At 38.9% G+C, this 72,089-nt stretch overlaps 3 protein-coding genes across 6 annotated transcripts in view; 2 read left to right on the forward strand and 1 right to left on the reverse strand.

Moving 5' to 3' along the window:
- LOC110194436 (histone H3-like) overlaps positions 1 to 411 on the forward strand; it is a 742-nt gene extending 331 nt beyond the window's left edge. Inside the window, exon 1 of the mRNA XM_020966796.2 lies at positions 1 to 411. This exon is cut by the window's left edge and continues 331 nt beyond it. Within this exon, the coding sequence (XP_020822455.1) occupies positions 1 to 195 (195 nt within the window). The 3' untranslated portion in view covers positions 196 to 411.
- Positions 412 to 4,921: 4,510 nt separating this feature from the next.
- LOC110194427 (E3 ubiquitin-protein ligase TRIM11-like) lies at positions 4,922 to 26,327 on the forward strand. Its single transcript, XM_020966779.2, has 6 exons — positions 4,922 to 5,805; positions 9,128 to 9,223; positions 9,466 to 9,696; positions 13,791 to 13,813; positions 13,926 to 14,026; positions 20,329 to 26,327. Exons 1-6 carry the CDS (start codon positions 5,398 to 5,400, stop codon positions 20,871 to 20,873), a joined length of 1,404 nt encoding a protein of 467 aa, XP_020822438.1. The 5' UTR covers positions 4,922 to 5,397; the 3' UTR covers positions 20,874 to 26,327.
- Positions 26,328 to 30,856: 4,529 nt separating this feature from the next.
- LOC110194428 (uncharacterized) lies at positions 30,857 to 44,068 on the reverse strand. Of its 4 annotated transcripts, none has more exons than XM_020966782.2 (2): positions 43,703 to 44,068; positions 30,857 to 33,309 (listed from the first exon to the last, which is right to left on the reverse strand). In XM_020966782.2, the coding sequence occupies exons 1-2, from the start codon at positions 44,040 to 44,042 to the stop codon at positions 32,255 to 32,257; spliced, it is 1,395 nt and encodes a 464-aa protein (XP_020822441.1). In that variant the 5' UTR covers positions 44,043 to 44,068; the 3' UTR covers positions 30,857 to 32,254. The 4 variants fall into 4 exon arrangements, with proteins under 4 accessions (XP_020822441.1, XP_020822440.1, XP_020822442.1 ...); XM_020966781.2 differs by having other exon boundaries at positions 43,697 to 44,064; XM_020966783.2 differs by having other exon boundaries at positions 43,856 to 44,062.
- Between the last annotated feature and the right edge of the window lie 28,021 nt (positions 44,069 to 72,089).

The raw sequence follows: 72,089 nt of genomic DNA on the forward strand, positions 1-72,089 counted from the left end.
CGCGAAATCGCGCAGGATTTCAAGACTGATCTGCGCTTCCAGAGCTCGGCCGTGATGGCCTTGCAGGAGGCGAGTGAATCTTACCTTGTGGGACTGTTTGAGGACACTAATCTGTGCGCCATCCACGCCAAGCGTGTGACCATCATGCCCAAGGATATCCAGCTGGCTCGCCGCATCCGTGGGGAGAGGGCTTAAGCTACTATGAGGAGCAAAAAAAATCCAAAGGCTCTTTTAAGAGCCACATGTATTCTCAATGAGAGCTGTAATAACACTTGTTACTGAAAAGGGTAAGTAAGACCTGGATAACTGAGTTCGTGGCTTTTTGAATAACTGGTGCAAATAGTGCGTGTCTTGGCTTTTAATGCACGTTTTTTCAAGTGTGGCTTGTCTAGTTTTCGTCATATGTGTAGTTTACTGACCAGTTTTATTAAAGGTATTTATCAGAATAAAATTTACCTCTATTGCTTTGGCTGTATCCTAGAATTAAGTTTTTGCTATTTTGTCTTAATTGCCATTTTCTTGAAATCACTGTTTCTTGATCTGTCGAACAGATTAAGTTACTTAATCTCAATCTTTTTCAAAGGGTCTTTACTGAACATAACTTGAACATCTTGTCTGCAAAAGACGGCTTACTATTTTTTCCCTTACGCATTTTTGTGAGGTTTTTATGTTCTAATGCTCAGTTGTAAAGGTGCTATGTTTGCTCCTTATTCAACAAATGTCTGAGAGGTGAAGGAGATAGTGGCAGAAGGCATACTAATGGTAAATTGAATAGGAGAGAAAGAGCTATTGGAGAATGGCCTTTGTTTTTTCAGCAAAATAGGAAGCACATTTCTCAACTGAGTGTAAGGGAGGAGGAGTCATGGGCAGATTTAAGAAGGAATAAATGGGAGAACCCTTGTAGTAACTGGGATGGTGACTTGATTACGCAGGTATGGAAAGATTTCTGCTGCAGTGAAGAAGAGCCTGATGAGGTTATGTAATATAAATGCTAATACACCCAGTCTGTATGTCGGATTTTCAGAAACAAGGTGGCACAGAATGATCAAAGGTTGAGGCTTGACCTCAAAGAGGTATCTTTTGTCAAAGGACATGATGTAACTTTTTAGTAACTTTGGAAAACATACAGTATTTCCAAATTGCTTTCTAAAATGACTGGACCAACTCAACTCCATCATTGGTCTACTAATGTGCCTATTTTATTTTAGCTACTCCAATATTTGCCTCTTTTCTCCAGATTGCCTTCACAAATCATTGCCCTTTCTCTCTTCCTATCTGCCTGTTGCCTAAAAACACATCCAAGATCCCACTATCCTGAAAAACATCTCACCAGGTCTTATATTCCCTCAAACTATTGTCCTATATTTATCTCTACTCTATTTCTCCACCTAACTCCTAAAATAAAAGCTGTTTACACTCTTTGCCTCAGTTTCTTAACCTTTCATTTTTCAGAACTTTGCAGTCTGATTTCTGACTTCAAAACTCGTATGAAAACTACTCTGTACTAAATTATTAATGATCGATTAATTGCTGGATCTGATTCTATTCATACTTCTTGACCTTTCTATAGCATCTGACACTGGTAAATACCTTCTCCCCCTGGATAATCCTTTTTCTCTGGGATTACACTTTCTCACTTGGCAACTGCATCAATCTCCATGGATTTAGTTATTTCTATGTAAATAACTTCCAGATATAGGTATGCATGTATATGCATATCCATACATGCACACACACATCCCTACCCAGACTGTAAACTGTTATTTTCTATTGGCTCTCATACGAGTCTTGTTTTCCCTAACCAGTGAATAAACCTTTTCATGAAAAAGGAGGAGGAGGAGGAGGAAGATAATGATAAGAACTGAGGAGAAGGAGGTTGAGGAGGAGGAGGAGGAAAACTCTGGAAGTCAGGGACTGGTTTATTTTTGTTTCTTATCCTCAGCACTTACCATAGTGGTGCCTGGCACATAATAAGGCTGGCTGTTTGACTAACCCTAACAGCGCTCCCAGAAACCTGTTTCACTGCGGAGTCTAGGGGTTCAACATCTCCACAATCTTGGAAATCAATCCTAGAAATTTATTAAATGATGACTGTCATTTGGATAGTTTGGATACATCATCTGGAAGGCAGCTAGGGGCTCTACAAGGCAGAGACGAGGAGGGAGAGCATTCCAGGCATGGGGGACAACTTTTGCCTGGGCAGAGATGGGAGAATTCATGTCTTGTATGGGGGAAAGTAGGGCAGCTAGATCGACAGTGAACAGAGTGCTGGACCTAGAGTCAGGAAGACAGGAGTTCAAGTCTGACCTTTGACACAGGCTAGCTGTGTGACCCTGGGCAAGTCACTTAACCCTGCTTGCCTCCGTTTCCTCATCTGTAAAATGGGCTGGAGAAGGAAATGGCAAACCGCTCCAGGATCTTTACCCAAAAAAAATTTAAAAAAAAACCCTAAATGGAGTCAGGAAGAGTCAGACACAATTGAAATGACTGAACAACAAATGGGGGATAACAAGCAGGCCAATTTCACTGGACCACAGAGAACAAGAGATGGAGCAACGTTTGGTAAACCTGGAAAAGTACCCAGGGGCCAGATAGGATAGGATTTTAAATGCCAATCAGAGGACTTCTAGTCTAACTCAAAGGTAATGGAGAGCTATTTAAGTTTCTTGAATGGAGGAGAGGAGAGACAGGGGCAGGTTTGTGCTTTAATATTATTACTTTGGTAGCTGTGTAAAAGATGAATTGGAGAGTCTGGGATGAAGAATAATGAGTTGAGTACATATTAAATTTGAGAAATCTATAGGATATCCAGGTGGAGCTGTCCGGGAGACAGTTGGTGATATAGGACAAAAGCTGAAGAAAGGAGGGCTGAAGGATTTGGGAGTCATCTGCATAGAGATAATAGCTGAATCTGTGACCAAAATTTATCAGAGAATCTGTGACGAAATTACTGCTGCCAATCATCACATCGACTACTCAGAGATAAGAACACAGGCTGCATTGAACTCTTACCAATCATTCAACCAATCCTGAGCAACCTCTTATAGAATGTGATTACACAAGCAAGATGAGTCCAATAGAATTTTAATGAGAGCAGAAGGGGAAGGTAAGGGTTTACAAATCAGGAAACAGATAACAGAAGGGGAAGATATTCATGTCTGTATCAGGAAGGACAGGGAACCAGTTGGTCAAAATTGGAGCTGTATTTTACTTCTCAATCTTGATTTTTTAGCAAACTTCAGCATGACACATAGCCAAAATGGTATCAGGAAGTTCAAGATAGAGTCTGAGGCAACGTTTTTCTTAGCACAGTGGAGGCAAGAAGCCTGAGCCAGAAATTCTCTTGTCACACATCTAAGAGTGAAATCACCAAGAACAAGACTGAGTAGAGAGGAAAGAGGAAAGGAAGGGAATAAGTTTTTTTAAGTGCCTAATATGTGACAGGTATTATGACGCTGTTGTTTTCCTCCATTTTTTGAAGTAGACTAATGATATCACAGGGTGATATTCCTCTTGAATTGGATATAAGTGAGGCAGAGTTGTCAGCCTCACTCTCTTTTCCAGAGTTATCAAAAGTACAGTGGCAGGATAAAAGTCAAGACGACTGGTGATGGCCTGGAATGCAGTGGATGATTTTGGCATCTTCCATTGTCTAACCAAGCTCTAAGTTTCAGCCACCTCAAGGGCCTTTGGAACAAATTGTTCTCATCCACCCATTCTGCCAGAGGAAGTCTTCACATGCTTGGGGTAGATGTCTCCCTAACTCACCAAGGGGTTCAAGACCTGTTGTTTACCCTCAACCTGCTTTAGGCCATCTGCTGAAATGGTTTACTGGAATGTGGCTGCTATGCATGCTACAGCTTCTTGGAGCCACAGGTGAGATTTGAGTGACAGGAGGACACCAAAAGTGGATAAGTAGCCCTAAAAAGAGCTCACGTCTCCCTAGTTTCAGGCACAGCACTCTATTCAATGCACCACCTAGCTGCCTCTTAAGAGGAGACAGCTTGGGTCAGGATTGACATGCAAGAGGATTGACACATAATAATAACAATAATAATAATGATGATGATGACGATGCACATCTATATAGCACTTTCTAGGTGCCAGGCACTGTTCTAAGAACTTTACGGTAAATAAATTTATTTGAGCCTCACAGCAACCGTGAGAAAGATATTATTAGCACCTTCACTTTACAGATGAGGAAAGTGAGGCAAACAGGTTAAGTATGTTGCCCAGAGTTACACAGCTAAGTGTCCTAGCTATGCACTGCACTTTATCTTCCCCTTCTGTTGTCTGTTTCCTTATTTGCAAACCCTTACCTTCCCCTTCTGCTCTCACTAAAATTCCACTGGACTCACTCCACTTATGTAATCCCATTCTATATAAGGTTGCTGAATCTGATACTCAGGGTTGGATGAATGATTGGTAAGAGTTCAATGAAGCCTGTGCTTTTATTTCTTAGTAGTTCACTGATGATTGGCAGCAGTACCTCTGTCACAGATTCCCTGATAATTTCAGTCCTAGGCTGAATTTGAACTCATAACCTCCTGACTTCCGGGCCCTGTGTCCCATCCACTGAGCTACCTAGCTGCTACAAGGATACATTCACAATGGAGAAGTGTCGGGAAAACCCAGGCTGGTGAGATGTCCGGTAGGAGGCGGTGGCCCACGGTGATTACTTTCACGCCCCCTAAAGCCATCGGAGAAGAAGCCAATCGTCTCAAACTGCCTCACGCGAAGACCCGAACCTTTCGCCTGGGACGGTTCCCAAGACATCGTGACGACACTGACGTAGGCCGCAGAGCATTTTCCAATCCAAAAGGAGCCATCCGCGCACCGACATCACGTGACAGGAACCGGCCAATCCGGAAAGAAGCGGGTTGTTCCAAACAAGTCTCCCTCCTTCCTGCTTCCGCCTCCTGCTCAGTTTCCTGCCCCGCTTCTCTCCGCGGCCGCTTGGGCTCCCGTCCCGGCACCTTCGCGTGCCCGCCCCCTCGCTTGGGATGGTAGCGGACTCGGGGCTCCGGGAGCAGCTTCCCAGCAGCTGAAGCCTGCCCATCCGATCCGGTGGTCGAAGTGCTTGGCAGACCGCCTCCCCCCGCCCCCGGCTGTCACCACCCAATCCCGGGCCGAGATTACCCAAGCGCGGGGAGCTTGGACCGGTCGAGCCTTCCCAAGGCCGGCGGCTTGTCCTCCGCGCTTCTCCCGGGGCTCGCTCGGCGGCCTTTCCAGGGGCGGGCGCTGGGATGGGCCGCTTCCTGCGCTTACCCAGACGGTCGCTTTAGGGAGGCTGGGGACTCTCAACCTGCTTTTGCCGGGTTATCAAAGCGTCCGAGGGACGGACGGACGGACGGACGGAGCGACCGACCCTCCCTCTTCCTTCCCTGGGCAGTAGCCATGGCGGCCCCCGATCTGTCTGCGAACCTCCAGGAGGAAGCCACCTGCGCCATCTGCTTGGACTACTTCACGGACCCCGTGATGACCGACTGCGGCCACAACTTCTGCCGGGAGTGCATCAGCCGCTGCTGGGGACAGGCCGAGGGCCCGTTCCCGTGCCCGGAGTGCAGAGAGATGTCCCCACAGAGGAACCTGCGGCCGAACAGGCCGCTGGCCAAGATGGCCGAGATGGCCCGGCAGCTGCACCCGCCGTCGCCCGTGCCCCAGGGCTCGTGCGCGAAGCACCGGGAGCCGCTGAAGCTCTTCTGCGAGGAGGACCAGGCGCTGCTGTGCCTCGTGTGCGAGCGCTCCCGGGACCACTGGACCCACCGGGTGTGCCCCGTGGAGGACGCCGCTGAGGACTACAAGGTGAGGCGACGCCCGGGGCCGGGGCACCCGGGAAACTGCAGCCGGAAAGAGGAGGTGACCCTAACAAAGTAAATGGCCGAGCCAGGCCCCGCACCCGAAGCGAAGGGCCAGGGCTCCGGAGCAGCCCTTCAACCAGTCCGGCATTGAAAGGGGGAAGGAACCCTGGGGCGCCACTCCAGTTTTTTTTTCTTTTTTGGGGGTGAAGTAGTCGGGGTTAAGTGACCTGTCCAGGGTCACACAGCTAGTGTCAAGTGTCTGAGGTCGGATTTGAAGTGCTCTATCCACCTCACCACCTAGCTACCCCTCACGGCACAGATTTTAAAGAGTCCAGACCTCTGGGTCTGGGGCGCTGCATGAAAGAACAACGAATAAAACTTAGTTTTGCAGCTCCTTTCTAAGAGTACTTTGAGGAGAGTTCATCATACTCTAATTTCAAGGGCCAGGCGATGTACTATGCCAGTTTTCTGAAGAGCACCGCCTGGCTAAGTATAGAGAGATTCCTCCCACCTAGCCGCCCCATCTACTTCCTTCTTATCCACCTAAAAAATGTCAGGCCTTGGTAATTCTAAAAAACCTTGAACCTTAACCTGTTGTCCCATCTTTTTTATTTATTTATATGCAACTTTTGGAGAAAGTAGTCTATGCATTTCCTCACTGGTAATCTGGTTTTTGTTCCCTGCCACTGTTATTTAAGATGGGGGGTGGGGTGGGGAGGACACAAGTATTTATTTAGTTCCTTCTATCTGCCAGGCCTTGTGCTAATCGATTTACAAATGCCTCACAATTCTGAGGTAGGTGCTGTTATTATCCCCGTTTTACAGTTGAGGAAACTGAGTCAAATGGGTTAAGTGACTTGCCCAAGATCACACAGCTGTTAAGTTTCTTCAGGCCTGACCTCTATGCAGAATTTATACTTTCTTTCTGAATGTAAGCCCCTTGAGGGCAGAGAATATTTTGGTTTTTTGACTGTTTCCCATGGGCCTACCACAGTGATTTACTTTGTCTCAACCCATCATGTCACGGTTCTCTCTACTGTCTCTTGTATCTATTTTCCCGTACCAATCTCATTTACTTAAAGAATCATCGGTCACCTCCTATTGCTCCCAAATGCAACTTATAAAAATTTCTTACCTGGATTATAGTTACTATCCAGTTGACTCATTACCATCTCAAAGGAAGTATCTCCAAACCTAAGCATTTTCATAAAAACATTTTCTTCTGGTGTTACTTTCTGCCAGTACATGTTCAAAATAGGTATTTGTTTTGGTTGATGATAATGTATAAAGTCAAATATCAGTTCTGCTTGGTATTTAAAGTTGGTGGAAAATATTAATACTTTATTTTAGGCACAGTCTACTGGAAACAGCTTTTATTCATTTAACATTATTCAAAATCCTAACATATCTAGCTTAGAGAGAGAAATATTTTCCCAATTGACAGAGAAATACCTCAGTTGACTGTGACCCTCCTCCACGTCTTCAAACATCTCTCTCTTCCAAGACAACTTGAAGTAATTTAGTAATCTTGAACAACACAAGAAGATATCACAATATGATAAAAAGTTTTTCAGGGTCAGCATTCTAGAACAGTTAGTTAGTCACTTGATTTTTCAGAAACTCTTCCTGAGAAGCAGAACTACTCATTCTTCTTTGACTCCTTAAGGGCATTTCCATCCCTTCGCTTTCCTGACTCCTAGGCTGGTCATTGGTGATCACAGTAGTAAACAAAGGGACCTCTTTCCTCTAATCAGTATCCTCATACCTTCAGGAAAGAAAGAGGGGGATACTGCTTAGATTGGCCCTAGTACTCTTCATTTCAGGGGATGGGGAACAGTGATCTCAACTAGAAAAAAAGTACTTTTTTTTGTTTCTATCCTTATTTCAATTTTGTTCTTCCCCCTTTTTTTTTCTGAGTCTGGAAAGGATTTTTGGACTAGAGAAGTATTTTGATTTTTGAATGAAAAAAGGACATTTTTAGATGTTTTCTGCAAAACTTTTCAAACTTGGCCCCAGTCTACTTTTTCAACCTTACTATTCATGACTCCTCTTCACACACACTAAAATCCAGCCAAACTGATTCAAACATAAACGTCATTTCCTGTTTCTATAATTTTATACTCCTTCCTCTTAGAATCTATAGTTGTCTTCACGGGCCACTTCAAGTGCCATTGTCTGCATGACCCTCCCCTTTCCCTTCACATTTCCTAATTTTGCTAATACTATATGTACATGTTACCCTGCCATCCATAGTAGAATTATAAATTTCTTGAGGGCAGGAGGCTATTTCTCTTTTGTCTTTGCATCAGCACCTAGCACAGTCAATTAGCATTTCTTACATGCCTACTTTGTATGTGTTGGACACTGTGATTCAATGGTTGAATTGTGAGAGAGAAAGACTCCATTTAGCAAGTCTTATGTTCTCTTTTTGGAATACTCTTCCTGTCATTTATTCTGTTCAGTCATTTATTGGCTACCTATTGCCTTCCAAGGAAAATCAAAACTTTGCTTGATTAATCAAGCATTTTATCATGTGCCTTCTATATGCCAAGCACTGTTCTAATATCTAGGGTTACAGAGACAAAAAAAAATCAGACAATCTCCACTCTCAAGGAGTATTCATTGGAGAAATGGAGAAAAATTCAAATGGTGAGAAAAATGCAAAAGATGTGTGCCCATAAATAGCTTATATTGTAATAACACATAGAGGAGTGGAAACCAGGGAGGAACACTTTGGTTCTGGAAGTTACAGGGATGGCATGTGGGACCATTGAGGAAGAGATTGTTATACCCCTTCCGGGAACCATGGCAGAGATGATTATATTTGCATAACTATAAAACCAAACTCCAGAGAAGGTTAGAGGAAATAACTGGGAAGAGAATGTAAAATGAAGCATGACTGAGCCTATCTGAAATCGTGGGTTAGGTGAGGTAGTCATCAATCAGCAAGGGATGAGAGAGTTAAAGGAAGGAGATTAACACGTTGAGTACAAAAGAAATAAAAAGTAGTTAGGGAGAGTATTAACATTGGGATATTAGTGAAAAAGTACCATGTAGAAGGTACTGCTTGAGCTGTGTCTTGAAGAGAAGAATTTTGTGTGTAGAGGGAGAGCATCCTGGCATGAAACAGAGGGGTCATTGTGCATGGAACATAGAAGTCCAGTAAACAGATACCAGGTTAAGAAATTGGACCTTAAACTACAGGGTGGTGGGCATATAGAAATTATAAAAGAAATCAAAAACTGAATGAATTTTCCGTAAGGAATGGGGAAAGATTGGGTGCTCCTGTACTGCTGAGGGGTTAATCAGTCTCATCTCTCCTCTAGGGAAAGTTGGAGAAATCACTGGAGCACCTGAGGAAGCAAATGGGGGAAGCTCTACAGTTTCAGACTCAGGGAGAGGAGACCTGCATTATTTGGCAGGCAAGTGACTGGAGCTGCAATGGGATCTTTCCTGTTACCTTGTTGTGAGTGACTGGAGGGGAAGAGGGAATGAGAGATGTTGAGAGTAGCCAGACTGGCCAGGGAACGCCCAGGCACAAGTCCAGGAGTGTGGGTCTTTGAGGCACTAGCTTAAGTAGGAAGAACAAATGCAACTAAGTGGGAATAAACAGGGAAAGAGGCGACGTAGGTCAGAGCTTTCTTCTCCCCTTCTTGATCTACAGAAAATGGTAGAGAGCCAGAAACAGAATGTTATCGCCGAGTTTGATAAGCTTCGACAGTTCCTGGCTGAGGAGGAGCAGAGACTCCTGCAGAAGCTGGAGGAGGAAGAGAGGGAGACTCTGCCTAGGCTCAGGGAGAACAAGGCTAAGCTGATTCAGCAGAGCCATTCCTTGGAAGAGCTGATCACAGAGCTAGAGGAGAGATGCCAACGGTCTGCCTTGGGCTTGTTGCAGGTGAGTCTTAGTTCCTTTAATTTTAGAGGCACAGAGGTAAGAGATGGAAGAGGGCCTAAGTTAGATGGATTGTTGGTCTCCTGTAGTTAGAACAAGTAGCTTTATTTAGTTCCCTCTTTTGGACAACTGTTCTTTTTTCCCTTTCTCTTCTCCACCTATCAACAACCCTATTTGGCACTGCTTATTATTTTGATTGGGATTTGTACCAGAGACCTGTGAGAAGTCGGGGTGGGGAAGGAAGAGACATGGAAGAAAGGCTGAATGAAGAATATGAGATCTGGGGAATGGAGTTCAAGTAGTTTAGCCAGAAGAGGAGGCTGAGAAAAGGGAAAAGAAATTATAGTTACTGAGCCCTCTCCTGTATACACATCAAATTCTTTAGATATCTAGTTCCTCACACATGATAAGTACTTAATAAGTGTTTGTTGAATTGAGTTGAATTTGTTACTCAGCCCCAGTTCCTCAAAAAAGGGATTCCCCAATGCTAAGAAGGTAAAGGTGTATAGAAGAGGAAATCTCTATATTATTCCAGTTTTTGTGTATTCTCTTCTTCCTACCCTGATGTCTCATTACATAATATGGAGGTGACTGGCTAAATCTGGCCTGTATAGACTGTTTAGAAGTTGTCATTTGAGAATTAGCCCTAGAAGGTGAGGGCGTAAGAGAAATGAGAAAGTCCTTCCTACCTATCTTCCTCAGGAAGTATTCTGAACTGGATGTGTCAGGGGACTCCATTATATTAGAAAATGTAAAAAGATAGTTCGAGTCTCTTCCTTTCTTGCCCTGCCTGGGGATTATTAGTTCCTAGGAGGTCCACTAGATCAGTGATCTCATTGATGTGGGAACTCTTTCCAAAGGTACAGATCACACCCCAACCCTACCTTATCTTGTGTAACTCCTGTCCGTGTCCTTCATAAACTTTTTTCCACAAAGAATAACCTTAATGTGTTGGGGGGGGGGGAGCTCCTCTAGAAAGGCACTAATGAACACAAGAGCTGTCTATTGGTTTGGTGTCATTCATGCTACATGACCAGCCCAGCTCCTTTTCCAGGAATAAATTTCTGATGACTTTCTTCTCTTCTGTGTACCTCTTCATTGAAAATATTTTATGGTGTCTTCACTCCCATTATGTGCCTCACCATTGCCCTTCAGGTGCAACTTTAATTCTCCTGAAGCTGTAGTGACATATAGCATCACTAGAAGAATTTTGAAGACAGACATTTAATAACATGGATATTTGCTTCAGAGAAATGCTTGGAGTTATTGAAAACACAGCTCAACTTCCCAAAGGCAATCCAGTCAATAAATCAGCAAGTATTTTTTAAATGCCTGCTATGTGTCAGGAATTGTTTGAGGCTATGGGGATACTAAGACAAAAATGAAACAGTCTCTACCCTGAAGCGTTTTGTGTGTGTGTGTGTGTGTGTGTACATACAAAATAAATACAAGGTACTTTGTGGAGGGTTCTGTCCTGTACTTTTCTTCTTTTTTTCCCTTTGTACTCCTTCACTTGATCTCATTAACTCTTATGGATTTAATTACCATCTCTATGCTAATGATTCTGAAATCTACCTATCCTGTCTCAGTCTCTCTGCTGACCTCCAATTTTCCATCTTCACCTGCCTTTCAGACATCTCAAACCGGACGTCCAGTAGACATTGTAAACTCAACATGTCCAAGTAGAATTCATTGTCTTTTCCCCTACACTCTGCCCTTTATCCCTTCTGTGACTTTCCCTGTTACTGTAGGAGGGGAAAACCACCCTCCCAGTCCCTCAGGCTCAAAACCTAAGCATCATCCTGACTCTTCACTACTTCTTTCACTCCCTGTATCCTATCTGTTGCTAAGGCCTATACATTTCTTTTTTGCAATATTTCTCTAATAAACCCCTTTCTCTCCTCTGACCCTGTTATCACTCTGGTGCAGATCCTCCTTACCTCATGCCTGGACTGTTGAAATAACCTAATGGTGGGTGTGCCTATCCCAGGTCTCTCCATTCTAATCCATACTTCATTCAGCCAGTAAATTGATTTTCCTAAAATCTGACCGTGTTACCCTCCCTCCCACTCAGTAAACTCCAGTGACTTCCCATTGCCTCTAAGATCAAATATAAAATCCCCTGGCTTTTTAAGCCCTTTTTAGCCTAACCCCCTCATACCTTTCCAGTCTTTTACAACCTAGATTCAGTGACACTCTCCTCCTTGCTGTTCCACTAGCAAGATACTCCATCTCTCAGCTCTGGAATTTTCTCTGGCTGTGCCCCTTCTCATCTCTACCTACTGGCCTCTCTGGCTTCCTTCAAGATCCAACTAAAATCCTGTCTTCTATAGGAAGCCTTTCTCAACCCCTCTTAATTCTAGTGCCTCCCCTCTCTTAATTATTTCCTATTTATCTTGCACATAGCTTGTTTATACATGTTTGTTTGCTTATTGTTTCCTCCATTAAGTCATGAGCTCCTTGAGGGCAGGGACTGTCTTTTGCCTTTTTTGTATCCCTAACACTTAGCACAGTGCCTGGCACATAATAGGTGCTTACAATATGTTAATTAACTCGCTGGAGGAGAGAAGAAATTGTACTAGCAGCTTATGGTTAGGGGGTTGAGATTTATAAAGGTTTCGTATAGATATTGGTGCTTGATTGGAGTTTTAAAAGAATTTTAAGAATTGGAAGTGAGGGAGGGAGTTCATTCCAAGCATAGTGGTCTGTTTTGCAAAGGCATAGACAGAAGACAGAATGTTATATGTGAGGCACATCAAAAAGGCCTGTTTGGCTAGAGTGCAGGAAAGAAAGAGTATGTAATAATGCCGAAAGGGTAGGTTGGAGCCAGGTTATGAAGGACTTTAAATGGCAAACAGGAGTTCATATTTGATCCTCAAGGCAATAGGGAGCTCCTGGAGTATTTTTGTGTAGGGGAATAACATGACCTACTTTTTAGAGTGAAATCCATTTGTCAGCATTTTAGAGAATGGAAGAGGGGAGAGAGAGCCACATTTGACTCAAAGATATAAATTATGGGGCTCTTGGAATATTCCAGGTGAGATGTGAAAATGGGCCAAAGTAGGGTTCTGGCCAAGTGAGTAGAGAGATAAGGGGACAGATAAAGGAGATGTAAAGGGAGGTGTGACAAGATTTGGCAGCTGATTGGGTATGTAGAGTTGAGGGAGAAAGAAGAGTGGAGGTTAATGCCAAGGTTGCAAATTTGAGTGATTGAGAAAAGGTAGTGTCCTTGATAGAAACACAAAGAAGTTCCATAGAAGGCAGGGTTTTTAGGGAAAGATAAAAAGTACTCTTTTGCAGATATTGAGTGTCTCTGGGAGATTTTGTTTATAGTATCCAATAGGCTAGACTTAAAGATCTAGGGCTAGATTTATAGATCTGGGACTCCCCTTCATAGGGATAACAGTTAAATCCATGGGTGTTGATCAGATCATCAAGTGAGAAAGTATCTAGAGAGAAGAAAAGAGGGCCTAGGATAGAAACTTGGGACACACCACAGTTAGGAGGCATAATATGATCTAGCAAAGGAAACTAAGAAGGAACAGACAGTAGGAGGGGAATCAGTAGAGAGCAGTGTCATGAAAACCAGAAAGGAGAGAGTAAGCAGGAGGGGATTGACATTGCCAAATGCTTTAGAAAGGTCTAGAAGAATAAGGATTGAAATAAGATCATCAGATTTGATAGCTAAAAAATTAATGGTAACTTTGGACAGAACAGTTTCAGTTGGGTGATAAGGTCAGAAATCAGATTGCAACAAGTTGGGGAGTGTCTTAGAGAGGAATATTAGAGACATTTCACTCCTGCCTGCTCTTCCAGTTCTGGGTCTGTCAAACTCATATGAAAGTGGAGGTGGGTGGGGAGGCAGGAGAGGCACTTTTGGAGATAGGGCCTTTAAAAAGTCCAGCCCACCAAGATGAAAAAGAGATTCACCCCAAATAATTAGAGGAATTTTTAAAAATAGCTGTTGGCTTTTTGCTGTTCTTGTATCTCTAAGGAATTAGATTATAGGCAAAGGTAATTGGCCCCTGATGGACTAGTGAGAATAGTAGGAGTTCCTTTCCTCCCTGCTCACTATTGACTTTCTTTTCTTCACACAGGATGTCAGAGAAGTACTGCATAGGTATGTGTTGGTTTTGCTTCTGTTAGAAGGGTGGGTGGGTGGGGGGGAGGAAGGGGGGGAGAATGCTTGAATGCTCATTGGCTGAGCCAGGTGGGACCTGTGCTCACCCTAGGAGTCAGGATGTGAAGTTGGAGCTGCCAGAGGTCGTTTCCATGGAGCTGAGGACTGTATGCAGGGTTCCTGGGCTGGTAGAGATGCTGAGGAGATTCAGAGGTAAGCGGGACCCTGAATTAACCAGATGTTTTTAGGCCTATTAACCTACTTGAACCTGTAAACACACACATTTCCTTGAACCTAACAGAAGTATGTAGAAAGAAGTGACTGATTTCCATTAGTCTCAGGCTTATTGCCTGATTTCTTTCTGGTCTGTTTATCCTCTTACTTATACTGGGTCCATATAGAACATCCTCTGGGCATGAGTACAAATTCATCTGCTGGGCTACCAGTCAAAAAGTGTAGGCAGGTGACTCACCCCTTCAGTTTTGTACATCTTTAATTCAGCAGATATTTTAAGCCCCTGCTTTGTGGGTATTATGCTAGGCACTGGGGTGGGCAGAATACAGAGAAGCATATGACAGCATATAATCCTCCCTATGGAGCTTATAGTTTAGGAGGGAAGAGAAGACATATACACACTGTATAGGCTTTCACATGAAAGTCTAGTGAATGTTAGGGCAAGGGTGGGAAAGATCACTTGTTTCTTGTTTTTCCATAAGCCTGGAAACTTGCTCATGTCCATGTGCTGAATTTCTACCCATCTTTTAAAGCCCAACTCTCCAATACCACTATTCTATAGAGGCCTTTCCTGATCTTTCAAGTCAGTGATGACCTCTCTACCTTCAGAGTTCACAAAGTACTTGTGTTGTACCCTTCTAATACACTTTTGTGTTATTTTTGTATTATCATTTATATACATCGTATTCTTCTCCTAGACTATAAGTTTAATAACGGCGGGAGCTGTGTCTTAGCCAAACTTTATATATCAATACCTAGCACAATAATAGGTACACAGTAGTACATTCTTAACTAATTTTACTTTAATAGGGGCAAATATGTTTAATCTTTACCCCACACTGCCATTTCTAGTTGGACAGATCTGGAGGGAATGCTTTGGGGAAGAATTGGCTTTCATTTTGGGTCTTGTGGATGGGTAGATATTGAGTTGGTGAGGAAGCCAATTTTAGGTGGAGGCAGCAAGGTGGGCAAGGGTGCACAGAGTTAAGACACTTTAGGCCATATTTTGGATGCAAATATAGCATGAAAGCGAGTAGTGAAAGATGAGTCAATCAGTGAGCAGTTATGAGCAATTTCTACATGTCAGACACTGTGCTAATAAGCATTGGGATACAAACACAAGGAGACAACTCCTATCCTCAAGAAGTTTACATTCTAATAGAAGACAACATAGAGTTGTGGCCGTGGAAGGGAATTTTATTCAGGACAGTCACAGGATGGTGGGTTGATATATAGAACAGTCAATTGATATGCCCTTTCTAGAAATTCTATAGATTTGGTTACTGTGTTCTCAGAACATGAATAGTAAAGGGCAAAAAAGGGAATTAGGTACCCTATGGCAGGTGGATGGTGGAGTGGTGTAGATGGTTAGGCATATGGGATGTGAAAGTGAAGCATTGTTTGAATTCTTGGGTCATCTAGATATGATCAGCTAAGTGACACTTAGTTTGAAATCACTCAAAACAAAAGTTTAGTAATAATGAGGTTTTTGGACAAGGTAATGACTTGATTCTGAGCTATACTTTAGGAAGAGTAATCTAGCAGTAGGGTGATTGCCTGTAGGAAGAAAGGCTGTTGTTAGGAGGTTAATTGTAGTTAAGTTGTGGCTTTTTATCTTGACCCCTAACATGAGCAGAAGACCCAAACTAGAGTGATGGCAGTGATAGAAAGGAGAGAAGGGGCAGGGAGTAGGTTTGGGGGGAAGATTATAAGGTCAATTTTGGATGTGTTGAATTTCATTTGTTGGTGGAAATGTTCAAGAGAGAGTTAGAAATGATGTGATGATCAAACTCAGGAAAGAGATTGGTAGTCATCAATATAGATGTGATATTTGAAGCAATCAGAATGGTGGAGATAACAAGCAAAAGGGGGGAAAACAGATTAAGAATAGAATAATGGGAAATTCCATCATTTAATGTTTAAGAAAATGAGTTAGTGAAAGAGAGACACGTGGGTCAGAGAAAAGGACTCTTAAGAGTATAGGGTCTTGGGAACCCAGGATGGAGATAAGTAAAAAGATGGAGAAGGTCAGCAGTGTCAAATGAAGCAGAGTAGATGAGAAAATAGCCATTGGATTTGGGAATTGGGAGGTCAAGGAGTTTGAGAGAAAGGAGTGGTGACAGAAACAATATTAAAATTGCTTGAGGAATAAATCTGTGGGGAGGAAGTAGAGAAAATAAGAGTGGATTATTCCTAAGAAGTTAGGTACTAAGTTGCAAATGGGAGAGAAAGAAAATGAAGGTAAGAGTAGTAAGATGGAGGATTTTTATTTTAGACTATAGAGATGGAAGATTTAAGGGAAAAATGGGATCAATGGTACCAAAGAACATGGGAAGGAATGTAATTGAGAGGTTATAAAGATTGTAGCATCTAGGAAAAGATTCTGAGGACACAAGGGGAGAATTAACCTTGAAAAAGAGAAGATTCACTTCTTTCTCTGAGTCAGGAGGAAAGAATGAGATGAGAGTACAGAGAAATTTTTAAGAGGAACATTGAGAAGTTTACATCTGATGACATCTTTTCTGCACTCGATTAGAGGAAATTGCAGAGAGCAGAAGGAGGAAGGATGGAGGGAACAACAGGCACAAGCCAAGGATACAGCTCTGAAGCAGATGTTTGGGAAGAAAGAAGTGATAGTGGCAAGAGTTGGTTGATGTATGTTAGATGGAAGGAGAGAAGCATGCTGAGTCAGATGCCATGATCCATTCCCTTCTTTAGGGATCTGTTTGATCATATAACTAGGAGAAAATGAGAGCAAGATAGATTGACCAATAACTGAGGAAGAAAGTAAGGGACAGAACTAGCTTAAAATTATCTAGAGGCAAGTACAGGATGGGGATAATCCGAGATTCTGAAGACACCCGCTGTGCATCTCCAGCCCTACAGTGTTCCCTTGGTTTATGTACCTTTTAGTCATCCTAGTTCTTTGTGGTTTCTCCCCCTGCAGTGGATAACTCCAAAGCCATTTTTCAGTAACATCTTACACCCAGCAGAGGGGTCTACAGTAAATAAAGCATTGAGGAAATGGAAGACGTTACCCCATGAGGAAACAGTAAAAAAAAAAATTGAATTATTTAACTTGGGGGGAAAATGGCTTCAGAGGCTTATTTTTCTTGGATATGTGATTTTATCAGTGTGGGCATTCCTTCCAACAGTGTAAATTATAATCACTCTACAACTTAATCTTTTTTTTTTATCAGTTGCAGTGGCTAAAAAGTCACTTAATTGCTAGTATTACATACTTTCTCGTACTTGAATATTATTGAACTGTTTAATAATTTCTGGGTTATATGTGAAATTATAGGTGTGGATTCATTTGAACTCTAAAATTATGTTTCTCTAATCACTGTGAATGTCTAGTAGTTAAGTACCTAGTTCAGTGTCCCCCTCCACCTCAACTGATTCTCTTAGAGACTGAATTAACTATATCACTGCTTGTCCCCTCAGTAACAACTGATCTCCAAGTTCATTAAGCTTCTCAATTCTTTTTGTGTATAGCTTTTGTGGTAGAGCAATGGTACATTGATTTTGTGAGCACAGGAGACTTCTTAATTTTATGTAATCAAACCCATTTTATCTTCTGTGAACTTCTTTATCCCTTGTTCAGTCGTGATCCATATGTTCCAAAGGTAATCCCTTGTTTTTCTAATTTTTTAAAAAAGTTTTTTTAAGGTAACACGTATTTTGTATTAATCTGTCCCCCATTTATGCCACCCCCATAGAGAAATTAGGAAAAAAAAACCAAACAGAAATCTTTCAATGCATATCTGTATAAAATTCCTACATAGGCTATGTCTGCAAATGCATTTATCTTTCTTAATTTAAGGTCATCACTACTTTCTCAGTAAGTGAATGGTGTGTTTCATCTTCATTCTTTTGGAGTCTAAGTTTATTGTTGCATCGATGAGAGTTATCTTGTGATGTTTTAATTGTATAAGTTGTTTTCCTAGTACTTTTCATTTTGCTTTGTATCGGTTCATAGCGGTCTTCCCAGTTTTCACAAAAATTGTCCTTTTTATAATTTCTTACATTCACCTACAGTTTGTTTAGCTATTCTACATTAAGATAGCCCCTACTTTTCCAATTCTTAGATAGCATGAAAAAACTGCAATAAATATTTTTGTACATATGGGTGCTTTTCTTCTTTCTTTGATTTCTTGGGCTCTAGGTATAGCACTGATATAACTGAGTCAAAAGGCATACACAGTTTCATAATTTTCTGGGTATAGTACCAAATTGTTTTCTGGAATGGCTGGAATGGACTTTACAGCTTCACCAACAGTGTATGAGTACACCTGTTTTCCCACATCTGGACATTTGTCATTTTCTTCTTTTGTCATCTTTGCTAGTTATATGTGTCAACTGGGTCTAGGTACAAATTCATTATATTTTCATTCAGAACCTTAATGATGCATGGCAATACTTTTATTCTTCCCTAATTGACCTTTCTGTGACATTTCTCACATTCTAAACTTTTGCTTCCCAAACTCCTTGCAGCATTCCTCCTACCTCCTTCTCCTCTACTCTACACCTCAAAAGCTTTCTACATTGTTCCCTATTTTACCCTTTGTTCCTGTCTATAATATATGGAAGAAGGGGCCATTCTATAAATTTAGAGCTAGAATGGACCTTAGAAGTTATTTAGTCCAACTCCCTCTTTTTACAGATGTGGAAATGAGGCCCAGAGAGGTTAAGAAGCTTGCTTAGGGGCACACAGGTAGTAAGTAGTAGAACTAATATTGAATACAAGTCTTCTGATTTCAAAGCGAGCATGCCTTCTATTAGGCCACACTACTTTTTGGTTTTCTTGCCTTTCATTTACTTGAGGATCATCCCCTCTCCCCCTCTAATCTTCATTCTCTTTCCATGAGCTCCTTGCCCTTTCTACACAAAAATCTGTATCTCTCTTCTCCCCCATCCTTAAAAAGCCTTCGATTGACCCTGACTTCAGATCCATCATTCAACTGAAACTGCTGTCTCTGAGGTTAATAACAGTCTCTTAGCTTCTAAATCCCCTGGCCTTCTGTTTCACAGTGAGTTGAGGAACAGCAAATGTGAATTTTGCATAGTCAGTAGTCAAACATTTAAGCGCCTACTATATGCTAGGCACTGTGCCAGGTGCTGGGGATACAAATGCAAAAAGAGAAAGACAGTCTCTGCCCTTAAGGACCTTACAATCTAATTGGGGAATATAAAACACAAAAGAAAGCCGAACTCAGTGAGAGAAGCCCCCATGCCCGAGCTAGACAACCTCCTTAAATGATGGTTTGAAGTTCATGCCTCTACCCTCCAATCAGAGGGGCAGTGATGAGGTGGCATACCAAGGCCAATGAGATCTTACAGGTTGAGAAGTCCCAAGATCTTGCAGTCAGATAAGAAATTTTGTTATGACAATGTTGGTTAGTTTTTGCTTAACTGTTTTTCTCCCAAGGAAGGATTCAGGGTTGGAGGGCTATGTCAGGAAATAACTGTGGTTTTAAAAACAACAATAATCGAGAGCCTTAAAATTAACCTTAAAAAAAAATCTTTCAGTGGCTTTAGGATAAAGTAAAAATCTCAGTCCAACATTTAAAGCCTTCCACAAACTATGTTGTACTCATTTTTCAGACTTACTCTGTACTTACCTCTCTTTCTTCTTGTTTGTGCTTCAGCCACAAAGCAAGAAATCTAATGGCTTTTTCTGGAACTCTATATTTTAATGACTGTCTCATGTGAATTTACTCCCTCAACATCTCCAAAATCCCAAGATTCCTTCAAGGCTCAATTCAGGTACTACCATATGCTTGAAGCCTTTCCTGATTCCTTGGTTGTTACTGTTTCCTTTTTCATCAGTTTTTCTTGTATTTATTTATCTGTGTAGATAGTAAGCACCATAAGGGCAGAAACTAGTTCATTTTTGTCTTTTTATCTTCAGTGCCTAACACAGTGCCTTCTCTATATGTCGCTTTAATAAATTTTTGTCTAATTGTATTTTGAGGAGATAATGTGGAAGGACCAACATGATGCCCCATAAGACTTGAGTTTGAGTCTTAGTTCTACCTATAAATGGGTATCATAATATCTGTCTTCCCCTTATAAAATGAAGATTATTATACCTGCACATTTCCTACTTCATAGGGTTGTTATGAGGAAGGAGCATTATAATACTAACATCATTATTATTATCTTTTGATGCCCAATAAAAGCAGAATATTGCTGAGTTGAATTCACTTAGAACCTAACTCATTTTAGCTATTCTTATGTTCTAAGACCTCAGAATGGCTCTTGGCTTCTCTCTACAGGAGATGTGACTCTGGATCCAGATACAGCAAATCCTGAATTGGTCCTCTCTGAAGACAGGAGAAGTGTGAGAAGGGGGGATGTACGGCAAGCATTGCCTGACAGCCAGGAGAGATTTGATCCTGGTCCATGTGTGCTTGGTCGTGAAAGCTTCACTTCTGGGAGACACTATTGGGAGGTGGAGGTTGGGGAGAGGGTTAATTGGGCTCTGGGAGTTTGTAAAGAAAATGTGAACAGAAAGGAGACAGGGGAATTGTCTGCTGGCAATGGATTCTGGATCCTGGTGTTCTTTGGAAACTATTACTATTCTCCTGACCAGACCTTTATTCCACTTAGAGAGGCTCCCCGGCGAGTGGGGATTTTTCTGGATCATGAGGCTGGACATATCTCATTTTATAGTGTAACTGATGGATCCCTCTTATTCATGTTCTCCCAGATAACCTTCTCTGGGACACTCAGACCCCTGTTTTCCCCCATATCCTGTAGCCCAATCCCTATGACCATCTGCCGGGTAATAGGAGGAGCTGAGGAATCTTTTACCTCCTGATGATTTCTCTGACATTTTGGCTCAACTCATCTTTTGTGATCAGGAAGTCTTAAGTTGCCTAGGTATCTTACGGTCCCAGGGTTAGTCCTTTCCATTTGTCTCAGCAATTAATTCAAAAGGATGTGGAGATTATAAAGAAAGAGATCCTTTTTATTTTAAGCTCATGAATATGGACTTTATACCACTGAGATAAATAGTTTGGTGCCAAAACATTAAGCCTTCCAAATTTGTATGCACCCTATCCAAACCATTGGTTTTCCCCAAATGGTGTGAGGGAAAGATTTTTGAGCTGAGTCATGCAATCAGGATTCTAATCCTCACTTTTCTTCTACAAGGTAGCTGTTTGACCCTGGGAAAAATCATTCCATCTCTGGATTTCGTGATGAAACTTAGACCAGATAATGTCTGAAGTCCTCACTGTCTTTGTAATGTTCTCATTTTCGCACCAAATGTCAAAAATGATCTTCAGATGCAGAAAAATCTTTAAGGTTTTAGTATGAGCATCAGTGTGATTGGGGCCTGGGCTACTGAAATGTCTTTTGGGCCTACTGCTGCTATAAGAATGCTGGGTGTCCTTGATTTTTACCAAACCAGACCTGCCTGTGGAGAAAAGCCAAGGCACCTAAGCTGTATACAGACATAAACTTTGGAGACCAGATGTCAGCTGCTCCAGACCCAGCTTTGACATAAAATGAGTTATCTCTCCTGGCAAGTCACTTAACATCCCTGGTACTTAGTTTCCTCATATATAATAGAAGCATTAGATTATTTCAAAGGGTACTTTGTGCTTTAGAAGTCATTCATCCCAAATCAAGATAGGATATAAAGCCAAAAGAGTCTTCAGTAGAGATAATAGCTACGTAAATGGCTATTATCTTTTTGTCTAAATACTATATAAAAGACATTTATATGGAGAATATTTATATAGTGGCTATTATGTGCCAGGCACTGTACTAAGCACTTTATAGTTATTATCTCATTTGATTCTCCCAACAGTCTTGTGATGTAGATATTATCTTCATTTTACAGTTGAGGAAACTGAGGCAGCTAATAAGGCTGGATTTGAACTTAGGTATTCAGACTTTTGGCCCAGCACCCCATCCACTATGCCACCTCCTTGCTTTACCTGCCTTATTGCATTTGTTTCTCAACCCTGTGAAGCAGGTAGTGTAAAAATGATTCTATCTCAGACTTGCTTGAGGTGTCAAGCTAGTTAATGCCAGAGCTGGCACTTAACCAAGGTTATCTGAATAAAAACACAGTGTTCTTTTGACTCCACCATGTCTAAAGACACAGACTCTTCAATTTAGGAAGGTATGTTAAGATAGAAGTTACCCAAATTATACATAGGTTGAACATAGACTTGGTCACCAAACTCTGGCATATCATAGAAGGGACATTCTTTGAAGTGCTTATTTGTGCATTAAAGTATCTGAGGCTGGATTTGACATCAGATCTTTCTCACTCTAGGCCTGGTGCTGAAAGGAAATTGTCATTGTACCACCCAGCTGCCCACTCTAAGAGGTAGAACAGACTAAAAATAAAAATACACATGAGAAAACAGTATTTCAATAAGTAGGTAGAACCCAGATAGGTTGCAAAGGGCAACTAGGTTATTTAGGACACATTGCTAAATTCTGAGGTTGACATCAAGAATTGGCCTTTGCCAAACCTTGAATCATCAGTAATAATTCTAGGTTGGATGGACTATGGGTCTAACACAGGACGGATCATAAGATCACAAATTGAGAGCTGCAAGGGAACTTATAGGTCATTTAGTTCAGTTTCCTCATTTTACAAACAGGGCAACTGAGACTTGGGCATTAAGTTACATGCCCAGCGGGAACAAGTGGTAAAACAGGTATGTGAACCAAAACCTTTGACCAGAAATCTAGGATTTTACACTGTCCCACACATTTTTAGAACTTGAAACAGTCATTCAGTTCACCTAGGGTAGGCAATTGCCATGCATATGAAATTGATCTGAACCTGTGATCTTTTGTGATATCTATTGTAAAGCTATGGCAAAGATGGTGATGAATATGTGATGGGATATACACGGGACCTGTTTTCTAGGGAACCAGTTTCAAGTCCCAGTTATGCAACTAATTGAGTGATCTTGGACAGGTCATTTCACTTCTCTGGCCTCAGTTTCCTCAATTCTAAAATGAGAGAATTGAACTCATCAGTATTTATTTATTCAGTTTGTGCCATGGACTGGTAAAATACCTAATTCTCTATTGCAGGTTCAAAATCATGTGAGTGTACAACATGTATTTCAAGGTTCTGAGGCAGGTTAGAATGATTTATTCATTGTGGTTCCTCGGTTGAACTTCTGTAGTTAAAAAAAAAGTTTGCACAACTCCTTAAAAAGTATAATTGGCCAAATAGAAAATAAAGTACAGAAGCTAACTGAGGAACCATAAAATCTTAAAAGTTAGAATTGGACAAGTGGAAGCTAATGATTCTATGAGACATCAAGAATCAAACAAATTCAAGAGAATGAAAAAAGTAGAAGAAAATGTAAAATACTTCATGGGAAGAGCAACTGATTTGCAAAATAGATCTAGGAGAGACAATGTCAGAATCATTGGACTACCTGGAAGCCATAATCAAAAAGGACCTGAACAGCATCTTTCAGGAAGTTATCAAGGAAAACTGCCCTGATGTCCTGCAGCCAGAGGGTAAAATAGGCATTGAAAGAATGTACTAGGGGCAGCTAGTTGGTGCAGTGCAGAGCACTGGCTCTGGATTCAGGAGGACCTGAGTTCAAATTTGGCCTCAGACACAATACTCACTAACTGACCCTGGGCAAGTCACTTAACCAAACTTAAAAAAAAAATCTAATCATCTCAGAAAAGAGATCCCAAAATAAAAACTCCAAGTAACATTATAGCCAAATTTCAGAACAATTAAGTCAAGGAAAAAATACTGTATAAGTGGCCAGGAAAAAAAAATTCAAAATATCAGGGCACCACAATCAGGATTACTAGGACTTTGCTGCAATATTAAAAGATTGGAGGTCATGGAACATGATATTCCGAAAGGCAAAGGAACTAGGACTATAACCAAGAATCACCTACGAATCCAAATTAAACATAATACATCAAGGGAGAAAATGGTCATGCAATGAAATAGAAGGATTCTGAGCTATCATAAGAAGACCAGACTTAAACCAAAAATTTGATCTCTAAGACCCAAGAGAAGCATAAACAAGTAAGAGAAGAAAACAGGATTCAATAGAGCTGAATTGTTTACATCCCTACATGGGAAGATGATACTTGTAATTCTAAGAAGTATATCGCTAATAGTACAGCTAGAAGGAATATGCATAGAGGGAACAGACATAAGGTGAATTTGTGGGAATGGCAAAAAATTAAGGGATCAGAAAGGAGTATGCTGGGTGTGCAGAAGGCAGGGAGAGGTGGAATGGGGCAAATTCACATGAAGAGGTGTGAAAGACCTGTTACGGTGGAGAGAAAGTTGGGAGGGTGGGCGATAGGCATCGTTTGACCCTTAGTCTCGCCAGTATTGGCTCAAAGAGGGAAGAATAATCAGTTGAATATAGAAAACTATCTTACCTGATAGGAAAGTAGGAGGGGAAGAGATTAAGTGAAGACTAGAGGAGGGGGACTGGCAGAAGGGAAGGCAAATCCGGGGAGGTAGTAGAAGCAAAACAGTGGTGGGAGAGAGAGTGAAAGGAGAGGACAAACAGGAGGAAAAATGAAATGGAGGGAAATACACAGTAATCATAACTGAATGTGAATGGGATGAACTCTCCCATAAAATGCAATTGGGGGAGCAAAAACCAGAATCTTAAAATGTTTACAAGAAACGTGAATGAAGCAAAGAGACACGCAGAGTTAAAGGTAAGGGGCTGGAGCATAATCTGTTATGCTTCAGCTGAAGTAAAAGTAAATAGAGACCTAATTAAAGAGATAAGGAAGGAAACTACATCTTCATTGGACAATGAAGTAATATTAATACTAAACATGCACGAAGTGGTATAGCATCCAAATTCTTAAAGGAGAAATGAGAATCAAAGGTATAAATGTAAAGTAGATAATTTTGATTATATTAAAATAAAAACTTTTGTATAAACAAAACCAATGCAACCAAGGAGGAAGGAAAGAAATCTGGGAAGCTATATAGCAAGTGTCTCTGACAAAGGCCTCATTCCTCAAATTTATAAGACTACGAGCCATTCCCCAATTGATAAATGGTAAAAAGGAAATGAACAGGCAGTTTTCGGATGAAATCAAAGCCATCTGTAGTCATACAAAGAAGGGCTCTAAATCACTTTTGATTAGAGAAAACAACTCTTGAGGTACCACTTCATGCCTATCAGATTGGCTAATATGACAAAAGGAAAATGATAAATGTTGGAGAGAATGTAGGAAAATTGGGACACTAATTCACTTTTGGTGGAGTTGTGAACTGATCCAACCACTCTGGAGAGTAATTTGGAACTATGCCCAAAGGGCTGTAAAACTGCATACCCCTTAATCCACCAATACCACTACTAGGTCTATATCCCAAAGAGATCATAAAAAAGAGGAAAGGACCTACGTGTTTAAAGATATCTATAGCAGCCCATTTCATGGTGGCAAAAAAAAAAATGGAAATTGAGGGGGATGCCTATCAATTGGGATGGCTGAACAAACAATGGAATACTACTGTGCAATAAGAAATGAACAGGTACATTTCAGAAAAAACCTGGAAAATCTTGTATAAACTGATGCAAAGTGAAATGAGCAGAACCAGGACAACATTGTACACAGTATCAGCAACTTTGTGTGATGATCAAGTATGAATGACTCAGCTCTTAGCAGCGCAATGATTCAACTACAAATGACTCATGAAGAAAAATGTCCACATCCAGATAAAGAACTGATGGACTCTGAATGGAGATCAAAGCATATTTTCACTTTATTTTTTTTTCTTTTCTATTTCACAGCTGTGGCTAATATGTAAACATTAGTGCTTTAGTATTAGTAAATATGTTTTATGTGATAGCACATGTATAACATCAAATTGCCTACCATTTTCAGAAAAGGGGAGGGGAGAGGGAGAAAAATGTGGAACTCAGAATCTTGTAGAAGTGAATGCTAAAAATTGTCTTGACATGTAATTGGGAAAAATGCTATTAAAGAATAGAAGAAAAAGGAAAAAATAGTTTACAGCTGGTATGATGATGAATTTCTTGAAACTTAACTGGATAGGTCCTTGTTTAGTAGACAGAGTCTATGACCAGGCCAGCACCTAAATCCTTTCCACAACTTGTACTGTACAGGGACAACTTTTAAGAGCCCAGATTCACTTTCACATGATAAGTCATTACAGCAGGACTTCAGTGGTGGGTGGGTTATATATGTATTAAATTATTTAATAAAGCAATAAGTATATTAAATTCTTCAATAAAGTAAATCTTTTAAATTTGTCATTAGCTACAAACCGTTTCTAAATGCCAATGTGTAGCATGTACTTTTTAAAAAAAATTAATTTATTTTGATTTATCAACAATCACTTCCGTGTGCTTTTGAGTTTAAAATTTTTCTCCCCCTTCCTCCCCACCACCTTTCCCAAGATGGCACACAATCTGATATAGGCTATACATATACATTCCTATTAAACATTTTCACATTAGTGATGTTGTAAGTAAACATTAGAACCAATAGAAGGAACCATCAGAAAGAGGAAACAAAACTCAACAGAAGAGAAAAAAAAATAGCGATTCAAATTCCATGGTTCTTTCTTTGGATGTGGATAGCATTTTCTATCACGAGGCCGTTGGAGATGTCTTCAATCCTTGTATTGCTGGGAAGGTTAAGTTTATCAGTATTAGTCATTGCACAATGTGGCTGTTGTGTACAATGTTTTCTTGGTTCTGCTCACTTCACTCAGTGTCAGACCATACAAGTCTTTCCAGGTTTTTCTGAAGTCAGCCTGTTCATCATTTCTTATAGCAGCATACTATTCCATTACATTCATATACCATAACTTGCTCAGCCATTCCCCAAATGATGGGCATCCTCTCAATTTCCAATTCTTTGCCACCACAAAAAGAGCTGCTATGAATATTTTTGTACATGTGGGTCCTTTTCCCATTTGTATGATCTCTTTGGGATCTAGCCCTAGAAGAAGCACGTACTTTTTAGGTCATGCAGAAACATGCACTCCTGGTATTCTAAACATGAGACCCTTCAGCAGCAAACAGTGCTAGAGGGATTAAATCATCATTAACATACTTCCTGGGAGAATAACTGATAAAAGGAATATACTATTAAATGCAGGTTCTCATCTCCTTCGCTTTTGATGAGCATAAGTGAACTTTGTAAAGGTATTTGCAGTTCATCTGTTGCAGGGGATAGGAGTGGTAAATAACTGCAAAGAACTTGGAGCCTTCCAAGTAAATAGGCTTTAGTGCTCTGACTTTAACCCAAAGGTTGGTACAGTTTTGGTGAAATTATGAATTGGCATAGCCATTCTAGAAAGTATTTTGGAACTATGCCTCAAAACACTAAGCCTTTTGACCCAGAAATACCTCTACTAGACCTGTACCCTAGAGATAAAAGAGCAAAAGGACCCATAAATTTAAAAATGTAGCAGCTCTTTTTATAGTGTCAGCTGAAAACCAAGGTAATGCCTATAAATTGGAATGGCTAAACAAATTATGCCATATGAGTGTAATATAATACTATTGTGCCATAAGAGAATGAAAGGTAGATTGAGAAAAATCTGGTTAAGATGTGTATGAACTGAGGTAGAAGTAAGTGATAGAACCAGAAGAACAAGTTATAACAACATTGTAAAGATAACTTAAGCATTTTAAATCAACACAATGACCAACCATGATTCCATAAGACTGATGATGAATCTGCTGTCCATCTGATAGGAGGGAAAGATTCAGGATGAATCATGAGATGTGAAATTTTGGAGCGTGGCCAGCGTGAGGATTTGTTTGATAATGCACATTTACTACATGGTTTTTTGCTTTTTTTTTTTTTATTACATTACATGTATTTTTACTACATGGGTAAGTTGGGATAGAAAATGAATATTAGTTGAGAAAATGTAAAGAATGATAGTGAAACACCGTATTGGAAGATATGGTTCAGGAGCAAGAAATGAAAGCAGCCAAATGCTTAAAGAATACTCAGAAACTTCATATGGCATACTTTATTCAAGAAGTTATAATATACATGGCAAACACTGAATATTCCAGTGAATCTGTGATCTCATTGATGTGGATATTTCTCCTGAGGTTGATCACAATCTGTCTGTGCTTGCTTATCTTGTTTGACTATCTTTCCATGAACTCACTAGAAGGGGTCTGCCTTACTTGCTAGACATTTTGTGATCTCTTGGAATACTAGTGCAGCATTTACTGTGTGTGTGGTCCCTTCTCTTATACCTGGGTGTGTGACCCTGTACAAGTCACTTAGCCTCTCAAGAATCCCAAGCAACTCTTAAGTTGCAAGAAAAGGTAGCAGTCAGCATTAATAATGTAACAAAAGGTCCTAATTAAATACTTGTATGTTCCTGTTGTAAAAACTATGTCTTTACACATCCCTACCCCAGGGCCCAAGCTTAGCTCAAATAAACTGACCAGTCTGGGGAGAACTTGATCTCCCCTCTAAACCCCTCCCCCTCCCCACCCCACCCCACCCTCAAAGGGACATTCAGGCTTTTCTTGAACTATGGCTTATATCCCTACTTCATAATAGATCTCCAGGAAAAATCTTTTAAAGTTAAGGATAAAGTATGGTGTGTATCTAGGGTCCATCCCTGAAAGGATTAAGACCCTTTCAAAAAAGTTACTTAAATGTATATAGTAGATAGTAGGTTTAAGATAGCTGCTTACTTCACCAAAAAAGGAAAAAAAGAAAAGCTTAATATATAAAAAGTTCATAAGTACTCACAAACATATGCTTAAAATAAGAAATAAAACAAAAGGCTCATAAAAGCCCATCATCTCTATAATACTTTCCTGAGAGGTAAAGAAGCCAGGGAAACATATAACTGGCACAGATTTCACTTTCACTTCAGTCCACACCATCTGAGCAACAAGTTAGTCATTGTCTTCTGGTCAGCCAAGTATGCATAGCGGTGGCCATTTTCTCGAGATTGTACAGAAATCTGGATCTCAATTATTCCAGATATCTTTCATGATTGCTGTTAAGTTACCTATGCTCAGAGAAAGAGGCAGCTAGAAACAAGATCTATTGAGGGTTATTCAGAGAAACACATGCACTTACTGCTATGTGTATACGGCTGTCAAAGCTGCCTGGGGAAGGAGGATGGGGAATACCCTTTTCACTAAAGGAGAGTTCCAACGTAGTTGAAGAGAGGAAGTCACTTTTCTTTCTAAATTTGAATGGGTGTCTCCTCCTGACTCTAGTCAGTTTTCTTTGGCACAGCTCCCACTCCACTGTCACAGAGGTAGTCAGATCTACTCCTGCATATAGTTCGGCAACAGGCCAGATCACATGTCATCAAAAGTGGCCATAGTGCACACTCAGTGCCCTGTCTCCCATCATGGGAACTAAGTAACCAGTCAGGAATCTCGGGTCATGCATTCCTTTCAGCAACAGTCTGAAAGTATGTGTCACCAGAAGTGGCCCATTTCCTCAGCCCCATCACCTTTCATACACCTTTTCTACATAAAAGCCTTTTAGATACTTCTGAAGGATGCTATCGTGTTGCCCCAAGCTTCTTTTGCATAGGCTAAACATCCCATTTTTTAAGGTGATCTTTATATGACATGATTTGGAAGCCCTTCGCTATTATGTTTGCCTTCCTCTAGATGCTCTCTAGCTTGTCAATGCCCTTCCTAAAACATGGAACACAAAATTGAACATAGTTTGGCTTTAAAGAAAGTTAGTCAGACTTTACTGGAAATTATTAACTTACTACCCTGCTACCACTCACCCCATCATAGATGCCACCTATGTGTTGACAAAACACAACATAGCCTTCAACATAACTGTAAAGCAAACTTGCTAATAACATTTAAAATGAAGTTATCCTGAGAAACAAAACAAAACCTATAAACCAAACAAAATCCACTTCTACTCGTTTTCCTCTCTGATCCTTTGGCCTCCCAGGTCTCGCCAAACTCTTTTTGGACCCTATAGGAAATAGTATAAGCTAGATCACTATACTTAACTTGATGTTATGTACAAATGTACAACATAAAAAAGGATTTTAGTTTCCTCATAAACAAATGTGCAGAAGCAATCAACATTGATAAGTGCTTTATTTCTTCTTTTATTTTTCTCACCTAACCATGGTCTCAGCCCTTTTTACTGCTTTTGTATTTTGTTGAAATCCTGTTTAATTAATTTGTTTCATTAGTAGAACCCCCAACAGGTACTGAAAAGTTTTGTTAGCTAATGATTTGGCATATGAAAAACTACCATGTCATCTTTAGATCTTTAGAAATCCTAAGGCTGTTAAATTGATACGCCCCGCTTTCAACAGTAGAATACTTTTGCCCAGTTTTGAATTAAGGTTCTTTCCAGGTCTAAATCCCATGATCCCAATTCTATGTGTCCTAAAGGACATAGGTATCCCAATCTTGGACTGCAAGTCTATCTAGTCTTTTCCAGTGCTTGGAAGGCTAGACTTCTACCAGGATGTGGTGCACTGCTACATATATTGGTGGAATATGGAGCAGCAATATGTGCTCATCAACCCTGATCCTGGGTAACTCCATCATGGCTAATTCCTATTGGGGCAATATTTCACTGTGCTGCAGGGAATGAAACATCCCAAGTTTTTCAATGAACTGTATACTGTTTGTTAATAGGCATTAAAAATTAAAAATAATTTTAGAAGACTTTACTAAAAGGGTTCTACCATTATGGAAAAACTTGAGAACCACTGCTGTAGGGGATATTGGGTCCCAAAGGAAGGCTTAGGGAGGAATAACAGGGAAGAAGGGGAAAGTCTGTTAGGAAATTAAGAGTCCACAAAACTACTTCTTTTATGTAACTTCTTTTATTGTATTCTTTTTTAAAATTAACAAGCATTTATTCTCTCCTACCCGCCATTTCCTTTCTTTGGGGCTGGTGGGGGGGGAGGGGAAAGTGGGATATGCATAGTCAAGCAAACCAAGTTCCCACATTGTGCATGTCTACAAATATATGTTTCATTCTGCATTTTGAGCCATCACCACTTCCTGGAATAGCGAGCTTTAGTACCATTTCTTGGGAATCATGCTTGGTCATTGCATTGATTAGAGTCTTTCAAAGTTGTCTTTACAAAGCTGTTATTATGTAAATTGTTCTCTTGGTTCTTCTCACTTCACTCTGCATCAGTTCAGAAAAGTCTTCCCAGGTTTCCCCAAAATATGTTCCTTTCATCATCTCTTATGCTAAGTATAATATTCATGTACTATAATTTGTTCAGCCATTCTCCAATTGATGGATACCCCCTTAGTTTCCAGTTCTTTGCCACGTCATAGGTTTCCATTCTCTAACTGAGGTGATTTAACAGTAAAACTGTCAAGGCAATGATTATTGTAACATAATGTAGCAGAAAAAACAATGGATAGAAAATCAAAATCTAGGTTCACATTCTTAGTCTGCAAATAAGTCCCTGTATGACATTGGGTAAATCAATTGACTTCTCTTTATTTCCTTACCTACAAAAGGAGGGGGATGGACCGTGTTCAACTCACAAAGCATGTACCTAGAAATTCTTAGTGGCCTGGAATTCTTTGAGGAAGTAGTTCCACAACATACAGGCCATGAAACCAGGGAATAATTCTAACAACTCTGAGTGATATAGCATAAGGGAACCATAGATACATGTGAGATGGGTTTCCACATGCATTTATATTAGAAAACATTTAATTACTTTTATGGCCCTCTGACTTTTCTCCAAAGTGATTAAAACATTTCAGAGGGTTTCTAGCAAGCAGGAAAAAAGTTGAAAATCATGGTGGGACAGAATCCTCCATACCTGAACTATGCTTTTCAAATTGCACTTTTAGAAAAAGGATTAGGATTCCATACAAAGAAAGATAATGTTAACAAGCCTCTCCTAAGCCATATAGGAAACTGATCTTGGCTCCTCAAGCTAAACTCTCATCATGCCCTCAGGCCCAGTCCCTTCTCTTCTCTGCGTATCAGTTTCTCATCTACTCGATGGGAAGAGTAAACCCACCTTGTTAATAACTTGGGGTAAACGAGATAATCTACTGAATGTAAGGGCCCTACTGATGCTAGTAAGGTGTAGGTCATGAGTTCAGTACTCACAAGGTTCACACACATCCCATCTAGCCCTCTCCAAAATGGATGCTGCTGACCTGGCTAGGTGCATGAATGGCTGATGATCTAGAGGAGGCTCATTTGGCGAGAATAAAGGTCATGTCTCTATTCTAGGGGTTTCTCTGGAAACTCTCTAAAATGAGTCCTCTGATGTTTCAGGAGATATGAGTGGTGCCCAAAACTCTTCCCACACTTGCTACAGCTGAAGGGTTTCTGCCCTGTGTGAGTGGTCTGGTGGATGATGAGGCCAGACCTCTGGTTGAAGCTCTTGCCACAGTCACTGCATTGGTAAGGCTTCTCACCAGTGTGTGTCCTCTCGTGTATAACAAGGTCTGACCTACGCACATAGCTCTTTGCACAAGCTGTGCACTTGAAGGGCTTTTCCTCCCAATGAGATTTCTGGTGTGTACGGAAGTTGGAACTGTCACTGAAACTCTTGCCACACTCCACACACACATAGGGCTTTTCACCTGTGTGGATGCGCTGGTGACGGATGAAGGCTGAGCTGTCATTAAAGCTCTTGCCACATGTACTACACTTGTAGGGACTGGCACCAGTATGGATGCCCTGGTGTCTGGCCAAACCTGAGCTATCACGGAACCCTTTGCCACACTCAGGGCACTTGTAGGGCTTCTCTCCAAGGTGTGTCCGCTGATGCAACTCCAAATGAGAGCTTCGGCCAAAGCATTTTCCACACTCCTTACATTTATAGGGCCTTTCACCTGTGTGGATCCGCTGATGGCGGATGAGGGCAGAACCATCACTGAAGCACCGACCACAATCTCCACACTTGTAAGGCTTTTCACCAGTGTGGGTTCTCCGATGGAGACTGAGATGAGTGCTTCGGCCAAAGCATTTTCCACAGTCCAGGCACTTAAAGGGTTTTTCCTCTGTGTCAGGTCTCTCATGGCCAATTAATTTTCCTTGGCCCTTTGTTGGAGTGTTGGATTTACCCATTTTTCCTTCCATTGGTGGGGTCTTCAATTGTTCTTCCAATTTAGGCTCCTTGGTTTCACCATCAGCCCTACCCCAGTCACCAAACAGATGCTGGGCCCTGCCAGTGTCAGATTCTGCCAACAACTCACTGGAAGATTCCTTCATTTCTGGAGCCTCTTGCTTCAAGATACTTTCTGTGCTGTCTCTTTGCTGAAGCCCTAAACCTGGAGAAGTGGGGAAAGAAATCAAAAATAACCAAGGGAATTGTACTCATTTTAACTTTCTATATATGATCAGTTACTTTGATTACTTGCTTCAGCAATTTTCAAGATATGGTCTAAAATCCCCTATATGCTTCTCAGCAATTTCCTTACAACGAAGCTGATTTATGTTCAGGGAATACAAATACAGTCTGAGACATTCCTGAGACATCAAGAAGATAAAACAGCTATCAAAGTAACCACACACTGCATTACCAATTCATAACAGCGCATCCCAAAAGCTTTATTGTCTTGCCTAAGAGTTAAGTAGGTGGCATATGTGTGAGGCTAGATTCAAATCTAGCTCTTCCTAACTGCTTTCATTGCTCTAACCACTGCACCACTCGTATTGTTATTCATATGTCTTTTTGTATATATTTTCCTCATTAGTTCCTGAAGAGCAGGGACTATAAAGTTATATCTGCCACTTAGAAATGCCTGGCACATATGTAATAAATACTTGAGTGAATTGGCATGACCAAAGGAGAGCTAATTAGGGAAGACTTCTTGGAGGGAAATTATGAGTCCATGATTGGAAGGGAGAGTCAAGGATTGATCAGAGTTGCTGCTGAGGTTATTATGATCCTATTCATTTTCACTTTCATTTCCCTTTGTGACATGTGCTTAAATCTAGATCTGCACTAAAGCAAGACAATACTCCAGGCCCAGAAGTATTGGTAACGGGCCTCAACAATGGAGAGTAATATGAGAAGGGTAAGAGAGTAATACTTTGGGCTCCTGTGGTGAACATTGTTCAATCACTGCCATCCCTCCAACTGGGACCATCTTTCCACCAGGGTCGAAGGAGGTCTAAGCCAGCTGCCTCCTCTCTCTACAATTAAATATTACTCCAGCACCATGGATTCCTCCCACCCAAGCTGAGTCTAGGAATGAGACATAGGAAGGGGTACAGTGCAGTTTCTAAACTCTAAATAGGGAATGTGAAGTTACCCTGCCACCAAGTGGTAGATTTGAATGGACCCAGGTCTTTCCCTTCTCAGTTATACCAGTAGTAGATTAGAGGCTAAAGGTTGGGGACAGAGTCAGATGTACCCTAATACCTGAATGCCCATAGTTTGAATGGGAGTGGGGTATTTTATAGTAACCTAGGTGAACTGCCATAAACTCCCACCCCTCCTAACTATATTGGGATTGAAACCACTAAGTTATGTGCCTACTTAAGCTGTGTTCCTTTTGGCAAGTAAACTCCCTCCCTTACTACAACTAATTTTGAGTCTAGACTGATCACCTTATCCTTTGGCCAACATGGGGACCATGCCTCACCTACCATCAGTATGAAAATGGAAGGTTTAAACTGCAAACTATTATCAACCATATGAAAGAATGCTCCAATTCACTAAATTTAAAAAAAATACTTTTTTTTAAAAAATTGACATTTAACCAAACAAATTGGGAAAGATGACAAAAGATGGATTTGGGAAAGAAGGATACCCTAATTTAATGATGGTGGAGCTATGAATTGGTTAACCAGTATGGAAAGCAATTATGCTAAGAAACTGACTAAAATATCTATACCCTTTAATCTAGAGATTCTACTGCTAGGCATATGCTCCCAAGGAGTTCAATGATAAAAAGAAATGCCTCATATACACCAAAATATTTATAGCTGTACTTTTTATGGTAGCAAAGAACAAGAAACAAAGTATGTGGCTATCAATTGGGAAATGCAGAAAAACCCCACCTGGCCTCAGCATACACCAGACACCCCCACTAGGATCGCAGCTCAGCACCAGGTAAGCTGCCAGATACCTACAGCCTCCAGCTGCTGACATCTAAGTCCCCAGCACACAAAGCCAGTGACCATGCCCCTGGACTCCAACACAGGAAGTTTGTGATAGTGCCCCCTGTGCTCCAGCAGGAGAGCACAACTTTAAAAGCCAGGAAATAGGCAAACATCATGAGCAAAAAGGAGAAAAGAACATTTACCATAGAGAATTATTATGGTGACAGGGAAGATCAAAACATAAACTGATAAGAGGAAAATACTGTCAATATACCTACATCTGAAACCTCAAAGGGATGTATGAATTTGTCCCAAGCCTGAAAAGCCTTCTTGGAAGAGCTCAAGAAGGATTTAAAAGGTCAAATAATAAGAAGAGAAAAATTGGGGAAAGAAATGAGAAGTATGCAAGAGAGTCAATAGCTTGGAAAAGGAAGGACAAAAATTGATTGAAGAAAATAACTCCTTAAAAAATACAATTTGGCCAAGTGGAAAAGGAGGTACAAAAATGCACTGAAGAGAAGACCTCCTTAGAAAGCAGAATTGGCCAAATTGAAAGGGAGGTAGAAAAGCTAACTGAAGAAAACAATTCACTAAAAATTAGAATTGGACAAGTGGAAGCTAATGACTCTATGAGACAACAAGAATCAGTCAAATAAAATCAAAAGAATGAAAAAATAGAAGAAAATGCAAAATACCTCATTGGAAAAACAACTGATCTGGAAAACAGATCTAGGAGATCTAATTTAAGAATAATTGGTCTACCTGAAAGCCACAATCAAAAAAAAAATCCTAGACAGCATCTTTCAAGAAATTATCAGGGAAAACTGCCCTAAGGTCCCAGACTCAAGAGAGTAAAACAGCCATTGAAAGAATCCCACTGATGGCTTCCTGAAAGAGATCCCAAAATAAAATAAAAACCCCAAGGACCCAAAACCCCAGTAGCCAAATTCCAGAATTATCAGGTCAAGGAGAAAACACTACAAGAACCAGAAAAAAAATACTTTAAATATAATGGAACCACAGTCAGAATTATATAGGACCTAGCAGCTTCTACATTAAAAGACTGTAGGGGTGGAATATAATATTCCGGAAGTCAAAGCTTGGAATATGATATTCCGGAAGTCAAAGGAGCTTGGAGTACAACCAAAGATCAACTATCCAGCAAAACTAAGCATAATCTTTCAGGGGAAGAGATGGACATTCAGTGAAATAGGGGACTTCTAAACTTTCCTGATGAAAAGACCCAAGTTCAACAGAAAATTTGATCTTCAAATACAAGACTCAAGAGAGGCATAAAAAGGTTAACAAGAAAAATGTTATTCAATAAGGGTTAACTGTTTACATCCCTATGTGGGAAAATGACACTTGTAACTCTTGAGAACTGTATCATTATTACAACATTAAGGAGAGGTATACATAGAAAGAGTGTGTGGGCATAAGTTGACTTTGATGTGATAATTTAAAAAAATAAATAAGGGGTGAAAAAAAGGATTGTACTGGGAGAAGAGGACAAGGAGACAGAAAAGGGTAAATTATCTCACATGAAATGGCACAAAAACCTATTGCAGTAGAGGGAAAGAAGGGAGGGAGGCGAGCATTGTTTGAAACTTACTTTCATCAGATTTAGCTTAAAGAGGGAATAACATATACGCTTGGGTTTAGAAATCTATCTTACCCTACAGGAAGTAGAAGTAGTAAGGGGAAAAAAAAGGGAGGGGGGTGGATACAAGAGAGGGCAGAAGGCAAGAAAGAAGTAGTAGAGAAAAGGGGAAAGAAAGAGGAGGGGGGCTGATAGAAGGGAAGGCTTAAGTGAGGCGGTAGTCAGAAGCAAAACACTGGTGAGGAGTGAAAGGAAGGAGAGAAAAAGCATAAACTGGGGGAAAATAAGGTGGAAAGACACAGTTAAAAATCATAACTGTGAATTTGAATGGGATGAACTCTCCCACAAAACAGAAGCAGGTCACAGAGTGGATTAGAAACAATAATCCTACAATATATTGTTTACAAGAAACATGCTGATACCTAAACTGGGAAGAGCCAAAACAGAGAAATAAAATTATAGCCCAATCTCCCTAATGAATATAAATGTGAAAATTTTAAATAAAATATTAGGAAAGAGATTACAGCAACTTATCCTGAGGATTACACACCATGACCAGGTGGGATTTATACTAGGAATGCAGGGCTGCTTCAATATTAGGAAAACTATCAGCATAACTGACTATATCAATAACAAAATTAACAGAAATCACATGATTATCTCAATAGATGCACAAAAAGCTTTTGACAAAATGCAACACCCATTCCTATTAAAAACATTAGAAAGCATAGGAATAAATGCAATTTTCCTTAACATGATAAGTAGTATCTATCTAAAACCATCAGCAGCATTATATGTAATGGGGATAAACTGCAAGCACTCCAATAAGATCAGGGGTGAAATAAGGATTCCATTATCGCTACTCTTATTCAATACTGTACTAGAAATGGTAGGTTTAGCAATAAGAAAAAGAAATTGAAGGAATTAGAACAGGAAAAGAAGAAACAAAGCTATCACTCTTTGCAGAGGATATGATGATATGATGGTAGAGAATCAACTAACAAAACCACTTGAAATAATTAACAACTTTAGTAAAGTTGCAGGATATAAAACAAACCCACATAAATCATCAGCATTTCTATATATTACTGACAAACCCAACAGCAAGTGATAGAAAGAGAAATTCCATTTAAAGTAATTGCAGACAACACAAAATATTTGGAAGTCTACCTACCAAGACATACCCAGGAACTATATGAACATAATTACAATACACTTTTCACACAAATAAAGCCAGATCTAAATAATTGGAAAAACATCAGTTGCTCATGGGTAGGCTGAGCTAATATAATAAAAATGACAATTCTACCTAAATTAATTTATTTATTTAATGTCATGCCAATCAAACAACCAAAAATTATTTTATAGAACTAGAAAAAATAGTAACATAATTAATCTGGAAGAACAAAAGGTCCAGGATGTCAAGGGAATTAATGAAAAGAAATGCAAGGGAAGGTGGCCTAGCTGTACCAGATCTAAAATTGTATTACAAAGCAGGAATCATCAAAACTACTTAGTACTGGCTAAGAAATAGAATGGTGGATCAGTGAAATAGGTTAGGCACACAAGACAAAGTAGTCAATGATTATAGCAATCTACTTTTTCATAAACCCAAAGACTCCAGCTTCTAGGATAAGAACTCACTATTGGATAAAAACTGCTGGGAAAACTGGAAAAGAGTATGGCAGAAACTAGGCATAGACCAACATCTTACACTGTATACCAAGATAAAGTCAAAATAGGTACATGATTTAGACATAAAGAGTGATACTAGAAACAAATTAGGAGAGCAAGAAAGAGTTTACCTGTCAGATTTATGGAGAAGGGAAGAATTTGTGACCAAACAAGAGATAGAGAACATTATAAAATGCAAAATGGATAATTTTGATTACATTAAATTAAAAAGGTTTCACACAAACAAAGCCAGTGCAACCAAGATAAGGGAAATGGAAAGCTGGGAAACAATTTTTATAGCCAGGGTCTTTGATAAAGGCCTCATTTCCAAATATAGAGAACTGAATCAAATTTATAAGAATGAAAGCCATTCCCCAACTGATAAATGGTCAAAGGATATGAACAGGCAGTTTTCAGATGAAGAAATTAAAGCTTTCTATAGTCATATGACAAAATGCTCTAAATCAATATTGATTACAGAAATGCAAATCAAAACAACTCTGAGGTACCACATCACACCTATCAGACTGGCTAACATGACAAAACAGGAAAATGATAAATGTTGGAGAAGATGTGGGAAGATTGGAATACTAATGCATTGTTAGTGGAGTTGTGAAATGATCCAACCATTCTGGAAAGCAATTTGGAACTATGTCCAAAGGGCTATAAAACTGTGCATACCCTTTGATCCAGCAATACCACTTCTAGGTCTGTATCCCAAAGAGATCATGCAAATGGGAAAAGGACCCACATGTACAAAAATATTTATAGCAGCTCTTTTTGTGGTGGCCAAGAATTGGAAATTGAGGGGATGCCCACTAATTGGGAAATGGCTGAACAAGTTGTGGTATATGAATGCAATGGAAAACTATTATTCCATAAGAAATGATGAGCAGGTGGACTTTAGAAGAACCTGGAAAGATTTGCAGGAACTGATTCTGAGTCAAATGAGCAGAACCAGGAGAACATTGTACACAGCAACAGCAACATTGTATGATGACCAACTTTAATAGACTTAGCTCTTCTCAGCAATGCAAGGATCGAAGACAACTGTAAAAGACTCATGAAGGAAAATGTTATCCACCTCCAGAGAAAGAACTATGGAGTCTGAATGTAGATGAACTTTTTTTGTTGTTGTTTTCTTCTTCCTCATGGTTTTCCCCTTTGGTTCTAATTCTTCTTTACAACATGACTAATATGGAAATATGTTTAATATGATTGTACATGTATGGCCTGCATCAGATTGCACACCATCTTGGGGAGAGGAAGAAAAATTAAAACTCAAAATTTTATAAAAGTTAATTTTGAAAACTAAAAATAAAGTTTTTTTTTTTTATTAAAGATACTGGAATGGTTTGCCTTTTCCTTCTACAGCTCATTTTACAGATGAGGAAACTGAGGTAAAGAGGATTGAGTGATTTGCCCAGGGTCATATAGCTAGTGTTTGAGGCCAGATTTGAAGTGAAGAATTTGAGTCTTCCTGACTTAAAGGCTGGGACTCTATCCATTGTGCCACCTAGCAGACCTACAACAAACCTGAGAAGTGGTCATCAAATCTTTGTTCAAGTAAGGGGGAAACCACTTCTTCCCGAGCTAGACTATTCCATATTTGGATATCTTTCATCATTAGGAAGTTTTTCTATATAGAATGAGAAGGTTGGATAGATAGTGTCTAATGTCCCTTTCAGTTCTAAATTCTATTTAACACAGAATAATACTATGTTAGACAGCACTAGGCCAAGTCTAGATCCTTGGAAGTCCACTGGAAACATCCCATTGTCTAGCCCACAGATCTCTATTGTCCACAAGTATAATATAAGAAACCACTAAATGCTTCATTAAAGTCTAGGTAAACTATGTAAGTTTCATCTGGAATGACTTGTTTTTGTGTAGGCCATGCTGGCTTTTTGTAAGCCTTTATTTTTCTAGATTTTCACTAACCATCTCTCTTAATAATACATTCTATAATGTTGCCAGAATAGTTTGCAAAATCCATTCTCTTCTCTTAAAAATTACAGATATTTACCATTCTCTAATCCTACAAAACCTCTCCTAGTCTCCAGGTTTTTTCTGTTTAAAGACAATGCCTCAGTAATCAAAACTGCCAGTTCTTTCAGGACTCAAGAATATAGTTTATCTAGGCCAAATGACCTGAACTTATCAAGGGTGTCTAGGGAACCACTTATATATCTTACTTATTTGGGGTATCAATTTGTTATCAGTCATAATTTCTCTGTTAATTTTCATCTAAAGATTATTCTTTTTGTCAAAGAAAAGAGAAGCAAAATAAAAATTAAACAGTTCTTCCCTCAATTGTCAGTTAACATTGGCCTGGCACCCTCAATAGAAGTTCCATTCCTTCTTTGAAGCTCCTCTTTTCTACAATATAGCTAAAAAAAAATACCCTTTTGTCATCATTAAGTTTTCCCTGACAGCTTCAGCTCATTCTTAGTTTTAGTTCTCCTGATGCTATTCCTATAGGACTATGCCAAGTTTTACAATTAATAAATCTACCAGTCAATAAGAATTTAAGTATTTAGCATTGTGCTAAGTGTAAGGAATACAATGAAAATGATAAATAGTCCCTGCTCTTAAAATACTTACATTCTAATAAGAAAGAAAATATATCTGTAAAGAATAGATGGAAGGTAACTTTAAAGATTAAAGAACTAGCAATCAGGCAGACTGGGAAAGACCTCCTGCAGAAGGTGGCATTTGAGCAAAGTCTTGAAGGAAGTCAGGATTCTTCGAGGCAGAGGTAAGGAGGGAAAATATTCCAGGTAAACAGGACAGCCAGTAAAAAGGCACAGAGATGGGAGGGGCCTTGTGTGTAAGAAACAGAAGTTGGACCAGTATGACTGAACTGAAGAGACCATGGAAAGAAATGTGTAAGAAGACTGGAAAGATGAAGGGCCTGGTTGTAAATGACAGGATCCTAATAAAGCTGTCCCCAGCCCCAATATTCTAACTTCCTTATGGACCCTACTGAACGGCAGGCATGTCTTGATTTATCACACAATCTGGCTTTAACCACATCACAAGTCCCTAAACACAATCACAGGCCACACTGAACAGCATACCTACTGTCCCTAACGAGCCACTGCCCCAAGCTAGCCACTGCCCCCAGATCCAATTCACATATTTGAATAGGTGTGTTCTTGTACTCAACCACAATCACATCATCTATTTAGCCCAAGACAGGACCACAATACCTAACTATCCATCTTGACCGACAGGACCATAATAGCTAGCCAATCAGAAAGCAGATCTTTGACCACTGAACCATAAAAGGGACCCTCTCCCCTATTACCTAATCCCTTAACAAACCCCTCCTGCCTTTTTAATATTAATCACATTCTTATATTCTATGTAAATTATGATTGTGTAATCAGCATCATATACTCTATAAAATCATCTGGCTTGCTTTACTGAAATCACTAGTTCCTCTAAGGAACTTCGCCACTCACCAGAGCATGAAACCTCAAAATCACAATAAATCTCTCTAACTGGCTTGCAGTTGGCCTGAGTCTTTGAAATTCTTTGAGACACCCCACCACATGACAACCTGACCTTCATCAATAAACAGCTTACATCGCAAATGGGGAAGTTTCTATGTGGTCCAAGAGATAATAACAACAATAATAGCCAACATTTATATAGCATTTATTATGTGCCAGACACTGTGCTAAGTGCTTTACAATTATCATTTGATCCTAATAACTTTGGGAATTAGGTGCTATTATTTCCCCCATTTTACAGATACAGAAACTGAGGCAAACAGGGTTAAGTGACTTGCCCAGGGTCACACAGTAAGTGTCTGAGGTCAGATTTGGAGTCTTCCTGACTCCAGGCCTGGTGCTCAATCTACTGTGTCACTTAGCAACTAAATATTCATATGGTACTTTGAAGATTTGCAAAGTATTTTACAAATATCATCTCATTTTGACCTCACAACTCTGAGAGTTGTGCTATTATTACCCCCATTTACAGATGAGGAAACTGAGGAAGAGGTTGATTTGCCCAGGGTCATACAGCTAGTATCTGAAGCAAGATTTGAACTTGACTCTATGCCCAGCGCTCTATCTACTGTTCAACTTAAATGCCTCATAATAGAGAGCCACTGGATTTTATTGAGTGAAGCGGGGGCATTAGATGATCACACTTACACTTTAAATCAGCCTGGCAGTTGTATGGAAGATGAACTTTAATAGCAAGAAACTGCCAATTAAGAGAGTACTGCAATAGTCCAGTGAGAGGTGATGAAAACCTAAACTAGGATAGTGGGGGTATGAGTGGTGAGGATGAGAAAGCTATAGAACAGATACAAGATTTTGTGCAGAGGAAGAAACAAGATTTGGCAATTGATTGGAAATATGGAGTGAAAGAGAGGGAAGATGGAACCAAAATTGTGAACCTAAGTGACTAGAAGACTAGTGGTACCTTTGATGGTAAAAGGAAATATTCGATCTACGTTACCTGCTTACTTTCATCTTATATATGTGTCTTTTAAATATCTAAGCTGTTGGATAATTTCCCCCTGAATACACATTCATCTCTTTACACTACTCCTTTTTATCACCAATGGCATCATTTTTCTCGGTGTCTTCAGAACTCATTCTAGAGAGCTTCCTATTCCTCCCAGTAGAGGAGGGACATCAGAAAGCTCCTCCCAAGGATGGGGCCCAGGGTAGACCTCATCATTTCCCACTTGGCTGCTAGCTGGACTTCAATACTGTCTCCAGAAATGCATCTTTCGCCAAATACCTCTCTGGAGCAAAACTGTATCTTATTTTGTGTGACTCAGTTTCCAGGTGCCTAGATCATTGACCCTCAACAAATTTTTAGGTTTAAATAGTAGATCGCTGAAGTCATTATCTCCCCCTCCCTCCCATCAATCCCCGTTTCTCTCCTCCCTCTCCTTGGTCCTTCGTTTGTAATATTTAGATATCTCGCTTTCCCCAGACACTTTATTTAAGGTCCCAAGCACCTAGCCTTTAGCTCTTCTTTCAGCCTCCTAATTCCTCAGATGTCCTGAGTGAAAACCTATCGACTCTCTCCCACAAGCCCTTGAATCTCAGAAGCTTTCCAACCTTTCCGCGGGTCTTCCTCTAATCCCAGACCCCGGTGTAAGCTCCAGGTTTCAGGCACCGATCTCTTCCAGAACCCGGCAGTTCCTTCATTCATTCTCATCCTGCGCTCCTCCCCAGGCACCAAACTGTTCTCTCTCCTCGCCCGGCCTCTAGCCCGGCCTCCCGCAGACCCCAGGCATCGGGTCTTCCCACGCCCCGGGTCCTCCTTCTCGTCCCCCGCCCAAATCCCACATAGCTCGTTACCGTTACCGGCTCCGGCCCCAGCCCAGCAGCTCCGGCCTCGCCCTGCCCTAGGAGGAAGATGTCGGCTCCCGTCTTCCTCCGAGCTCCGGCTCCGGCCCAGCTCGGCTCCTGGGCCCGGGCGCGGTCCGGCCCCTCCCCAGGGTGTGGGGTCGGACTCACAGGCCGGGCTGCCCCGGGGCTGGGTCTCCTCCCCTCGGCGATCGGTGGCAGGGACGCCGGCGGCCTCTCTCGGGGCACACCAAGGACAGCGAAAGCCGCAGCGAACAATGGACAGGAAGCACGGCCTGGGAGGCGGGACCGCTGCCACGCACTTCCGGGATCCCCCTAGGACCGTCAGTGCTCGCATCCTTCTGATGCTGTTTCATCTTTCGGAATAGTTTAATGTCGAGGAAAGAGGACTTGCTTGGGATTTCTTCAAGGCCCTGCTGCCTACTACAGATGTGAACTTCCCTTTTCTGTGCATTCCCTTTTCTGGGCCTACGCTTCCTTATCTGTAAAATGAGAGGACAGTACTAGCAGCAGGTGTGTGTACGTATGTATTATGTGTATCTATGCATGTTTGAGTGTGAGTTGTTTCAGCTCAGCACCACTATTATATACTTTATACATGCATACATTCACACACACACATCACCTTTATGTAGACCTGTCTTCTCTCCTAGGCTTGACTATCTCCAGCCACTTCCTCAGTTTCTCCTTTCTGAGAGTGGCTTTCCTCTATAACCAAACCAGACAGAAAAAAAGGGGGCCCAATAACAACATAGTCTATTTCACTAGACCCGGGCACTAGAGGGCCCCCATTATAAGTAATCACTCTGCTCTGAGAAATTGCAAAAATGAAACAATAGTCCTCTTCTATAGCTTTGTGCCTCCAGCAAGAAATAATGCTCTGGCAAACTACTGCAATTTTACATTTCTTTCTCTACCCCTGCCAGGACCTAGCCATCCGTGCCCCCCCCCATTGTCCCCTAACAACTTCATTCTCAATAATTCACCCAGATTAGCAGTTCACAGCTGCTGACTAGTTTAATGTTTAAACAAAGATAGGTAAACATATTTGGAGGAGGAGGATACAGTGGCACTTATCTTGAGCTTTCCTAGATGCAGCCTCCCTTGCCTAATTATGGAAACACTAGTCAGCTGGTCAAGACAGGGCATGGTAACTTCCATTGTCTTAGGCACCCACCAAGTGTGAAAGGCCCTGACCTTACTTGGGTTGGGGGAAGCAGGGGCCAAGCACTTGAAAATTTGTAAAGTATTTTATATGTCTTATCTCATTTGATCCTGTGATAGAACTAATATCTACCAGTATTTCCCTAAAACATAGGTTAGGCCCTTGCCTCCTCCTTTCCCCTTGTGTTAGGATTAGTTTTCTCCAAAAGGATACAAAGTGGTCCACACTGGTATAGGACTGCTCAGCATGGTGTACCCACATCAGAGAAGGTGGTGTGCTCTCTGAGCAAAGCAGAATTGAAAGAGCTCAAAAGAAATGCAAGATGTGCAAATTTAGAGAATCCACCCCCAATGTTCACATGGACTATTTGTGCCTGACCTGTGGTAGAACATTTAGAGCTTGTATTGGTCTGATCAGCCTCAGGTGACATACTGAAACTTGACTCTAACATAGTGATATCATTTTGGTCCTCTTCTGGAGCAAAGGACAGCTAACAACCAACCATGTGTTCCTGAATTAAGCTTATTCAGACCTGTACTTAAATTGTAAGCTGATTTTTTTCTTCTTCTGTAATTGAAAGGAAGGAGGTGATGGTCATGTTGGACAAGTAAACACACCGACTGCACCATTTCTTAGGAATGAGACACAGGAGGGCTTCTAGCACCTCTCTCACTAGCAGGTTCGCTTTTGATCTGGTCAGATGGGAAGACAGGAATGGAGTCATAATAAGGGATTCATTAAGTTTACTTTATTTCAGTCTAGTCTTCTCAAAGGGAGTTTGCTGATAATGGGAGCACCAACTCCTACAGCATTCCCTAACAACTCTTCTCGCAGGGGCTAGCGTGAAAGGGGGGCAACTACCCCATGTCTCAATGGGGTCAGTCGAGACCAGTACAACTTGTGCCCTCCCCTAAATCCCTTCAAGCTTCAATGTGGGCTGGCTGAGGCAAACACACAGATTCCCCCTCTTAAGCCTTGACGGGGGCCAATCAAGGCACACATAGCATTTAGCCTGCGCGTTTGCCCCTATGGGGGTCCCCAGTTACTGACCAATACCTACTTGCTTTATAGGGCAACAGACAAAGAAGGCATATTGCCAGCAATAGCCTCACAATTTTACATCACGTCACCCCTGTATCTACTGCATAAGCAGTAACTGTTGTGAACCATGATTGTGAGAACTCATATCTAACACCTGGGAAGTACAGACTGTTATGGCTGTGGATCCTGGGAAGAAAACTCTGGGAAAGAATAACAAAGAATCCACTTTGCACACACTAAAATTCACCTTTCTTACAGGTCACATAGAGGAATATCAGTTATGAAATCTAGGGCACTTGGTTTATGACAAGATCAAGAGTATGACTACTGCTGTGAGTAGCTACCACAGAGTAATGGTTCAAATAATGAGCATTGATGAAGTCAATGAACTTGGAAGTAAGGGTATTCGAAAGGAAGGGGAGAAGGGAATAGGCGTTTATATATGATCTACTCTGTGCCAGATACTGTGCCAAGCACTTTATAAAAATATTATCTCGTTTGATCCTCACAACAATCCTGTGAGGTGTTATTATTATGTTCATTTTGCAATTGAGGAAACTGAGGCAAACAGAGGTTAAGTGACTTGTCCAGATTCATACCACTTGTAAGTGCCTGAGTTTGAATTTGAACTCAGGTCTTCCTGACTCTGGGTCTTGTGCTTGATTCACTGTGACACCCACCTTGGTCTAGCCCAGTGAAATTTGAACTTCCAATCTCTGGTTTACAAAATCAGTGCTCTAACCTGTGCTTTAACATAGCTAGGGGAACTGGCAGACTCTAGCTCCAATAACTACTATGTGCTTTCAATGTAGCCCAGCTGGGCAGATGTCCTGTGGTGGCCCAACCTCTGAGTGCTTTGGCACAGCCCATGGCTGTGAGTGGACCTCCATGTGCTTCAGCATAGCCCAGGGCAAACAGTCATTGTCTAGGGGCCAGACCTCCACATGCCTCAGTATAGCCCTGGAGGAATGCAGAAAACCACCACCTGGCCTCAGCACATGCCAAACACTGGACCCCAGCTTGGCACCAGGTAAGCTGCCAGAGTCCTACAGCCTACAGCAGTGCCAGCTATTCCCCCACCCCACTTCCTTACCACAGCACTGAACATGAGGGTCCCCCAGGGGCCTCCAGGCAACATCAGTGCAGCACCAGGTAAACATCCAGGGCCTATAGCCACTGGCACAAGAATCCTGAGACAAAGCCCCTTCCACCCTGGGAGCAGAGATCAAATTTAAAAGAAAGGAACCCCCCCAAAAAAAAGATGAGCAAAAAAGAAAAAAGAATCTGCCATAGAAAGTTATTATGCTGACAGGAAAGAACAAGACAGGAACTCAGAAGAGGACAACGATGTCAAAACAACTATGGGCAAAGCCCCAAAGAAAAATAGGAAGTGGTCTCAAGTCCAGAAAGAACTCATGGAAGAGTTCAAAAAGTAGCTTAAAATCATATAAGAGAGGTAGAAGAAAAATTGGGAACAGAAATAAGAGTGATTCAAGATAATCATGAAAAAAGAGTCAACAGCTTGGAAAAAGAAAGCAATTGCTTAAAAAGTACAATTGGCCAAATGGAAAAGGCAGTATAAAAGCTGAGGAAAACAGAGCCTTAAAGGTTAGAATCAGACAAGGTGAAGGTAATGACTCCATGAGACATCAAGAATCAATCAAACAAATTCAAAAGAATGAAGAAATAGAAGAAAATGTAAAATGCCTAATGGGAAAAGCAATTGACCTGGAAAACAGATTTAGGAGAAAGAGTGTCAGAATCATTGGACTACCTGAAAACTATAATTGAAAGGAGGACCTAGGCAGTATCTTTCAAGAAATTATCAGGAAAACTTCCCTGATATCTTGGGATCAGAGAGCAAAATAGGCATTGAAAGAATCTACCAGTCACCTCAAGAAAGAGATCCCAAAATACAGAACTAGGCCAAGGAAAAAATACAGCAAGTGGTCAGAAAGAAACAATTCAAATATCAGGAAGCAATAATTAGGATTACACATGACTTGGCAGCTGCAACATTAAAGGATCAGAGGTCATGAAACATGACATTCTAGAAGGCAAAGGAGCTAGGACTACAATCAAGAATCACTTCAAGGGCAAAAATGGTCATTCAATGAAGTAGAAGAATTTTAGGCTTTCGTAAGAAGACTGGAATTGAACAACAAAAAAAATTGACTTCCAACATCAAGATCCAAGAGAAGCCTAAAAAAATTTAAAGGGGGTTTTGCTTCTGGGAGCCAAGATGGCAAAATAAGAAGTAAGTCGCTCTCACCCTCCCTTATTGACCTCTAAAAACCCAGAATATATCACCTCAGGAAAAGCCCTGGAGCAGCTGAACCAGCAGAAAGATAGGGTGCAGCAGTCTTATAGCCCAGGAAGCTTGGGGGATTAATGGGAAAGGCTCCTCTCACTCTAGGGGAGAGGGAGCAGTACAGGACAGGAGGTATCTTGGCAAGCCAGAGGCAAGCCCCATCTCAGCATACCAGAGAGAGATCCTGAGCCCCAGAATGGTGAAGCAGGCAAGCGCCAACACCAGGACCCCTGAATACCTCAGTACAGGCAGGGGAAGTGGTAGACACCAGCGTGGAACACCACCACATGCAATGGCGTTCTCCAGCAGCCAAATCTCCCAGTGCTTCAGAACAACTCCAGGAGGTAAAGCTCCAGACTGACAGACATCCTCCAGCAGCCAAACATACGAGTGCAAGGCCCAGGTAAGCAGGAGCCAAACATTTGGGTACAAAGCCCAGGTAAGCAAACATCCCCCAGGAGCCAGCCTCCTCACCCCCACCCTGAGAGCTCCAGTGTTGCTGACCTTAGCCCAGCACCAGATAAGCTGACAGACCTGTACAGTCTCCAACTGCCAGTACCAGAGGCCCCAGCACACTAAGCCAGTGACCAGGTCCCGGGTTCCCAGCAAAAGGAGCTTGAGTCAGTGTCCCCCTAGACTCCAGCAGGAGAGCTCAACTTTTTGTATAAGTCAGGAAACAGACAAACACCATAAGCAAAAAACAGGAATAGATAATGACCATAGATTCTTATTATGGGGGCAGGGAAGATCAAAGCACAAATTCAGAAGAGGACATTGCCAATATACACACATCAGAAACCTCAAAGGGGAATATGAACTGGTATCCAGCCCAAAAAGCCTTCTTGGAAGAGCTCAAAAAGGATTTTAAAAGACAAATAAGAGAGGTAGAAGAAAAATTAGGAAGAGAAATGAGAGGTGTGCAAGAGAGAATCAATAGCTTGTAAAAGGAAGGACAAAAATTAACTATAGAAAACAAGTCCTTAAAAAATACAATTGGTCAATTGGAAAAAAAAAAAGTACACTGAAGAAAACAACTCCTTAAAAAGTAGAATTGGCCAAATGAAAAAGGAGTTACAAAAACTCACTAAGGAGGACTCCTTAAAAAGTAAAATGGGCCAAGTGGGAAAAGGTACAAAATCTAATAGAAGAAAACAATTCATTAAAAATTAGAATTGGGAAGTAGCAGTTAATGACTCTATGAGATATCAAGAATCAGTCAAACAGAAACAAAAGAATGAAAAAAATAGAAGAAAATCTGAAATATCTCATTGGCAGGAAAAAAAAAACTGACCTGAAAAATACATCCAGGAGAGATAATTTAAAAATTATTGGTCTACCTGAAATCCATGATGAAAAAAAGAGCCTGGATGGCATCTTTCAGGAATCATCAAGTAAAACTGCCCCAAGGTCCTAGAACCAGAAGGTAAAATAGTCATCAAAAGAATCCATTGATCACCTCCTGAAAGAGATCCCAAATTGAAAGCCCAAGGAACATTATAGCCAAATTCCAAAATTACCAGGTCAAAGAGAAAATACTGCAAACAGCCAGAAAGAAACAATTTAATTATCATGGAATCACAGTAAGAGTTATGCGGGACCTTGCAGCTTCTACATTAAAAGAGCACAGGGTGTGGAATTCCATAAGGCAAAGGAGCTTGGATTACAACCAAGGATCAACTACCCAATGAAACTCAGTATAATCTTTCAGGGGAGGAGATGGGCATTCAATGAAATAGGGGACTTCCAAACCTTCCGGATGAAAAAACCAGAGCTCAACAGAAAATTTAATCTTCAAATTCAAGACTCAAGAGAGGCATAAAAAAAGATAAGCAGGAAAGAAAAACAAACAACAACCTCATGTTATTAATAAGGGCAAACTCTTTACATCCCTACAAGGGAAGATGACACTTTTAACTCTTGAGAACTGTATTATTATTATGACATTTAAGAGTGGTATACATAGACAGAGGGCATGGATATAGGTTGACTTTGATGTGATGATGAAAAAACTAAGTGGTGAAAAGGGATTGTACTGGGTGAAGAGTAAAGGAGGAGGCAGACAAGGGTAAATTGCATCACATGAAAAGGCACAAAAACCTATTAGAGTAGAGGGAAAGAAGGGAGGGAGATGAGCATTGTTTGAACCTTACTCTCATCAGATTTGTTTCAAAAAGGGAATAACATAATTAGTTAGGTATAGAAATCTAACTTACCCTATAGGAAGTAGGAGAGGAAAGGGAAAAGAAAAGGAAGGGGGTGAATAGAATGGAGGGAAGAAGTAAGGATAAAGGGGAAGAAAAGGGAGGGGACTAATAAAGGGGAGGACAGACTGAGGGAGGCAGTGGTCAAAAGCAAAACTCTAGTGAGGAGGGAAAGGGAGAAAGGAGAGAGAAAATCATAAATGGGGGGGAAAATAGGATGTAGAGAAAGATACAGATAGCAATTATAACTATGAATGTGAATGGGAGGAACTCGCCTATAAAATGGAAGTGGATAGCAGAGTAGATTAAGAACCATAATCCTATAATATGTTGTTTACAAGAAACACATTTGAAGCAGAGGGATACACAGAGTAAAGGTAAAAGGCTGGAGCAGAATATATTATGCTTCAGATGAAGTAAAAAAAAAGCAGGGGTAGCAATCATGATCTCAGACAAAGCAAAAGCAAAAATAGATCTAATTAAAAGAGATAAAGAAGGAAACTATATCCTGCTAAAAGGTACCATAGACAATGAAGTAATATCATTACTAAACATATATGTACCAAGTGGTATAGCATCTAAATCCTTAGGGGAGAAGTTAATGGAGTTACAAGAAGAAATAGATAACAAAACTATACTAGTGGGTGACCTCAATGTCCTCCTCTCAGAACTAGATAAATCTAACCACAAAATAAACAAGAAAGGAGTTAAGGAGATGAATAGAATTTTAGAAAAGTTACATGTGGTTGACCTGTGAAAACATTGAATGGGGATAGAAAGGCATATCCTTTTTTCTCAGCAGTATATGACACCTACACAAAAATTGGCCATGTACTAGGGCATAAAAATACACACTCCAGTGCAGAAAGGCAGAAATATTAAATGCATCCTTTTCAGATCATGGAGCAACAAAAATTACATGCAATAAAGGGCCATGGAAACACAGACCAAAAATTAATAGGAAGCTAAAGTAATCTAATCCTAAAGAATGGTGGGTCAAAGAGCAAATCATAGAAACAATCAACAACTTCATCCAAGAGAATGACAATAATGAAACAACATACCAAAACTTATAGGATCCAGCAAAAGCAGTTCTTAGGGAAAGTTTTCTATCTCTAAATGCCTACATGAGTAAAATAGAGAAAGAGGAGATCAATGAATTGGGCATGCAACTAAAAAAGCTAGAAAAAGAACAAATTAAAAATCCCAAATTAAATACCAAATTAGAAATTCTGAAAACCAAAGAAGAGATTAATACCATTGAAATTAAGAAAACCATTGAAATAATAAATAAAACTAAGAACATTAGTTTTATGAAAAAACCAATAATAGATAAACCTTTGGTTAATTTGATTAAAAAAATAGAAAGAAAGAAGAAAACCAAATACCGGCATCAAAAATGAGAAGGGTGAATTCACCACCAATGGAGAGGAAATCAAAACAGTTATTAGGAGATATTTTCCCCAACTGTATGCTAATAAATTTGACAATCTTAGTGAAATGGATGAATATTTACAGAAATATAAATTGCCCAAATTAATAGAAGAGGAAATATAATACTTAAATAACCCCATTTCAGAAAAAAGATTGAATAAGTCATCAATAAACTCCCTAAGAAAACATCTCCAGGGCCAGATGGATTTTACAAGTGATTTCCATCAGACATTTAAAGAACAACTAATTCCAGTACTACATGAACTATTTGGGAAAATAGGTGAAGAAGGAATCCTATCAAATTCTTTTTATGATACAAATATGGTGCTGATACTTAAACTGGGAAGAGCCAAAACAGAGAAAGAAAATTGTAGACCAGTTTCCCTAATGAGTACAGACACAAAAATTTTAAATAAGATATTAGCAAAGAGATTACAGCAACTTGTCTCCAAGATAATACACTATGAACAAGTAGGATTTATTCTAGGAATGGAGGGCTGGTTCAGTATTAAGAAAACTATCATCATAATTGACCATATCAACAACAAAACTAACAGAAATCATATTATCTGAATAGATGAGGAAAAAAACATTTGGCAACATACAATTTCTATTCCTATTAAAAACACTAGAGAGCATAGGAATAAATGGAGTCTCCCTTAATATGATAGGTAGCATCTATCTAAAATCACCAGTAAGATTGGGGGTGAAGCAGGGATGTCCATTATCACCACTTTGTTCAATACTGTACTAGAATCCTTAGCTTTAGCAATAAGAGAATAAAAAAGAAATTGAAGAAATTAGAATAGCAAACAAGAAACAAAGCCATCACTCTTTGCAGATGACATGATGGTATACTTAGAGAATCCTAGAGAATCAACTAAAAACTACTTGAAATAATTAACAAATTTAGCAAAGCTGCAAGATATAAAATAAACTCACATAAATCATTGGCATTTCTATGTATTACCAACAAAGCCCAACAGCAAGAGATAGAAAGAGAAATTCCTGGGGCAGCTAGGTGATGCAGTGGATAGAGCATCAGCCCTGGAATCAGGAGGACCTGAGTTCAAATCCAACCTCAGACACTTGACACTTACTAGCTGTGTGACCCTGGGCAAGTCACTTAACACCATTGCCTAGCAAAAAAAGAAAAAAAAGAAAGAGAAATTCCATTTAAAGTTACTGTAGACATTATAAAATGTTTGGAAGTCTACCTGCCAAAACAAACTCAGGGACTATATGAACACAATTACAAAACACTTTTCACACAAATAAAGTCAGGTCTAAATAATTGGAAAAAATCAGTTGTTCATGAGTGGGCCAAGCTAAAATAATAAATATGACAATTCTACCTAAATTAAATTACATACTCAGTGCCACACCAATCAAACTACCAAAAATTATTTTATAGAGCTTGAAAAAACAATAACAAAATTCATCTGGATGAGTAAAAGGTACAGAATATCAAGGGAACTAATGAAAAGAAATGCAAGAGAAGATGGCCTGGATATACCAAATCTTAAATTGTATTATAAAGTAGCAACCATCAAAATACTTGGTACTGGCTAAGAAAGAGAGTGGTGTATCAGTGGAATAGGTTAGGTATGCAAGACACAACAGTCAGTGACTATAATAATATAGTCAATGACTGTAGTAATCTACTATTTGATAATTCCAAAGACTCTAGCCTCTGGGATAAGAAATCCCTATTGGACAAAAACTACCAGAAAAATTGGAAAATAGTATGGCAGAAACTAGGCATAGACCAACATCTTATACCCTATACCAAGATGCAGTCAAAATGGATACTTGATTTATGTATAAAGAGTGATATTGTAAGCAAACTAGGAGAGCAAGGAATAGTTTACCTATCAGATCTATGGAGAAGGGAAGGATTTATGACCAAACAAGAGACAGAGAACATTATGAAATGCAAAATGGATGACTTTGATTACATTAAATTAAAAAGTTTTCACACAAACAAAGCCAATGCAACCAAGATTGGAAGAGAAACAGAAAGCTGGGAAACAATTTTTACAGCCAGTATCTCTGATAAGGGCCTCATTTCTAAAATATATAGAGAACTGAGCTGAATTTATAAGAATACAAGTCATTCCCCAATTGATAAGTGGTCAAAGGATATGAAAAGGCAGTTTTCATATGAAGAAATTAAAGCTATCTATAGTTACATGAAAAAATGCTCTAAATCACTATTGACTAGAGAAATGGGTCCAGTGGCCAGATATAGATCAGGACGACTGGAGATGGCCCAACTGTAGGAGAGGAGGAGATTAAAGGGTGGCAGGGAGACTGACAGAAGAGAAGGCAAATCAGGGAAGGTGGTAGACAGAAACAAAACACTGGTGAGGAGGGAAAGGGTGAAAGAAGAGAGAGGACAAACAGGAGAAAAAATAGGATGGAGGGAAATACAGAGTTAGTAATCATAACTGTGAATGTGAATGGGATGAACTGTCCCATAAAATGGAAGCAGATAGCAGAGTGGATCAAAAACCATAATCCTACAATATGTTGTTCACAAGAAACACACTTGAAGCAGAGAGACACACACAGAGTAAAGGTAAGGGGCTGGAGCAGAATCTATTGTTCTGCAGCTGAAGTAAAAAACGCAGGGGTAGCAATCCTGATCCGAGATAAAGGAAAAGTAAAAATAGACCTAATTAAAGGAGATAAAAAAGGAAATGATATCTTGCTGAAAGTTACCATTTGGTAATGAAATAATATTAATACTAAACACATATGCACCAAGTGGTATAGCATCCAAATTCTTGAAGAAGTTAAATGAGTTACAGGTTCACGACCAAACAAGAAATAGAGAGCATTACAAAACGTGAAATAGATAATTTTGATTATATTAAATTAAAAAGCTTTTGAACAAACAAAATCAATGCAACCAATATTAGAAGGAAAGTAGAAAGCTGGGAAACAATCTTTACAGCAAGTATCTCTGATAAAGGCTTCATTTCTCAAATGTATAGAGAACTGAATTTATAAGAACACAATCCATTCCCCAAGTGATAAATGGGTTAAGGCTATGAACAGGCAGTTTTCAGATGAAGAAATCAAAGCTCTCTATAGGCATATGAAGAAGTGCTCTAAATCACTTTTGAATGCAAATTAAAACTACTCTGAGGTACCACCTCATACCTATCAGATTGGCTAATATGATAAAAAGGGAAAACGATAGATGTTGGAGAGGATGTGGAAAAATTGGGAAACTAATGCGTTGTTGGTGGAGTTGAGAACTGATCCAACCATTCTGGAGAGCAATTTGGAACTATGCCCAAAGAGCAGTCAAACTGTGCATGCCTTTTGATCCAGTAATAGCAATACTGGGTCTGTATCCCAAAGACATCATTTTAGAAAGGGAAATGGACCTACATGTGCAAAAATATTTATAGCAGCCCTTTTTTTGTGGTGACAAAATATTGGAAATTGAGGGGATGCTCATCAGTTGGGGGATGGCTGAACAAGCTGTGGCATATGAATGTAATGGAACAGTATTGTGCAATGAGAAATGGTGAACAGGCAGATTTCAGAAAAACCTGGAAAGCTTGTACAAACTGATGCAAAATGAAATGAGCAGAACCAGGAAACATTGTATGCAGTATCAGCAACATCGTGTGAAGATCAAGTATGAATAACTCAGCTCTTTTCAGGAACACAATAATCTAAGACAAGTATAAAGGACTCACAAAGGAAAATGCTATCCATATCCAGATAAAGAAGTGATAGACTCTGAATGAAGATGGAAGTATACTTTTTTTTTTCAGTTACTTTATTCCTTTTCATGCTTTTCCCCCCTTTTGATCTGTTTCTTCTTTCACAACTGTGACTATTATGGAAATATATTCTACATGATAGCACATGCAATAACCTACATCAAATTGCCTACCATTTTAGGAAGAGAGAGTGGAAGGAGAGAGGGGGAAAATTTGGAACTCAAAATCTTATAAAAATGAATGCTAAAAATTGTAATTGGGAAAAAATAAAATAGTACTAAAATTAAAAAATAAAAACAAAAAATCAAATATAGAGATAGAAGAAAATAGGAAAAGTAATGAGAGTGATGCAAGAAAATTATGAGAAGAGAATCAATAGCTTGGTAAAAGAGGCACAAAAAAATACTGAAGAATATAACATTTTAGAAAACAGAATTGAGGAGAGGATTCTGGGGAAGATGGAAAAGTAGGTCAGAAAATTCCAAGCTCTCCAGATTTCCTCCACAAATAAGATAAACTAATGATTCAGAGTTAATGTAGAGTGGTAGAAATAAACAAGAGTTGGAGCAGAACAGTGATCCTTTTGGGACAATTTGAGAAGATCTGAACAAAAATCCCAGGACCAGAGGTCTGGTCCCTATGAAATGTAAACACCTTTAGGCTAGTTCTGCTGAAACAGCAAGGGCGAGCCTTGGGGCTACCTGGGTTGGGAGGTAGCCTCAGCCCCAGCCACAGGAATTTTCACCTCCCAGACAGTGTGGGGAGTCAGGCATCTGAGCAGGGGAAAATTGAGGGAACCCCTGCTGATAAGGGACACCAGGCCCAGCTGTGCTGCTGAGACACTGTTCTGGGCAAGAAAGAACCAGTACATGCTCAGGTAAGTGCAGAAGCAGTGGGGTGGGAATGCTGCTGGCTGTGGGCACTTAAGGGGAGGGCAGAGTTCTTGATTTCTAGATGACATGATGGTACTTGGGAAATCCCAGATAATCAACTAAAAATTAGTTGAAATAATTAACAATTTCAGCAATGTTAAGGGTTACAAAATAAACCCATACAAATCACCTGCATTTCCATATATTACCAACAAAATCCAGCAGCAAGAGATAGAAAAAGAAATTCCATTTAAAATAACTGCAGATAATATGAAATACTTGGGAGTCTACCTAACCCCCAAGACAAACCGAGGTACTATATAAACACAATTATGAAACACTTTTCACACAAATAAAATCAGGTCTAGCCAATTGGAAAATATTGATTGCTCATGGTTAGGCTGAATCAATATAATTAAAATGACAGTTTTAGCTAAACTAATTTACTTATTCAGTGCCATGCCAATCAAACTACCAAAAAAAAAACCCACCCTATTTTATAGAGCTAGAAAAATAATAGCAAAATTCAACTGGAAGAACAAAAAGTCAAGAATATAAAAGGAATGTATAAACAAAAATGCAAGCCTAGCTGTACCAGATCTCAAACTATATTATAAAGCAGCAAGCATCAAAACTACCTGGTACTGGCTAAGAAATAGAGTGGTGGATCAGTGGAATCTGTTGGTACACAAGACATAGTAGTAAATGACCATAATAATCTATTGTTTGATAAACCCAAAGATCCACGCTTTTGGGGGCAAGAACTCGCTATTTGACAAAAACTGCTGGGAAAACTGTAAGACAGCTTGTCAGAAACTAGAAATGGACCAACACCTCACACCATATACCAAGATAAGGTCAAAATGGGTACATAATTTAGATCAGTGCTTCTTAAACTGTGATTCATGACCCCATATGGGGTCAAATAACTGAGTGTGGGGGTTGTGAAAATTTTGGCAATAGTAAATGGTTTCTGAATGTGCAGTGACCAAAAATTAATTCAAAATGAAAGGCATGGTGAACCTGAGTTGTTTCTGGCAGCACTTGCTTATCTTGTATCATGCGACTTCACTGAAGCCTTGGTTCTGAACATACAATGTGAGCACAATGCTGTCATGCCATATAACACCAATGAATGCTGCCAGAAACACCTCGGTTCAAATTCAAGACTACTGTATGTTATGAATTGCAATGTTTTTACTGTACATGCAGTTTTCTGCTCTTATAGAAACAATAGTTTAATTGCAGAAAATAAAGACTTTTAATATTTTCCTACTGTCATTCCTCATCATGTAGGTCTAAAATTAGCATATCTTTGGACTGTATTGTTAGAATGTTTGATTTTTAAAATTGCTTTACAGAAACATAATTGTTTAATTGCAGCAAGTAAAGACAAAAGCCCTTTAATAATATTTCTTCACCATCACTGCTGTATTTGTATGTAAGCATGAACATCAGTCTCTTAAAATTAAACACAAATGTAATTTTGTAAATTAAAGCTAGCATTTATTTGAGAAATTATTAGCAATATTTATTTATATTTTAGGGCAAAAATATTTTTCAGTTATGGATAAGTGGCTAAATATAGACAGAAGAGGTAAAAATACTGATGACAATGTGGCAGAGTCTTCATTACCAAGTTGTATTACACCTAAATTGACAAGAAAAAGAAAATATGTTGAATCATTTTTGCAATATGGATTTGCTTCTAATAGTGATGATAGTGTGGAAAAACCCCTTTCCTTAATTTGTAATGCAGTTTTGGCTGCAGAGAGCATGAAAACAGACAAACTAAAATGACATCTTAATACCAAGCATGCAGTGTATTGCAGTAAACCAAAGGAATATTTGGAAAGACTTAAAATCTTCAAATAAAAAAAAATGATGTTTTGAGAAATTTGTCACTGTGAACAAAAAGTGGTTACTTGTATCTTATGAAACTTCTTATTTAATTGCAAAAACTAAAAAGCCCTATGCAAAAGGAGAAGATCTTATGTTATCTGCTGCTACTAAAATGTCAGAAATAGTTCATGGGAAAAAGTATGGGGATGAAATCCATAAAATTCCTTTATCAAGTGATACTGTTTCCAAAAGAATTTCTGAAATTAGTAATAACTAATTCCAGCAGTTTATTACCAGGCTTAAGGGCAGCCCAAAGTTTGCTATTCAGTTAGATAAAACAACTGATATTTCTAACATGGCACAGTTGTTACTTTATGTAAGATATGTGTATGATGAAAACATAAATGAGGAATTGTTGTTTTATCACCTTTTGGAAGGGCACACAAGAGGGGAAGATATGTATCTTAAAGTTGGTGAATTTTTCATAAATGAAGGTTTACAGTAGAAAAATTGCATTGTAGTCTGTATAGACAGTGCTGCAGCAATGATGGGCGAGAATGTTGGATTTGTAGCAAAAGTTAAAGTTTGTGGCAATGAACATAGCACTTTTATTCACTGCATGATCCATAGGGAAACAATCATAGCAAAAAAAAAAAATCACCAGAATTAGATGTGCTTTGCAATACTATCAAAATCGTTAACTACATTAAAAGCCAAGCCCTTAACAGTTGTTTGTTTTCAAACCTTTGGAAAGATATGGACTCCAATTACAAAACCTTATTACTACACGTGGGCATAAGGTGGCTCTCAAGAAGATAAAATTTAAATAGATTATTAAAATTGAAAGAAGTTATTATATTTTGTACTGAGCAGAAATCCAATTTTGTCAATTTTTTCACAGTGTCTTACGGCATTCAAAACTGTATTATTTGTCAGATTTTTTTGAAAAACTTAATGATTTAAACATGTCGCTTCAAGGAAAAATTGTAACATATTTATGTTAAAAGATAAAATTGAAAGTTTTACTAAAAAGTTAACATACAGAAGCATAGGGCAAAAAATAGTTCCTTAGAAATGTTTACAGCATAGATGATTTTATAATTGAAAATATCCTTCCCAAAGATTTAATTGTAAGAGTTATAATTGATCATCTAAAGTGCCTGGAAACACAGTTTCAGAAATACTTCCCTTCAAATTTTGATTCTAAAACACTAAGTTGGGTTCACAAACCATATTTAGTTGAGATAAAAAAAAAGAGTCATCTGCCATTAAAACTTCAAGAAGAATTTGCCAAGTTATCAAGTGACACAGGTTTAAAACTTGAGTTTCCTAAAAAATTGTTAAGTGAATTTTTAGCTTGGGATTAGGACAGATTTTTCAACAATTTCTGAATTGGTATTAACCATACTTCTGCCATTTTGTACTATGTATTTATGCAAAGTGGCCTTCTCAGCATTGGTGATTATAAGATATCAATCAACTCTGAAAAATGTGCAAGATGCTCTATGTCCTACAGTATCAAATATTCCACCAAGATTTAATACTTTTGGTAAACAAAAACAAGCACATCTATCTCATTAGTATGCAAATTTGTTTTTGTCCTTAATAAGTAGTAAAATTATATGTATGCCAAATAATTTTTTAAAAATAAATTTCTTTATGATTTGTTATCAGTAAATATTTGATTTGCATGCCTGTTTTATATACCTATATACCCACAGTCATATAAAAATTTTTTAGGCAAAAAGGGGTCTTGAGTGGAAAAAGTTTAAGAAACCCTGATTTAGACATCATAAGCAAATATCGTAAGTGATATCGTAAGCAAATTAGGAAAGTATGGAAAGTTTTACTTGTTAGATTGGTAGATACGGGAAGAATTTATTACCAAATAAGAGATAGAGAACATTACAGATTATAAAATGGATAATTTTGATTACATTAAATTTTTTAAAAATATTACATGTAAAAACAATTTTAACCTTTTTTTAATTTTTAGAGTTTTTAGTTCCAAATTCTTTCCCACCCTTGCTACCTTCCCCTCTCATTGAGAAGGCAAGCAATTTGATAAAGATTATACATGTATAATTATGCAAAACGTATTTCCATATTAGCCATGTTGTGAAAGAAAAAAAAATCTGAGAAAAAATATAGCAAATTTTAAAAAAGTATGCTTCAATATGTACTCAGCTTCCATCAGTTCTTTCTCTTAAAGTGGATAGCATTTTTCACTATTGGTCTTTCAAATTGTCTTGGATTTTAGTATTACTGAGAATAGCAAAGTCATTCAAGATTGATCAATCATTGTACAGTATTGTTATCATGTACAATATTCTCCTGGTTCTGCTCACTTCACTTTTCATCAGTTCATGTAAGTCTTCTCAGGTTTTTCTGAAAGCATTCTGCTCATCATTTCTTATAGCACAATGGTATTCTATCATAATCACATATTACAGCTTGTTCAGCCATTCCCCAATTGATGGGCATACCCTCCATTTCCAATTCTTGGGCCCCACAAAAAGCTGCTGTAAATAGTTTTGTATATGTATTGTATATGTAATGATCATCTATGTAAATTTTATATGTACAATAATTTCCCTTTTTATATGTCAGGTAAATATTTGTAAGAGTTATACTTACACAAATGGAATTATTATAATAAGTACTAATATATTTTTTTCATGTTTCATTACCTGAATAAAAACTGTTTATCACTAAAAAAAAATAGTTTTGTATATATTAGTTCTTCTGCTTTTTTTTTTTATCTCTTTGGGATGCAGATCTAGTAGTGGCATTGCTGGGTCAAAGGGTAGGCAGTTTTATAGTCCTTTGAGTGTAGTGCCAAATTGATTTTCAGAGTAGTTGGATTAGTTCACAACTCCATCAACAATGCATTACTGTCCCAATTGTCCTACATCCCCTCTAACATTTCTCATTTTCCTTTTCTGTCATATTAGACACCCTGATAGATATGAGAAGGTACCTCAGAGTTGTTTTAATTTGCATTTCCCCATCAAGTCTAATCCATAGAGATTTAGAGCATTTTTTTCTTATGACTATAGAGAGCTTTGATTACTTTGTCTGAAAACTACCTGTTCATATCTTTTTATCAACTGGGGAATGACAGACTTGTATCCTTTTTTGTTTGTTTGTTTGTTTGGGGTTTTTTTTTCATTAATTTATTTACTTTTAGTTTTCAACATTCACTTCCACAAGATTTTGAGTTCCAATTTTTCTCCCCATCTCATCCCTCTCCCCACCCCAAGATGGCGTGCATTCTGAATACCCCTTCCCCTAATCTGCCCTCCTTTCTATCTTCCCCCTACCTTCTCTTATCCCCTTCCCCTATTTTCTTGTAGGGCAGGATAGATTTCTATAACCTGTTGCCTGTATATCTTATTTCCCAGTTGCTTGTGAAAACAATTTTTAACACTTGTTTTTAAAACTTTGGGTTCCAAGTTTTCTCCCTTCCACCGTCCCCACCCACCCTCATTGAGAAGGCAAGCAACTTGATACAGGTTATACATGTGTAGTCATGCAAAACACTTCCATAGTACTCATGTTGTGAAAAACTATATTTCCCTTCATACTATCCTGCCACCCATTTATTCTATTCTCTCTTTTGACCCTGTCCCTCCTTAGAAGTGTTTGATTTTGATTACCCACTCCCCCAATCTGCCCTCCCCTCTATCATCTTCTTGCTCTCTCATCCTCTTCCCCCCCTATTTTCCTGTAGGGTAAGATAGATTTCCATACCCAATTGAGTATGTATGTTATTCCCTCCTTAAGCCAAATCCCTCTCACCTTCCCCCTCTTGCCCTCCACTGTAAAAGCCTTTTCTTGTCTGTTTTATCTGAGATAATTTACCCCATTCTACCTCTCCCTTTTTCCTTCTCCCAGTATAATCCTCTCTCCCCTTAATTTTATTCTCCAGATATCACTTTTTCATCTTCAACTCACCCTGTGCCCTCTATCTATCTATCTATCTATCTATCTATCTATCTATCTATCCATACATACATACATATAATTTTTTCCCTCCAACTACCCTAATACTGACAAAGGTCTCATGAGTTAAAAATATCATCTTTCTATGCAGGAATGTAAACAGTTCAACCTTAATAAGTCCCTTATGATTTCTCTTTCCTGTTTACCTCTTCCATGTTTCACTTGAGTCTTGTATTTGAAAGTAAAATTTTCTATTCAGTTCAGGTCTTTTCATCAAGAATACTTGAAAGTCTTTTATTTCACTGAATATCCATTTTTCCCCCTGAAGAATTATACTCAGTTTTGCTGGGTAGGTGATTCTTGGTTGTAATCCCATCTCCTTTAACCTCCAGAATATTGTATTCCACATCCTCCAGTCCCTTGATGTAGAAACTGCTAAATCTTGTGTTATCCTGATTGTGTTTCCACAATACTTGAATTGTTTCTTTCTGGCTGCTTGCAATATTTTCTCTTTGGCCTGGGAACTCTGGAATTTGTTTATAATATTCCTAGGAGTTCTCCTTTGGGGATCTCTTTGAGGAGGTGATCAGTGGATTCTTTCAATTTCTGTTTTACCCTCTGGTTTTAGAATATGAGGGCAGTTTCCCTTGATAATTTCTTGAAAGATGACGTCTAGGCTCTTTTTTTGATCATGGTTTTCAGATAGTCCAATAATTTTTAAGTTCTCTCTCCTGGATCTATTTTCCAGGTCAGTTGTTTTTCCAATGAGATATTTCACATTGTCTTCTATTTTTTCATTCTTTTGATTTTGTTTTACAATGTTTTGATTTCTCATAAAGTCATTAGCCTCCATTTGCTCCATTCTAGTTTTTAGGGAAGTATTTTCTTCAATGAGCTTTTGGACTTCCTTTTTTCATTTGGCCAGTTCTGCTTTTTAAGGCATTCTTCTCCTCATTGGCTTTTTGGACCTTTTGCCATTTGGGTGGCATTTTTAAAGGTGTTATTTTCTTCAGTATTTTTGGGGGTCTTCTTAAGTGAGCTGTTGACTTGTTTTTCATGATTTTCTTGCATCACTCTCATTTCTCTTCCCAGTTTTTCCTCTACTTCTCTTACTTGCTTCTCAAAATCCTTTTTGAGCTCCTCCATGGCCTGGGACCAATTAATATTTTTCTTGGAGGCTTCGGATGTAGGAGCTTTGACTTTGTTGTCTTCTTCTGGTTGTATGTTTTGATCTTCTTTGTCATCAAAGAAAGATTCTATGGTCTGACTTTTTTTTTGCTCATGATCCCAGTCAATTACTTGAGTTATAAATTCTTTTTTAAGGTAGGGGTCTGTTTCCAGTGTGGAGAATGTACTGTCCCAAGCTTCAGGGGTTTTGTGCAGCTGTTTTCAGAGATACTTGTAGGGACCTGTAAATTTTCAGTTCTTCCCAGGTAGGATGATCAAGGGCAAGGTGTTTACTCCTTTCCTGGCCTGTGCTGTGGTCTATGAGTGACCACAAGCACTTTTTTCTGCCTCAGAACTGTAAGGAGGATTCTCTCTTCACCGCCACTACAAGCTCCATCATGCCAGCTCTCCTCCTCACCCCAGGACCCCAGGATTAGATTAAAATCTAATTAATTCTCTGGGATTCTCCACGTAGATCATCTGCAGAGAGTAATAGTTTTTGTTTTGTCATTGCCTGTTCTAATATTGAATAATAGTGGTGATTAATGGGCATCACTGCTTCACCTCTAATCTAAATGGGAAGCTTTCTCCTTATCACCATTACTGGTAAGACTTGATATAGATTTTAGATAAATACTAATCATTTTATAGAAAACGCCATTGATTCCTATGCTTTCTCTAGTTATTAATAGGAATGAGTGTTGTACTTTGTCAAAAGCTCTCTCTGTATCTGTTGAGTTAATTATATAATTTTTGTTGGTTTTATTACTGATATGGTTAATTATGCTGATACTTTTTCTGATATTGAACCAGCCTTGCAGGTGTAAGTCCCACCTTCTCATAGTCTATGATCTTTGTGATATATTGCTGTAATCTCCTTGCTAGTAGTTTACATCCATATTCCTTAGGGAAATTGGTCTATAGTTTTTTTTTCTCTTCTTTTGCTCTTCCTGCTTTAGATATCAACATCAAATTTGTGTCATAAAAGGAATTTGGTTGGACTCCTTTGCCTATTTTTCCTAAATAGTTTATATAGTACTGTAATTAATTGTTCTTTAAATGTTTGATAGGATCCACTTGTTAATCTGTCTGGTTGTGGGGATTTTTTTTTATTTGGGAGTTCATTGATAGCCTCTTTAATTTCTTTTTCTAAAATGGGGTTATTTGTGTATTTTACTTTCTCTTCTGTTAATCTAGGCAATTTATATTTTTGTAAGTATTCATCTATTTCACTTAGATTGTGAAATTTATTGGCATATAATTGGGCAAAAACACTCCTAACAATTGCTTTAATTTCCTCTTCCTTGGTGGTAAATTCACCCTTTCTATTTTTAATATGAGTAATTTTATTTTTTCTTCTTTCTGTTTTTTAACCAAATTAACCAATGGTTTATCTATTTTATTGGTTTTTCATAAAATCATCTCCTTGTTTCATTTATTAATTCAATTGTTTTCTTACTTTTAATTTTATTAATCTCTCCTTTGTTTTTCAGGATTTCCAATTTGGTGTCTAATTGGGGATTTTTAATTTGTTGTTTTTCTACTTTTTAAATTCATTGACCTGCTTTTCTCTATTTTATTGATTGTAAGTGTTTAGAGGTATAAATTTCCCCCTAAGTACTGCTTCAGCTGCATCCCATAACTTTTGTTATGTTGTCTCATTGTTGTCATGCTCTTTGAGGAAATTATTGATTATTTCTATGATTTGTTCTTTGACCCACTAATTCTTTGGGGTTAGATTATTTAGTTTTTAACCTATGTTTCCATGGCCCATCATTGCATGTTATTTTTTTTATTGCATTATGATCTGAAAAGGATGAATTTAATATTTCTGCTTTTCTGCATTTGGTTGTGAGGTTTGTATACCCTAATACATGGTCAATTTTGTTTAGGTGCCATGTACTGCTTAGAAAAGTTATATTCCTTTCTACTCCCATTCACTTTTCTCTAGCAATCTATAATATCTAACTCTTCTAAAATTGTATTCATATCCTTAATTTCTTTTTTGTTTATTTTTTGGTTAGATTTATCTAGTTGTGAAAGAGGAAAGCTGAGGTCCTCCACTACTATAATTTTATCACCTATTTCCTTCTATAACTCATTTAGCTTGTTGATTACATTAAATTAAAAAGGTTTTGCACAAAAAACCCCAATGCAGCCAAGATCAGAAGGAAAGCAAAAAATTGGGAACTTACAGCAAGTTTCTTTGATAAAGGTCTCGTTTAATTGATAAGAATATGAGTCATTCCACAATTGATAAATCGTCAAAGTATATGAACAGACAGTTTTCAGAAGAAAACTCTAAATCATTATTGATTAGAGAAATGCAAATTAAAATAACTCTGAACTACCACCTCACACCTATCAGATTGGCTAAAATGACAGAAAAGGAAAATGATAAATGTTGGAGGGGATGTGGAAACATCTGGACACTAATCCACTGTTGGTGGAATTGCAAACCATTAGAGCAATTTTGAACTGCGCTCAAAAGGCTATAAAACTGTACATACCTTTTGACCTAGCAATACCACTATCAGGTCTGTAACCCAAAGAAATCAAAGGAAAGGGATCTATATGTACAAAATATTTATAGCAGCTCTTTTTGTGGAGTCAAAGATTGGACAGTGAAGAGATGCTCATCAATTGGCAAATGGCTGAACAAATTGTGGTATATGATTATGATGGAATACTACTGTGCTGTAAGAAATTATGAGCAGGTTGGTTTCAGTAAAACCTGGGAAGACTTATATGAACTTATACAAAACAAAGTGAGCAGAACCAGGGGAATGTTTTATATAGTAACATCAATACTGTGTGATGATCAATTGTGATTGACTTAGCTATTCTCAGCAATACAAAGATTAAAGGTGATACCAAAAGAATTATGATGAAAAATGCTGTTCACCTCCAGAGAAAGATTTGATGGATTCTGAATGCAGATTGCAGCATACTTTTTTACTTTACTTTTATTTTTTTTACTTTTTCTTTTGTTTGTTTTGGTCTGTGTTTTCTTTCACAGTGGGGCTAATATATGTTTTGCATGACTTCACATGTATAATCTATATTAAATTGCTTGCCTTCTGAAGGAATGAGAGGAGGGAGGAAAGAAGGGAGAGGATTTGGAACCACAAATTTTTAAAAGTGAATGTCAAAAAAATTTTACATGTAATTGAGAAATATCTAATGAAATAAATAAAAATATATTGGTGGAAAAAGAAGAGAATTTTTGCCTTGTTCAATTTCTTTGTCTAAGATATGGTTATTTAAGTATTCTATGTCCAGTTCTGTGAATCTGGGCAGTTAGCATTTTCGTAAATATTCATCTGTTCCATTTATATTGTCTGTTTTATTGATATATAATTGTGGCAAAATAGTTCCTAATAATTGCTTTAATTTCATCTTTATTGGTTGTGCATTTACTCTTTTCATTTTTTATACTGGTAATTTGGTTTTCTTCTTTCTTTAAAAAATAAAATAAAATTAGCACCCCCAAATAATCTATTTAAAAATTTTTCTTCATAAAACCACCTCCTAGTTTTATTAATTGAATGGAGTCTTTACTTTCAATTTTATTAATATATCATTTTATTTATAGGATTTCTATTTTGGAGTTTAATTGGAGGTTTCTAATTTGTTATTTTTCTAGGGCATTTTTTTTTAGTTGAATGACCAATTTGTTGATCTACTCTTTCTCTCTTTTATTGATGTAAGCATTTAGCAACATAAAATTTCTCCTCAGTACTGCTTTGGATGTGTCCCAAAAATCTTGGTATGCTATATTATGACTGTCATTACCTTAAGTGAAATTATTTATTATTTCTATGATTTCTTCTTTGACTCACTCATGCTTTGAAATTAGGTTATTTAGTTTCCAATTAATTAATGCTTTATGCTTCAAAGAGCCCTTTATCAAATATAATTTCCATTGAATCATGGTAAGAAAAAAATGCATTTAACATTTTTGCTTCTTTTTTTGCCTTTGTGACATTTTTGTGCTTTAATATAGTGTCAATTTTTGCAAAGGTTCCATGCATAACTGAGAAATAGGCATACTCCTTTCTATTCCCATTCAATATTCTCCAGAGATCTAGTATATCTAACTTTTCTAAATGTATATTCATCTCCCAACTTCTTTCTTGTTTATTTTGTGTTTAGACTTATCTAGGTCTGAGAGGAGTAAATTTAGGCCTTCTACTTACAGTGTTATTGTTTATTTCCTCATGTAACTCATTTAACTTTTCTTTTCTTTTCTTTTCTTTTTTTCAGGCAATTGGGCTTGAGTGACTTGCCTAGGGTCACACAGCTAGTGAGTGTCAAGTGTTTGATCTGAGGCCAGATTTGAACTCAGGTCCTCCTGACTTCAGGGCCAGTGCTCTACCTACTGTGCCACCTAGCTGCCCCTATTTAACTTTTCCTTCAATAATTTGGATGCTTTGTCATTTGATGCATATATGGTCAGTATGGATATTAATTCATTAGCAAAGTGTAGTTTCTCTGATTGCTTCTTTTAGTTACATCTGTTTTTGCATGTCTGAAATCATGCTTCTGGCCATCGTGTACCACGGTGTCTGCAGACTTTTGTCTATTTTCCTAGGCTGCTCTGGCCTGAAAAATGACTTATTATGACTTTTTTCTTGGCTTTCCTTCTCAGAATTCAGTTTGGCCCATTTTCTGTGGTCATTGTAGAAGAGGTTTTGGAATAGTTCGGGCAAAGTTGCTAACTTAGCACCTATGTGACCTTGGTGAAGTTGTTTAATCTCTCTGCACTTCAGTATACTTATTTTTAAAAATGAATAGGTTGTACTAGATGACTCCTAAGATCTGTTCCAGCTCTAAATCTATGATCCAGGATTTAGAAGAATAAATAAATCTAGCTCCCTCATTTTACAAATGAGGAAAGTGAGGTCCAAGATTTATACAAGGTAACAAAGCAAGATAATGGTAATGAAACCAAGGGGGAAATTCTTGGCAATTATTTCCATTAAATTCTCCAATCTTGGCTCTATTAGGTGTAAAAAAACCCCAACCAAACAAACAGAACACCTTCCTACATTGTATGGGGTAGGAAGCTTTCTGCTTGATTCCCTTTTGATGAATTTCTCCCCCAAGAGTCAGTTGCTGAACTAGAATAAAGGTTTTTGAAGCCATAACGTAGTAAACAACCTGAGTGTATTTTTCCCTCTAATCCCCCAAGGTCTGCTAGCTATTCAGTGCTCTGGGGAGAAGAGAAAGTTCCATTTCTTCTTCAGTGTTTATAAAAGCTCTCCTAATCTCCATTTCCTCAGAACTAATTGGGGACTACTCTGGTGCAGAGTCCTGTCTGTCATCCCCTTGTATTTTCAGTACCAAAGCACTGATTGCTTCTGTCCACAGTAACCTAGGTCTCTTCTACATGGATTTGGACTCCTGCAGAAGACTCAGCTACCAAAAGGGAGAAGGAACAGAATATCCACAAGATTTCTGACTTCTTTGGGGTTAAAGTCAGTAGATATGGAACAAATGCTGAGTTACCTGCTTGATGAGAAAACCAATGATGAAAGTCTCTCTACAATTAGGGCTGTAGATAGGGTACTGTATGTCCCATTTCTCTGCGTCTAGCGCCTCAGTTATGGATTCAATAGAAATTCCTGTGAATGTTTCCATAATGCCCACCTCAATCTCTGGTTGGGCCATGAGAGATAGTTTTTCTTACTATTCGTCCTATGTTTGAGTTTCACCTTATACTAGAGAAACAGCACCAGATTCAGAAAAAAATTGCAAATACCAGTTCCATCAGAAGGGAGGAGTGAAGACAGGAATATCCAATTTGGTTAAGTTGTTAACTAATGCTTCTTTTGAAAGATATCAGAAGATACAGCCAAATTGTTGATAGCAGAATCCTCCTACTAGTGCCAATCCTGTTCTTTGCTTAGAATACCTTAGTTTTAGCAGAAAATAGCTGGGTAGTGCATTGGACACAGCACCAGGCCTGGAGTTAATGAGATCTGAGTTCAAATCTGGCCTTGGACACTCACTAGCTGTGACCCTCAGCAAGTCACTTAAACTCTGTTTGCCTCAGTTTCCTCATTTGTCAAAAGGAGAAAATAATAGCACCTATCCCTCAGGGTTGTTATGAGGAAGAAATTAGACAATAATTGTAAAGCACTTATGCCAGGCCTGGCACATATTAAGTGATCTATCAATGTTAGCTATTATTATTATCTCTATGAAACTTTATGTAAGCATCAACGGTATACACTTTGCTTTATTATTGCTATTATTATTATTATAACCATTTTTACATAGCACATTTCAAAGTGCTTTGCTCACAGCTGTGTAAAGTAGGTAGTGAATGTATTATAATTACTCTCATTTTGCAATGTAGAAAGTGAGACAGAGCTGTTAAATGACTTCCCTAAAATCACATGGCTAGCAAATGGTATTGCCCAGTGCTCTTTTCCCTATCCCTTGCTGCCTCATGTTTTTCAGTAATGGGGTGATTTGGAAATTGAAAAAATGGCATGCATTTATGTGATGGGTGTTCAGTGATGAGGTGCAGTTTCTTGCTGAACAAAGTAAATTGGCCCACTGGCTGAGTACTAAATGCTAATTAGTGAAGGCTCTGGTGGAAATGAGAGGACAGTAGCAGCACATGGGTAACTCCAAAACGACCAGAGAGGAAAAGTGGAAAGAGAACAGTACAGTGAAAAGAGTTTGCAACCAAGGTTCTGGAGCACCAAGAACTTAACCTGTGTCTCCTAATAACATTAGTATTATAGCTGCTAGATTTCTGTTATTTAAAAATATTTCTGTACCTTAGTTTCCTCATTTGTAAAATAGTTCTAAAATGCCAGCTTACCTATCCCCTAAAGCTGTTGTGAGGATGGCATGAAATAATACAGATGAAATCCCTTTGAAAAGGTATGAAACAAATGTTAGGTATGCTCCCATAATCTCACATATGTATCAGATTATGTCTGATTTTCCTTTTCTTTAACAAACTTTCTTTTCTTTCTTTGTCATCCTCTCACAAATTGTATTAAGATTTCTGGAGTCCATGACTTAGAAAGCAGCATGGTATATGAGTACAGGTGGACTCCTGTCTGAGGGGGAAAGGGCATTATATATTACACAAAGGATTGTCATGTATTATCACGCAAATTTGAAACTTATCTGTGGGCTGAAAAGGTAAGCTCAATTAATGAATCCAATTACTCCTTTCTTCTAACAAAGTTCATTATGTTGTGTCATGTACCAGAATGTTATGTAACATTTCTGTTCCATGCAAGAGTAACCAGGAACTTAGCACACCTTTTAGGAAAGTAGGAAACAGAATTCAATAACACTTGATGTGAGGTGTTTTCAGTGGGAAGAAAAAGGAGAGACACAAGAATTTGGGGAAGAGGGTCAGTCATAGTGACTACAAGTAGACTACACAAGGAGTTGAAGATAAATTTGAAAAGATGATAGTAGCATGACTGATCATAAAAGTAAAAGATAAATTTGAAAAGATTGTTGTAGCATGACTGATCATATTTTCACATTTTTTTGAGTAGTTAGACTCTCTTAGCTAGAGAGTCAAAGTGTATGTATGTGAGGTGGGGATATGTAGTATTTTCAGTAGGCTGTTCATATCCAAATGAAAGCAACAGTGGGAGGGGCCACTATTAAAAACCATACTACATGAACAACAATTAAATAAACTGAGAAAGTATAGCTCAGAGGAAAGAAGGCTTGACTGGGAAAGGGGTTTCAAAATAAGTATGTTTCTTTAAATATTTGTAGGGTTATCATGTAGAAAAGAGACTACTTATTCTACTTGGCAATGACTTTGACCTCTGTCCCTCATAAAGCCATTAGGAAAGAATTTTACCTCTTTAAAAATGTATGGCTAGCTATTGCTTCTCACCCCCATATCCAGCTCTTACTGGGTAACAATAGAGCCATCTTATCACATGGTGGCCTACCACTTTGAGTGACATACATTAGGAGGTAAATGACCTTTCATTTAGCACCTTCCCTTTCAGCAGGGAGTGAAGGTGTATGGAGTAGTTCTATCCTCTCTCCCCTCTGCTTCTGTTCTCTAGCTATGATGTCTCTGTCATAAGCCACCATTGGCAGCAGCCATGCTGAGATGCTGAATGTATTTTTTCACTGTTTATGTTCTTCTGTTCAAACCATTTCTATTTATTTTCATTCTTGGTTTGTTTGTTTTTTTGGTTTTTTGCAAGGCAATCAGGGTTAAGTGACTTGCCCAAGGTCTCCCAGCTAGTGAGTATCATCTGTCTGAGGTTGGATTTGAACTTAGGTCCTCCTGACTCCAGGGCCAGTGCTCTATCCACTGTGCCATCTAGCTGCTCCATTTATCTTCATTCTTGATGAGATTTTTTTCTTACCCATTTATTGCTTCCCAGATGTGACCAGCTCTGATGAGCACCGATATCTTGAAAACCTCTTTATCCAATGTCATGTATGCCATTGTTAATAATATAGCTACTTCCTTTTCCTCTCTCCTTCTTCAAACCAAGTTGATTATCAGTTTCTTTTCAGCAGCTGACTGCCTGGATGCTCACACTGAAGGTTGTTGTACACGTAATCTTTTACAATTTATGCCCTAAGACAATGTGGCATGGTGAGAAAAGGCCTATCCTGAGAGTCAGGAGAGCTAGGTTCTCATTCTGGTT

Source organism: Phascolarctos cinereus, unplaced genomic scaffold (assembly GCF_003287225.1).
Source record: "Phascolarctos cinereus isolate Bilbo 61053 unplaced genomic scaffold, phaCin_HiC Scaffold_5;HRSCAF=322, whole genome shotgun sequence".
Lineage (NCBI taxonomy): Eukaryota > Metazoa > Chordata > Mammalia > Diprotodontia > Phascolarctidae > Phascolarctos > Phascolarctos cinereus.

What these genes read in the sequence shown, in the direction of transcription:
- LOC110194427 (XM_020966779.2), top strand. Translation starts at nt 5,398, where the DNA reads ATGGCGGCCCCCGATCTGTCTGCGAACCTCCAGGAGGAAGCCACCTGC. An exon ending in ACGCCGCTGAGGACTACAAG is followed by an intron (nt 5,806 to 9,127) that starts GTGAGGCGACGC and finishes TCTCTCCTCTAG; the next exon opens with GGAAAGTTGGAGAAATCACT. An exon ending in GATGCTGAGGAGATTCAGAG is followed by an intron (nt 14,027 to 20,328) that starts GTAAGCGGGACC and finishes TTCTCTCTACAG; the next exon opens with GAGATGTGACTCTGGATCCA.
- LOC110194428 (XM_020966781.2), bottom strand. Translation starts at nt 44,042, where the DNA reads ATGCGAGCACTGACGGTCCTAGGGGGATCCCGGAAGTGCGTGGCAGCG. An exon ending in TGGGGCCGGAGCCGGTAACG is followed by an intron (nt 33,310 to 43,696) that starts GTAACGAGCTAT and finishes CCACTTCTCCAG; the next exon opens with GTTTAGGGCTTCAGCAAAGA.